The sequence below is a fragment of the Sphaerodactylus townsendi genome, linkage group LG05, assembly GCF_021028975.2.
Source record: "Sphaerodactylus townsendi isolate TG3544 linkage group LG05, MPM_Stown_v2.3, whole genome shotgun sequence".
Classification (NCBI taxonomy): domain Eukaryota; kingdom Metazoa; phylum Chordata; class Lepidosauria; order Squamata; family Sphaerodactylidae; genus Sphaerodactylus; species Sphaerodactylus townsendi.
In genome coordinates, this window is record NC_059429.1 from 5,492,196 (window position 1) to 5,560,122 (window position 67,927).

Genomic DNA, 67,927 nt, shown 5'->3' on the forward strand with positions numbered 1-67,927 from the left:
CCACTGCCCCCACCCACTGCCTTGCACTGGCAGCCACGGAAGCGATGGGGAAGAGATGACAGCCTTCCCCCGAGTCTGCGTGGAGAACACCTCCATGAGCAGCAGAAGAGGAGTTCCTTGGAACCAGGGGGGGCCCTGTGTGAAGAAAGCCCCCCCTCCGTCCGGGACAGGTTCCGACTTCTGTGCTTGTCTCCCGTTTTCACTCCCAGGGTTTGATCTCCGTGGTGTTTGGTGACCCCCGCTGCAGGGATGCCGTGAGTGAACACCGGCATGCTTATTCTGCCCCCCATCATGCCCCCCATCTGTGGTAAGGACCCCCTCCCCAGTGAGTTGGGTTGGGGTAGGGTGCAGGGTTCATAGAATCGTAGAGTTGGGTTAGGGTCATAGAGCAAGGCGACCAGAAGTCCCGCTTTTGGTGGGACAGTCCCACCTTAAACCAATTTGTCCCGCGTCCCGTGGGTTTTTTTACTGTCCCAATTTTTGGAAGGCTGCCGCACTGCCTTGTGGGGCGCTCCCGGTTCCCGCCCTGTGACAGGGCGGGAAACAGGGAAGCGCTCCAGAAGGCAGTGCGCTCCAGCGGCCGTGCGCACACCCGCCCTGGTCCCGGTTTAAAAAGGTGACAATCTGGTCATTTTATCATAGAGGCCAATTAGGCCAACCTGCTGCTCAATGCAGGATCAGGCTAAGAGCATCCCTGACAGGCAGAGGTGTATGGGGGGAATGGTGCCCAGGGACAACACCTGCTCTGGGTGCCCCCCTGCCCCCACTCCCCCCCCACCGCCCCGACGGCCAACTTGAGCTGGGCAGGCAGGGGCAGCAGCTGACCGCTGACAGGGGGCGGCAGCTGGCGGGGGGGCAGCTGACAGACCTGCATCTTGCTACGACCCACTGGCTGCTGCACCCCCCTCCCCAACCTCCATTGGCGGCGGCCCTGCTGCCTCGTGTTCGGCCTCTTGCAGGGCCAGGCCAAGGGGCACCTGACATGCCTGGGGAAGGTTTTGGTCTGTTGCGCCCCCACGTGACCACATAGGTTTTGCCCCCCCCCCACATGAGCAGCTGGGTGGCGCCTGGCGACATGGGTTACCCCCTCCCCCGTCCACCTGGCAGGTGCGCCCCTGCTAACAGGTGTTTGTTTGGCCCCTGCTTGAAGGCTGCCAGTGTCTCAAATTTTCCCTTCTCCCCCCCCTCGTGTGTTGCCTCCTCAGCCGCTATGATGCTAACCGAGCGGCCCAGCAAGTCTTCCAGACAAATATCCCAGCGGGTGATGGACGCCAATCTTTCTCTACCACCATGAAAGAAGCATTTCAGTGGAAAGATGCTGGTAAGGTATGGGTCTCGCTTGGGAAAGGTCAGCCCAAGGGGACATATTCACACCCCCTTCACATATTGCATGGTTTTTAAAAAAATAAATAATTTGTGAGGTCTGGCTCAAAGAACTTTGCACGTGTTCAGAGCACTGATAGCACAGGTGCCCAGGACTAAACGTTGGTGCAAATTTGGCTTCCATCTGATAGGCACAGGGCAATGCCCTGTCCACAAAGCAAAAGCTCTGACCGGTTACAAAAATAACCATCCAAAAGCTTCTTCAGTGTTCAGAGATTTATTGTTTTCATTCAATTCTGCGCAGAAGAGGGAACTCTCCTCTGTTAGCAACAGGGAGGAGGTTCAAAGGGGCTGTTGCTTGCGTAACATAATTTATACCCTCTTACAAACATCCCTCCTTGTCTTCCGACCATTGGCTAGATTTGGAATACGTACACATTGCCGTTTGAATCTCCACTCCTCTCCAAAGCCCACCTTGCTTTCCACAATTGGGCGTGTATTCTTTATGTCGTCTTGCCCCGTTCAGAGATCTTGGTTGCTATATCAACTAAGATTTTACTTCATCTTTATCTGTATTTGTAACTTCGTATCTCTACTGAGGGGCCCTGTTTTCCCAAATCAAAGCTTAGTGTCAGGCTGCTCTATGAGTTTCGTTTCTTCCAATGAAAGTAAGTTTTTGAAGTGCTTGGTACCCAGTGAATTACTCTAAAATAACTTGTATGATTAAATACAATGGCTTAAAACATCAAAAACGATATGTCCATATCACATCTAATGTTGTCTTTGGATTATTTCTAGGACCAGCCTACGCTTCATACCCTGATAAGAACATGTCATCTATCCTTCGAGGGGATGAAAGTGCCCAAAAGAACAAAGGAAACATGAGCATGAGCTCGTTCTACTTCAGAGAGGTCTGAGACATCACAGACACGCAGTTCCCATCACCCTTTCCGCTGCCTTGTCCTCGAGAGTGCGACCCCAGAGCCCACCCTCCAAGAAAGACAAGACAATTTGGGGGAAGGGTCTGTGTTGGAGAGAGCCTCCCTGATAGGTCAGAACCACTGTGACCCTGTTCCCAACACACTTTCTATGTCGACAGTGGAGCAGCAGTGGCGTAGGAGGTTGAGAGCTCGTGTATCTAATCTGGAGGAACCGGGTTTGATTCCCAGCTCTGCCGCCTGAGCTGTGGAGGCTTATCTGGGGAATTCAGGTTAGCCTGTGCACTCCCACACATGCCAGCTGGGTGACCTTGGGCTAGTCACAGCTTCTCGGAGCTCTCTCAGCCCCACCTACCTCACAGGGTGATTGTTGTGAGGGAGGAAGGGCAAGGAGATTGTCAGCCCCTTTGAGTCTCCTGCAGGAGAGAAAGGGGGGATATAAATCCAAACTTTAACTCTCTTAATAAGAGCAGCAGTGGCATAGTGGTTAAGAGCAGGTGTACTCTAATCTGGAGACACCGGGTTTGATTCTGCCGCCTGAGCTGCGGAGGCTTATCTGGGGAATTCAGGTTAGCCTGTACACTCTCACACACGCCAGCCGGGTGACCTTGGGCTAGTCACAGCTTCTCGGAGCTCTCTCAGCCCCACCTACCTCGCAGGGTGTTTGTTGTGAGGGGGGAAGGGCAAGGAGATTGTAAGCCCCTTTGAGTCTCCTGCAGGAGAGAAAGGGGGGATATAAATCCAAACTCTTCTTCTTGTTCTTCGGAGAAGCTTAGGTATGGCCGCTGCTGGTGACCATAGCCCTGCTGTTTTCACAGTGGGGGAAAAAAATCTCCCTTCTGCAAAGCAAAACCACCCATTTTTGCAGTTTTTGGTTTCAAAGTGCCATTTTTTTGCAGTTAAATCATGCATTTTTTGCACTGATTGCCGTAAATGGTGCACAGTTGTAAAAACAGAATCAACAGACACCAGCAGCAGTAAAACATCAGCACCTGTGTGACCTTTAAGGCCTTACGCTGCCTGGGACCCTCGTACCTTTGGGACCGCATTACCCCACATGTCCCTACTCGGCCTCTGCGTTCGGCAGAGGCCAATCTACTGGTGGTCCCTGGCCCCTCCATGATGCGGCTGGCCTCCACTTGGGCCAGGACCTTCTCAGCCTTGGCCCCTGCCTGGTGGAACACTCTCCCTCCAGCTGTCCGGGCCCTGCGGGATCTGGGTGAATTCCGCAGGGCCTGTAAGACTGAGTTGTTCCGCCGGGCTTTTGGAGTGTCCAGCCGCTGATTGAGGTGCCCCTTCTACACCTTGCCATCCTGGGGACCCACTTTTTTGTTCTGATTCCCCCACCTTGGGAGGGTTTAATTTGAGTTTGCTGACGCCATTTTATTGAATCTACCGCTGTTTTTTAAATCTAAATTATTTTAACGGTTTTGTTGTATATATCATATGTAGAATCTGTGTGGTGAACCGCCCAGAGCCCTCCGGGGGGCTGGGCGGTATAAAAATCCCATAAATAAATAAATAAAATAAATAAACTTACCCCAAAAAAGACCATATTTATGCCCCCCCTAAGGTTTCTGGGAGGCCCTGGGTCAGTCATGTACTCTCAGCCCTGGCCTTGGCTGGTATTTGGTGGGAGGCAGACCTCCCAGGAATACCAGGATCATGAACACAGAGGCAGGCAAGGGCAAACCAGCTCTGAACAGCTCTTGCCTTGAAAGATCTTGCCTGAGCCCTCCGGGGGAGGGCAGTCTATAAACCTAATTATTATTATTATTATTAATATTATTAATATTATTAATAATAATAATAGTAGTAGTAGTAGTAATACTAATACTACTAATACTACTACTAATAGTAGTAGTAGTAATACTAATACTAATACTAATAATAGTAGTAGTAGTAATACTACTACTAATTATTATTATTACTACTACTACTAATAGTAGTCGTAATAATAATAATACTAATACTACTAATACTAATACTAATAGTAGTAGTAATAACAATACTACTAATACTACTACTAATACTAATAATAGTAGTAGTAATACTACTACTACTACTAATAATAATAATAGTAGTAGTAGTAGTAGTAGTAATACTAATACTAATACTAATACTACTAATTATTATTATTACTACTACTACTACTACTACCACCACCACCACCACCACCACCACCACCACCACCACCACCACCACCACCACCACCACCACCACCACCACCAGTAGTAGTAGTAGTAGTAGTAGTAGTAGTAGTAGTAGTAGTAGTAGTAGTAGTAGTAGTAGTAGTAGTAGTAATAATAATAATAATAATAATAATAATAATAATAATAATAATAATAATAATAATAATAATAATAATAGCCCAGCCAGGGGTTGCCCTAAGTCAGCTGTGACTGGACAGCAAAAAAAAAGGTTAGAGAAGCCCCCTGACCCGGATGGCCAAAGGTCGCCTGATCACATCAGATCTTAGAAGCAAAGCAGGGTCAGGCCTGCTTATTCCTCGAATGAGAGACCCCCGAGGTATACCAGGACTGTGATGTGGAGGCAGGCAATAGCACGCCACCTCTGAGCATCTCTTGCCTGGAAGAGCTCTGGGGTGGCCCGGAGTCAGCTCTGCATTGGCTGCAACCTCTGAGGGCCATTTTCTACTTGTGTGGAAATGCTGGTCGTTCTTTCTAAATGAGGGAAATGGACACAGCGAAATGAAGCAAATATTATTGATTAGATCAGATCAAAATGTTCCAATATTCTTTCTAGGATATCTAGTGAAATGGGAGGATCAGGTAGACTCCCTTTCCTTCTGGACAATTCCGACAATGAAACTTGTGCATGGGTAGCACAATTTTTACGGGAGGTGATGCACAATCAATAATTTATATTCTATCTTAAACCTTTGTATTTGTGTATCTTTTATCTCAGGTTTTTTTATTGTGTTATGATTATTGTTATGCCAAATAAAAGCTTATTATTATTATTATATTATATTCTTGATTGGGAGGCATGTCAGATTCACTATGATGTACCCCCAGCTTGTCTTCTGGGTATTATGGGATAGGCCCCTCAAATCTATTCCACTGGGATGTGGAGGGAGGTGACGAGGGATCTGAGTTCCAGTCCCCACTTCTCCATGAAACACACCCTGGGTGAGTGTGGGTCAGTCTCTGGAAGATAAAGAGAGCAAACCCAGCCCACAGTCACTTCTGCTCTCCAGAGTGGGTCCTGTTCTCTTCCTTGGGTCAAGTACAAGATAGAAATTTGGCAAAGGGACAGCTCAGCCTCAGGCTGAAAGGGTCAGAGAGCTGCCCCGTCAGAGACCCAGCCAAGAGCCAAGTTCAAGGAGGCTGCAGCCTTCCACACTCCCCGCCCCTTCTGTGGCTGTGTTCACTTCTTGCTTTTCTCCACCCAGCTAAGCATCAAGGACCTGAAGTCGCAGAAGCCTAGCAGCCCGAAAAGCCGGTTAGCAGCACCCCTCGGAGACAGGCGCTTAGGATCCTTCAGCACCACCCAGCAGTCGGACTACCGGCAGCCCCCCCAGACCCGCAGAGCACACGTCAACAGCGCTGACCTGATGAAGAGCAACATCGCCTTCAATTTTCCTGGTAAGCAGGCAGTGGTGTACCGCCCGTGGGGTATCGCATGTCCCCAGACTCACGCCATTTGATCGCACGGGGGTGGGGAGGGGGTGCCAAGCCTCCCTCCATGCTCAGTGGCAGGCGGCTCAGGCAGGCAGCTCAGGTGGGCACTGCAGCCGCAGGCCTGAGCCGCCCAACAGAGTTGCCTGCTGCCGAGTGCGGAGGAAGCCGCGGCGGCTGAGACCTGGAGCCCCACACTGAAGCCAAGCGCCACCCTGGCTGACAAGCCACAGGAGCTATAAGTGGGGTCGTGCGGGGGGGGGGGGGCAGCGTGCGGGGAGCCAGTCATGCCCCGGGTGCCATTTTCACCTGGTACGCCTCAAGAAGAAGAAGAAGAAGAAGAAGAAGAAGAAGAAGAAGAAGAAGAAGAAGAAGAAGAAGAAGAAGAAGAAGAAGAAGAAGAAGAAGAAGAAGAAGAAAAAAGAAGAAGAAGAAGAGTTTGGATTTATGTCCCCCCTTTCTCTCCTGTAGGAGACTCAAAGGGGCTGACAATCTCCTTGCCCTTCCCCCCTCACAACAAACACCCTGTGAGGTAGGTGGGGCTGAGAGAGCTCCGAGAAGCTGTGACTAGCCCAAGGTCACCCAGCTGGCATGTGTGGGAGTGTACAGGCTAATCTGAATTCCCCAGCTAAGCCTCCGCAGCTCAGGCGGCAGAGCTGGAAATTGAACCCGGTTCCTCCAGATTAGATACACGAGCTCTTAACCTCCTACGCCACTGCTGCTCCTAAGCGCCCCCCACCCTTCCCCTCCCACCCATCAATCACACCTTCTGTTTTATTTCTCAACCCTTGTTTCCAATGCAGATACTGGCATTTCCACCACTACCCAGGATATGCTCCTCCCTCACCAGTTGCAAAAGCACCCGATCCCAGAGGACCTCCTCCAGAAGGTAGAGCTCTCCCTTCACTTCCTCACAGAGATGTGTGACCCAACCCACAGGGCCCCTGCCAGGAGTCCGGGGCAGGACCTGCCCAAAGCTCCGGGGCACCTGTGGTGAACAGTGACCACAGCAGCCCCGAGGAGTCAAGAGGGATGGAGATGGTGGCCTACGGGTTGGGCCAGCGGTCATAGTCAGGCTGAGGTGGGGTGGGGTCAAAGCCCAGGGCCCGCAGCTAGAGGGTACCCAGCATGCTCCCCGGCTATCTCTTTTCCCTGGTGACTGCAGTGATAGTCAGAGAACACCACCTGTCCCCAATGGCACCTCCCCATTTTCACTGCCTGCTCGGCCACTCCACCTCCACCCCAGCCCTGATCCATTTCACGGTTCCTGTCAATGGGACATAGGGCCTTTCCCCACTTACCTGAAGCCCCGCGCTAATTGAGGAGAGTAGCGCGGGGTCCCCCGGCACTCCCCACGCAGGAGGGCGTAGCGGCGACAAGCATAGCCGCCTCTAACGCTGCTAAAGCTGTCAGCCCCCCCAGCTGAGGCATCCCCTGGCGCTCTTGCAAAGGCCTTTTGATGAAACCCCCCGCAGAGTCTTGGCGGGTCGTGAAAGAGGACGTCTGGTAGCATCCCAGGGATTACCCACTTGCTTGCTAGAGGAATTACTTGGCGCAGTGACGGGCTCGAGGGGAAAGTGGGGAAAGGCCCCAAGAGGCTGAACCCTGAAAATGGCTTCATTTAACTACTAGCTGTTTTGATTCTTTCTCTTTTTATTGCAACAAAAAACTATGCAACTGCGGTGAAGATTACAAAAGACAATCATCATCCACACGGTCACATCAGAAGGCTTTGACGTTTGTTCCTCGTGAGCATTTCAGAAAGCGCCTGTGTGGCCCAGGGACCCCCGCCCCCCCCCCCCCAGTGGCTGAGGATCCTCTCCTGAAGCTCTTCAGAGCACCATTCCCAAATGTGGCCCCCCGCCCTGTGTTTCAAGAACATGGGTGAGGCCCTCACTGGTGTGATTCAGGTAGCTCCCAGTGGATCTCAGAGTGATCCTGGGCCCCAGGGCAAACCTCAAGGATGGTAACCCAGAACCACTGGCCTGAGAGAGGCAGTACTGTTAGGTAGAACCACAAGCAAGGGGTGTGTGTGTGTGAGAGAGAGAGAGAGAGGGGGGGAGGGAGGGGGGAGAGGGAGGGAAGGAGGGAGGGAGAGGGAGGGGGGGGGGGAGGGAGGGAGGGAGGGGGAGGGAGAGAGGGAGGGAGAGAGGGAGGGAAGGAGGGAGGGAGAGGGAGGGGGAGGGGGAGGGAGGGAGAGAGGGGGGAGGGAGAGAGGGAGGGAGGGAGAGAGGGAGAGGGAGGGAGGGAGGGAGAGAGAGAGAGGGAGGGAGGGAGGGAGAGAGAGGGGGAGGGAGAGAGAGAGGGGGAGGGAGGGAGGGAGAGGGAGGGAGGGAGAGAGAGAGAGAGGGAGGGAGGGAGAGGGGGAGGGAGGGAGAGAGAGAGAGAGACTCCCACCACCCATTGCCACTGCCTGACAGTCTGCCTTTGGGAGATGGGTACTGTTAGCATGGTGTGCTTGGAGTATGGGTTGGAGAAAGTTTGGAGGGGGCAGTGGCTGCAATAAGCTGGGCAGTGGGGGATGCTCCTACAAGGCTGACCAGGGTTTGCCCCCACCCAGCGCAGTGTCTGGAACACCTGCCCCCGTTTGGCCCCAAGCCTGTGACTGCCCCCCATTGGTTCCCACCTTGAGCAGCCACTTCTGAAAGAACCCGTCTCCCGGAGCCCCAACACTTGTGTCACGTGACGTCAGGAACCAGAGGAACATAAGAACGAGCCAGCTGGATCAGACCAGAGTCCACCTAGTCCAGCTCTCTGCTACACGCAGTGGCCCACCAGGTGCCTTTGGGAGCTCACCTGCAGGATGTGAAAGCAAGGGCCTTCTGCTGCTGCCGCTGCTCCCGAGCACCTGGTCTGTTAAGGCATTTGCAATCTCAGATCAAAGAGGATCAAGATTGGTAGCCAGAGATCGACTTCTCCTCCATAAATCTGTCCAAGCCCCTTTTAAAGCTTAAGGAAAGGAGGCTCTTGCCGTGGGGCTCCTCTCAAACCCATCTGGGCGGATCCGAGCCACCTCCAGGCCATTCAGAACCCTTTAATGATGGTTTTGTGGACCACGTTTGGTTTCCTGCAGAGCCACCTTTGGGCTGTCTTCTCACGGAGGTTCCGCTGCTGAATCTTTCCCCCCTCCGTCTCTCCTCCCAGGTCAAACATTCCCATCTGATGCATCCCTGGCAGGGGCAGCGGTGGTTCAGCACTGAACAACGAGAGGCCTATACGGACAAGGGCAGTGGGGCCTGCACGCTCGTTGCAGGCGGAGCCCAGCTCAGCAGCGTCCCTCTGGGGACCATGAAGACCTTTCGGCACCGGCCCAAATGGCCCCCAGGCAGCCAAGCCCACGGAGTCCTTGCCCAAAGCCATTAATAAATCCTCTCTGGGCTTGTCTATATTGCCCCTACCTCACAGGGTGCTTGTTGTGAGGGGGGGAAGGGCAAGGAGATTGTCAGCCCCTTTGAGTCTCCTGCAGGAGAGAAAGGGGGATATAAATCCAAACTCTTCTTCTTCTTCTTCTTCTTCTTCTTCCTTGGAAGGCTGCAGTGTCTTCATCATGGAAGCAAGATGGCCTGGAGGGACGAGCCATGCCACTGCTCGAATCGCCTGTCCCCTTGTCTCACCCCACCTAGACCCTCAATCCCTCACTCCCCACAAGACAGTCCCCCTCCCTTCCCCATGACGATGACGGCACCACCCTCTTTCTTGCAGGACATCTTACAGCACCAAATGTGTGACTATAATACAAAAAGCTCAGTTGGGTGCTGTGTGGTTTCAGGGCTGTATGGCCGTGTTCTAGCAGCATTCTCTCCTGACGTTTCGCCTGCATCTGTGGCTGGCATCTTCAGAGGATCTGATGTAGGAAAGGAAAGCAAGTGGAGTATATATACTGTGAGGTCAAAAGGTGAGGCCATCTGAATAGAAGTAGCTTGGCATGTGAGTCACAATGAAGATAGGAAGGTCAATAGGTGAATGCATAGAAGTAACCTATTGACCTTCCTATCTTCATTGTGACTCACATGCTACAGACTTCATTGTTACTCACATGCCAAGCTACTTCTATTCAGATGGCCTCACTTATTGACCTCACAGTATATATACTCCACTTGCTTTCCTTTCCTACATCAGATCCTCTGAAGATGCCAGCCACAGATGCAGGCGAAACTGCAGGAGAGAATGCTGCTAGAACACGGCCATACAGCCCGGAAATCACACAGCACCCCAGTGATTCCGGCCGTGAAAGCCTTTGACAATACAAAAAGCTCAGTGTTGTCAAGTGTGCCTGTGGAGTCGGTTCCAGCCTTGCAAGCAGTGACTCAGTTCAGCTGATCCCTGCATTTAGATGTGCTGGGCTAGTATTGCTCAGGCTCAGCTATAAACAACCTGAAAAATTTTGGGACAGTCAAAGAAGCTGATATAAGGTTTCCCTAAACATTTCCAGTGCTTTTACAGCCAAACCTGAAAAATACCAAAATACATTATCAGCCTCAGCTGACCCCAAGAGAAAATGGCAGAGAGGATAACAACGCCAGCCGCTCTGGGACCCCACTGGGAATGAATAGTTTGAAAGCAGTGAAGGCACCCCTGGAAGGCCAAAACTGCCCCAGAGCCACCTCACAGAGGCCATGGGGCTTTTCTTGGCTCCTGAGGAAGACTTCTGTGTGACACTGAAGCGTGTTTATTTTGGAGAGCAGCATTGCCTGAAGATCTAAGGTTTTGCATCTTGGTCCAGGAGGGAGGAGGAGAAAGAGGCTGAGCTGGAAGGTGGCCGCCGAGGGAGGCAAAAAGGGCACAGGTGGGGCTGGCCATGGCATAACATGCTTGAAACCCCAGCAAGGCAGTCTGAGGTTCACTCATATTCACCATTTTTAAAAAGCAGAAACCTGATGCAAGATTCCTGCATTTGATGCCCATGCTGTGACTTGGCCAGCAGGCCCCAGAAAGTGTGACAGCCATCTGAGGATGGCTGCTTTTACGCAACATTCACGGCAAGGAGGTGGGGTGTGTGCTCAAACCCTTGTCACTAGGCATGCCTGCCTAGAGCTCTCAGTAGCTCTCTGGCTCAGACTGAGGAAAGATGTTCATGTTTAGTTCTGTTAACTAAAAGCTATGGAAAAGCCTCTGACTGAAAGTTCAATACTGTAAACCATAGGTGTCAAACTCGTGGCCCTCCAGATGTTATGGACTACATGATGCTGGCAGGGGATGATGGGAACTGTAGTCCATAACATCTGGAGGGCCACGAGTTTGACACCTGTGCTGTAAACTAAGCTTGTTATTGGTAACCAAATTGTAACCACATGATGAACTGTAAATGTATCAATTGTCGAAGGCTTTCACGACCGGAATCACTGGGGTGCTGTGTGGTTTCCGGGCTGTATGGCCGTGTTCTAGCAGCATTCTCTCCTGACGTTTCACCTGCATCTGTGGCTGGCATCTTCAGATCCTCTGAAGATGCCAGCCACAGATGCAGGCGAAACGTCAGGAGAGAATGCTGCTAGAACACAGGCGAAACGTCAGGAGAGAAAGCTGCTAGAACATGGCCATACAGCCCGGAAACCACACAGCACCCCAGTGATTCTGGCCGTGAAAGCCTATTTAAAGTGGCACATAAGCTACACTCTGCTCATTATTCAGCTGACATGACTACACACACACACACACAAACACCTCTGTTGATCTTCACTTTGTCTCTTGCCTTGAAAACCCCACAAGAGGTTGCCCATAAGTCAGCTGCGGCTGGACACCACTTCACACACACAGCCAGCTTAAAACATTTAGAGGGAATGCAGTCTGCAAGAAAACCCCCAGCAAAAACTGATATTTCAAACTTGATTTTGTTTGATGGTTTTCATTCCGTTCTAAGTGGCTGGCTTATGATTTCGTCTTCAGCCACTGAGCGTCCCCCTTCTATCAGAATCCAAAGTATGCTTGTCCACTTTCATACAGGAAAGGGCAATGGGAGAATTCAGTGTAGAATTCCCCTTTTCCTCCACAAGGTGTCAGCAAAGTCAACGAAATGAACTTTGTTCTCCTTGAGAACCACCCCAGCCAGGCGGCCCCATTAAAGGGCCCTTTGGGATAGCTCAGTGTCTGATGCAGCTCTCTTTCTCCATCCCCAAGTTTTGTTTTGTGGTGACAGTGATCTTTGGCCAGGCCTTTGTGTGTGTTAAGTGTGGTCAAGTTGCTTATGACTCACAGCAATCCAATGAATCAATGTCTTCCAAAACGTCCTGTCATGAACACTTTTGCTCAGGTCTTGCAAGCTGTGGAAACTCAATAAATAACTGTTGTCTTCGAATTCTGACATTTTACCCACACAAAAACCTGCCTACTACTAGCAGCAGCGGCGTAGGAGGTTGAGAGCTCGTGTATCTAATCTGGAGGAACCGGGTTTGATTCCCCGCTCTGCCGCCTGAGCTGTGGAGGCTTATCTGGGGAATTCAGATTAGCCTGTACACTCCCACACATGCCAGCTGGGTGACCTTGGGCTAGTCACAGCTTCTTGGAGCTCTCTCAGCCCCACCCACCTCACAGGGTGTTTGTTGTGAGGGGGGAAGGGCAAGGAGATTGTCAGCCCCTTTGAGTCTCCTGCAGGAGAGAAAGGGGGAATATAAATCCAAACTCTTCTTCTTCTTCTTCTTCTTTGTTAGATAAAGGTAGTCCCCTATATAAGCACTGGATCATTACATAACATCCCAATGTTTATGGGGTGGTTTGCCACTGCCTTCTTCAATCATCTATACTTTACCCCTTTTTGTTAGGACCAACTAAAATGACAAGAAGAAGAAGAAGAAGAAGAAGAAGAAGAAGAAGAAGAAGAAGAAGAAGAAGAAGAAGAAGAAGAAGAAGAAGAAGAAGAAGAAGAAGAAGAAGAAGGAGGAGGAGGAGGAGGAGGAGGAGGAGGAGGAGGAGGAGGAGGAGGAGGAGGAGGAGGAGCAGCTTACAATCTCCTTTCCCTCCCCCCCAAAAAACAAACACCCCGTGAGGTAGGTGGGACTGAGAGAGCTCTGAAGAACTGTGACTAGCCCAAGATCACCCAGCTGGCATGTATTGGAGTGCACAGGCTAATCTGAATTCCCCAGATAAGCCTCCACAGCTCACGCGGCAGAGCGAGGAATCAAACCCGGTTCTCCAGATTAGAGTGCACCTGCTTTTAACCACCCCACCATGCTGGCTCAAAATTGTCATTTCTCACAAAATGACACAAAGGAGTTTTTGTTGTGGGGGATGTGTTGTATGTCATCAAGTCACAGTTGACTTCTGGCAACCCCAGAGTTTTCAAGGCAAGGAAGAGACATCCTGGGGCTGTTTGCCCTCAGTTGCCTCGTGCCACCCCCCACCACCACCCACCACCCACCCCCGTGCTCCTTGGAGGTCTCCCATCCAAACACTGGCCCTGCTTAGCTTCCAAGACCTGAGGAGGTCAGGTTTGCCTGGGGCCATCCCGGTCAGGGCAGCATCTAACGTGGTGCCTTCTGGCTTCTTTTCCTGTATGTCACCAGACACGAATTTCCAACATTGCGAATGCAAGAGTTTGAGAGCGAAGGGCTCTTTGCAGCTCACCTGGAGATCAAGAGGCCTTTGGTCACATCTCTTTCTCCCTCCCGTAAGACAAGGGTCGTACCCTGACGTAAACGCCTCCCACCTTTAAGAATATAAGAACATAAGAACATGAGAACAAGCCAGCTGGATCAGACCAGAGTCCATCTAGTCCAGCTCTCTGCTACTCGCTGTGGCCCACCAGGTGCCTTTGGGAGCTCACAGGCAGGAGGTGAAAGCAATGGCCTTCTGCGGCTGCTGTTGCTCCCGAGCACCTGGACTGTTAAGGCATTTGCAATCTCAGATCAAAGAGGATCAAGATTGGTAGCCATAGATCGACTTCTCCTCCATAAATCTGTCCAAGCCCTTTTTAAAGCTACCCAGGTGAGTGGCCATCACCACCTCCTGTGGCAGCATATTCCAAACACCAATCACACGTTGCGTGAAGAAGTGTTTCCTTTTATTAGTCCTAATTCTTCCCCCCAGCATTTTCAATGAATGCCCCCTGGTTCTAGTATTGTGAGAAAGAGAGAAAAATTTCTCTCTGTCAACATTTTCTACCCCATGCATAATTTTATAGACTTCAATCATTATCCCCCTCAGCCAGCCTTCCTCTCTCCAAACTAAGCAAAGAGGGTCCCAAACGCTGCAGCCTCTCCTCATAAGGAAGGTGCTCCAGTCCCTCAATCATCCTCGTTGCCCTTCTCTGCACCTTTTCTATCTCCTCGATATCCTTTTTGAGATGTGGCGACCAGAACTGGACACAGTACTCCAAGTGCGGTCGCACCACGGCTTTATATAAGGGCATGACAATCTTTGCAGTTTTATTCTCAATTCCTTTCCTAATGATCCCCAGTCCACCTTTGGTGGACTTCAGCTGCCCCTTGCTGATTCTGTTGACCGCATACTGGATGCAGCTGGAGGAGAAAGATAGCACCCGCCCCAAATGCCTTTGTCCCCTTCCATTTAACCTGGAAAGAGGTTGAATTCTGGCCCCCATGGCCCCATGCCACATCGCCCTTGAGGCTAGACTGCATTCTGCAGGGGCAGCCCCTGGCACTCAGAGTCCTTGTATTTTTATCGGCATGTTCCTTTCTTCTGTGAGAAGATTTATCCCCCACCTTTCCTCTTGGCTCAAGGTATGTCAGGGATGGAGCGGAGTCTGGCCACACAGGGGCTTTGCTGAGGCTGAGTCACAGCCTTTCCCACGGGCGATGGACGGGCTGTGCCAGATGAGAGTCGCCTTGACTCACCCGAGAGGAACGAACCCACTGATCCGACTTCATTCCACAAGCTGAGCCTCCAGCGTGGGCCTGCGTGGGCAGGAGTTGTAGGGCCAGGGCAGGGCTCCTTGGCAGGACTGGGGGCCGAGGCCCCATGGAAAGGCCCGCTTGCAGGGTGGTGGCAGGGCAGGGCAATGAGGTATCAAATGGTGTGGCGCAGGACTTGGAAAGAAGACCTCTCCACCACTAATTTGCCTCTTGGAGCAGTGCTCGGAGTAGAACCTGCTTTTACATGGTATACTTTTTGGGGCCCAACTTGCGCAGTAACTGCTGTTTCCACTCCCCTCCTACCCCGCTGGAAGGGCTGGTGGAACATCGTTGTGCAAGAGACATGTGAAACTGTTGGGATAATACTTTGCAACTTCCCTGTGGTGAGGGCGGAGTGCCGGTTTGTTTTTGAACCGTTCGTTTCGAATAGCCACCCCCACCCCCAGGCCTGCACCACTGCCTGAGCCATGGTTTCAAAACAGAATCTTCCGTCACTGGCTGCTTCTCTTCTACATGGGCACAGCTGTGTGTGTGAGTGTGGGGGGTGTGTGTGTGATGTTGCAGGGGCAGGTTGTGCCCTGGCAGCATCGCCAGCGAAAAGAGCCAGGCTGGAGGTGATGGCAAAGACCTCAGCCTCAGATCTGGGGAGCGGCGGTCAGCCGGAGTGGGCAGGACTGACCTTGATGCGCCAGACCGTGCATGGCAGGTTCATGTATGCTCAGGTGTGTCTAGTGTAGGGTGGGAACCTTAAGCTCTCAGATAGCCTAGGGAACTACTTTATTCCCAGCCCAGCCCCTACCAGCATGTGCCATTGGCCATGCTGGTAGGGGCTGATGGGAATTGTAGTTCCTGAACATCTGGAGAGCCGCAGGTTCCCTACCCCTGGTCTAGTGGCTGCTCTCATGTGCAGCCTCCCATCTTAACCAAGATATACCTGAGCTGTGTGAAGTTGTGTCCCAGACTAGGCCTTTGCCATTGTGATACCCCACCAAGGACGCTGTTCTATAGAAACAAAGAGTGTTTCTGTGTGTAGAGTATGTTGTATTTGAATGTTGGCCAGTTGGAGATAATTATTTATTTATTCATTCATTCATTCATTCATTCATTCATTCATTCATTCATTCATTCATTCATTCATTCATTCATTCATTTATTTATTTATTGGTTGAACTTATATACCACCCTCCCCCGGAGGGCTCAGGGTGGTGAACAACAAAACCAAATAGAGCACATAAACCAAAGACTAAAATCCGGTAAATATTAATTAAATTGGCTCTATATAAAATAAAATAACCCCACCCCATTAATTTAAGAGCCCACCTTCTACAGCAACCATTCTCTCCAGGGGAACTGAAGGACAACTGTCATGCCAGAGAATCTCCAGGCCAAGATCACCAGACAGTGGTCACTTTCCCCCACAACTCTCCCTGTGGCCTTCTGCAGGCCTTCCAGGAGGAGGAGGAGGAGGAGGAGGAGGAGGAGTTTGGATGTATATCCCCCCTTTCTCTCCTGCGGGAGACTCAAAGGGGCTTACGATCTCCTTGCCCTTCCCCCCTCACAACAAACACCCTGTGAGGTAGGTGGGGCTGAGAGAGCTCCAAGAAGCTGTGACTAGCCCAAGGTCACCCAGCTGGCGTGTGTGGGAGTGTACAGGCCAATCTGAATTCCCCAGATAAGCCTCCACAGCTCAGGCAGCAGAGCTGGGAATCAAACCCGGTTCCTCCAGATTAGATACACGGGCTCTTAACCTCCGACGCCACTGCTGAGAGAGTTCTCAGAGAACTGTGACTGGCTCAAGGTCATCCAGCAAGTTTCACATGTAGGGGTGGGGAAACAAATCCAGTTCACCAGATAAGAATCTGCCACTCAGGTTTGGGAGTGGGGAATCAAACCCAGTTCTCCAGATTAGAGTCCACCTCCTCTTAACCACTACACCCTGCTGGCCCCTTCCCTCTCCAAACCCTATTCTTCTTGGGCTGCACCCTAAAATCTCCCCAAATTTTCCTACCCAGAGTTGGCAACTCTAGTCATGGAACTTGTGGAATGTTGTTGGTAGAGCATCAGGAAGATCCACGAAGTGTTGGCCAGTGGCCATGACTTGGTGGAACTCACTGCCACAAGACGTACTGACGGGGGTGGCTGGCTTAAAATGGATTCGACTCTTGCAACAGCTAAGAGATGCCAGAGATTGTCGGCTACAAGGGAAAGAACACCCAGGGAAGTTTTTCACATCATCGTCCCCTGCCTTTATTTGTCGGGTTAACTTTTCCATTTGGCAAGCATCCCGACCCGTTTTGAAGGGAGCCACTCCTTCCACCTCCTTTGCAATGACAGGAGAAGGGTGCAGGGTTCGAAACGTGGCATTTTGCCAGAAGAGGATCAGATAAGGAAGAAAGTCCCCGGTCACATTAAAGGGCCACCAGCTTGTTTGCTGATGGGCGGGGGGGGGGGGGGGAGGGCCAGTGTTTTGAGGATCCCCGAGCTGCAGAGCCGGTTCTTGCCCAGAGTGGGCTCTGCTCCCAGACCCTGCTTGATTTAAGAGCTACTGAAAAGGGAGGCCGGGGGGGCACCGAGGACAGCATGTTCTCCAGCCATGTTCCAGAGCCCCAATTGCCAAAGACGGAAGCGCTCGGACCCAGGAGGAAGGGCTCCAGTTACGGGACATGTGTGATGAATGAGCCGCAATGGGCCTGTGGTCCCCCAAAACTTTCCACTCGGTCGGTGTGCTGTGTGTGTCTCCAAGAGGGTGATAGCGGAGCCAGAAGTAAATTCGTCCCACTTCTGGGCTTTTGTTTGACCAAGGATTAAACTATGCTTTATTTCTGTGTTAGGTAGGTAGAAGTCAACTGTATTAGATAGGAAATAGGATTTGTAGTTTTCTCTGTATCTGTGACTGTGTGGAACCTCCTTGGCTCAAGGCAGGAGTCCACCTCAGCCCCACCTGAGCTCGTCCTTTCACGTGTAAAGGCCCCTGATGGACGCACACAAAAGAAGATCTCGGGAGGTAGCCAGCCTAGCCCTGCCAAATCCTCCGCCAGCAGGCAGTGATAAGGGGCCATCGCCATCCAGCTCCCGCTTCTCTGGACCCCCCCCCCCCCCGAACACCTGGAGGGATCCTTTGTGATTCTCCCCGCCAGGTGCATCACGATCCATTCGCTTCCTCGCCTCTTACCTCTGGCGGCGCTTGAAACCCAGGGAAGGCGAAATGCCTATCGAACTCTGATTGATCCCCTGCATGTCGCAAATGCATGATTGGTTGTTTTGAATTTTGTTAATGAATGGTGGTGGGCTGTCTTGAGTTCTCCCGGGCTCTCGACGGGAGGAAATGTATTTAAGATGTTGTAAGGCTGCTAGGCAGCGCAGTGGCCGTGTGGAACGGAGGTGCTGACACTTAGGTCAGCATCTCAATAAACCTTCTCTTTTATTATACTTGTCGTGTCGGGTCTTGCTTGGGTTCCTGGGCGCTGCCGAGAGCTGGGTACCTTGGAGCCTGTAAAAGTTACCTGAGCAGCGTGGTAACAAGGGTGCACTTCACAAGGAGAGGGAGTGGAATAGCAGATTCACAAGGAAGCAACCTGTAGTGTTGAATGGCTGGTTTCTCCCTTCTGCGGGAAATGGATATGGGGCAAAAGGCCCGGGTGAGGGTTTTGCAGTCACAGGTGTGACTTTCTTTCCACTACAAGGTACACAAGGAGTAGAAAGCCACTCACGTAGGGGAGGGGGCAGAGACAGCCCTGCTCTCCTTCGACTCCGCCCCACAATGTAGAGAAGTGGGTTCCACAGGTCTGGATCTACATTTTTTTTGAAGGGGGGGGGGCGGGGGCGAAAGTACAAAATGTTGCCCTCCATATACTTTATACATATTTTTCTTTACATAGATGTATATCAACAATTCAGACGATCAACAACTCTTTTAAATGATAGAATAAATTATGTTGACCTCTATGAACAGTGAATGAATAACTACGCAGAAGTGGCGTAGGAGGTTAAGAGCTCGTGTATCTAATCTGGAGGAACCGGGTTTGAGTCCCAGCTCTGCTGCCTGAGCTGTGGAGGCTTATCTGGGGAATTCAGGTTAGCCTGTGCACTCCCACACACGCCAGCTGGGTGACCTTGGGCTAGTCACAGCTTCTCGGAGCTCTCTCCTCAGCCCACCACTCTTACCTCGTGCCCAGGGGTGGTGTCTGTTGTGAGGGAAGGAGGGGCAAGGAGATTGTCAGCCCCTTTGAGTCTCCTGCAGGAGAGAAAGGGGCGATATAAATCCAAACTCCTCCTCCTCCTCCTCCTCCTCCTCCTCCTCCTCCTCCTCTTCTTCTTCTTCTTCTTCTTCTTCTTCTTCTTCTTCTTCTTCTTCTTCTTCTTCTTCTTCTTCTTCTTCTTCTTCTTCTTCTACGCTTTTACATTGCTATTTATAATGCTGGAATATTCCTTCAACTACTCTGCACACATAGCAACCCACCCCAAAGAGAAAGTTTTTCAGCCCAGCCTTTTTGCAGCATTTTCTCAAACATGGCACATATAATTTCGACCAAACACACCTCATGTGCCTTCACAGCTGATAAAATACAGCCCAGGAAAAGCTTTATCTGATATTTATGCTGCTAGAAGTTAAAATGGCTACATTGAAACTTTGAACCCCCTGAACCAAACCTCACCAAACCCGGGTAGTATCATCAGGAGAGTCCCCCAAACAATTCCTGAAAGTTTGGTGCTGCTAGCCCAAACAATGCGCCCCCTGCAGGCCACAAACCGAAAAAGCACTAAAATGTTTTAAAAACCCACAAACGGAGGGGCGGAGCTTCGGACATGAATGGGGGGGTTTTTTCAAACCCGAGAACCCCCCCCCCCTTACCTACGTCCATGGCGGGATGAAAAACTGCCTTGGTTCTAGAGGGTTTTCCAGGCTGTGTGGCTGTGGTCTGATAGATCTTGTTCCTAACGTTTCACCTGCATCTGTGGCTGGCATCATTAGAGGTGTATCGCAGAGAGAACACACTTCCCTCTGTGAGACACCTCTGAAGATGCCAGCCACAGATGCAGGCGAAACGTTAGGAACAAGATCCACCAGACCACGGCCACACAGCCCGGGAAGCCCACAACAACAGCCCTTATTTTGCATGACCTGAGACTGATCATGAGAGAACGTTTTGGAGGTCATTGATTCATAAGTCAGAAGCAACCCGATAGCACGTAAACACATGTAAAGAGACCTCTCCATTCTATTCCCCACCCCCAGTGGTGGGATTCAGCCGGTTCGCACTGCTTCGGCAGAACCGGTTGTTAAAATGGTGCTTGTAATCAACCAGTTGTTAAATTATTTGAATCCCACCACTGCCCACCCCCCTTCCCAAGGGTAAAACCAGGCTCTTTGGGGAAGGAGGCTGTCTGGAGAGGGGGGTGCAGGGCGGCCAGGGGAGGGATGGGCGCAGTTGTTGGCAGCAGTGGCGTAGGAGGTTAAGAGCTCGTGTATCTAATCTGGAGGAACCGGGTTTGATTCCCAGCTCTGCCGCCTGAGCTGCGGAGGCTTCTCTGGGGAATTCAGACTAGCCTATGCACTCCCACACACGCCAGCTGGGTGACCTTGGGCTAGTCACAGCTTCTCGGAGCTCTCTCAGCCCCACCCCACCTCACAGGGTGTTTGTTGTGAGGGGGGAAGGGCGAGGAGATTGTCAGCCCCTTTGAATCTCCTGCAGGAGAGAAAGGGGGGATATAAATCCAAACTCTTCTTCTTCTTCTTCTTCTTCTTCTTCTTCCTCTTCCTCTTCTTCCTCTTCCTCTTCCTCTTCTTCCTCTTCCTCTTCTTCTTCTTCCTCTCCTTCTTCTTCTTCTTCTTCTTCTTCTTCTTCCTCTTCTTCCTCTTCCTCTTCTTCTTCTTCCTCTCCTTCTTCTTCTTCTTCTTCTTCTTCTTCTTCCTCTTCTTCTTCTTCTTGTTCTTCTTGTTCTTCTTGTTCTTGTTCTTCTTCTTCTTCATAGGGAAGCCAGACAAGGCCTGGCAGCTGCTTTGGCTGAGAGCTCAACCGCACCGTTCAGTTTCTATCCTCTTGCCTGCCCTTTTGTGTCAGTCTGCTTGGGGTGGGATTAGGGGGCGGCAGTTCTGTGTCCCCTTCCGTTGCATGTCTTAAGACCAGGCCTCAGGGCAGCTGGTCAAGGGCTCAGCAGGCCTGGCCTCGTCCCTCTTGCTCTCCTTGGCTCCGCACTTTGTTTTCCTCAGTAGCGAGAGCTGGACGGCTTCCAGATCTACCATTCAGGAATCCACAGGGCAGCAGCAACAGCAGATCAACAAGGCAGCTTTAGCAAACAGACCCTTTGCTCAGCTTTTTCACCCCCAGCACCTGGCACAGTCTGTCTCAGGGCCTGCCAAGGGCCCCCTCCCCTCCCCCCTCCCAGGACTGGTCACCGTCCACCTGCCGTTATTTGTGTGAGAAATCCCACCCTTCCTAAGGCCCTGTTTCAGCTTTCAGAAGCAAACTGTTCACCTCAGCCTGAAGGAATTCCGTTTGTGTTTTTGTTTATTCTTGATCTTGAGCCGCAGATGTCTGGAGAAAAAACCTGTTGGCGTTCCAGGTTTCCCCAGGGGCTGGTGGTGTGACCGACCGTCTGTTCCATATTGCCAGATCCTTGCCCTGCTGGTCTTCATGCTGTCCATTCTGGGGTTGCTCTTTCCTGCTGTGGGGACGGAGTAGAATGTCTATAAATTGTATTTGATTAAGTTTGTATGAACCAAAGATTGCTAAGAATCAAAATGGGGTTTCTGTATAAGGGACTAGCAGGACTGCATGTTAGCAGCAGGTCAAAAGGCATGCTAGAAGCTGTTGGTGATTATGCAGGCAAGCAAAGATAAACATCTTTGGCCCCTTCCACACACGCAAAATAATGCGTTTTCAAACCACTTTCACAACTGTTTGCAAGTGGATTTTGCCATTCCGCACAGCTTCAAAGAGCACTGAAAGCAGTTTGAAAGTGCATTATTCTGCATGTGCGGAATGAGCCTTAAAGATCTTGTCACTAAAGGGCCAACGTGACAGCAGACATATACTTTATAACTTTGCTTTTGATTCGTTAAATAGGAAAAAGTGTTTTTCTATATATGTTAAATGAGCACAGAAATGATAATGAGAGATTCATATGTACTTGTGATTTCACTATAATTGATAGAACCAATGTTTGTATAAAGTTAAAGTTAAAATCATTTCAAACTCGGAAAACCAGTAAAGGCAGAAGTAGTTTTATTGCAGCCGTTTGCATATGGGCAGAGGGACGTGAGAAACAGCATGCAGCGTTTGAATCACAGAAGGAATGTGACACGTAGAATAGAGGCTGTCTTAATGTGACAAGGAGACAGAACTATCCAATGGGATTTTAAGGTTCATGCTAAGGAGATGAACTGTGACGTATGTATTCTTTGTATCTATAAAGACTAAGGTCTTTCCTATGGTGGGTGTGTCTCTCTGTTGAGAGCCACCCAGAAGGGGGGGTGTCTCTCTTTGGAGAGCACCCGGAGGGGTCACCTTCTGTAACTATTCTAAATTCTGCTAAGTAAAAACTGACTGTTTGTTTCTGATGTCAGATGTCTTTTGCTTTTTGGGGAATTTGTTTCTAACATATCTTTTCTCAAAACAGCTGCGCAGGCCGGATTTGAGTTCTGGCCTCACACGGCGGATGGTTGTCCTGCAGTAAGCCTTCAAATGGTCCTTTTACAGATGTGTGAAGGTTTGTGTGAAGCAATCTGGATTTGGGTGTGAAAGAGTCGGAATAAATATAAACATTGTTGGAAGTGAACGGACTGTATGCTGTTTCCTGCCTCAAACACGGAGGGTTTTTTACCAGTAAGTTAGATAGCTAGAAGGGGGTCAAGACACTGACACCTTTTCTCTATCATGCTGACACTATCCCTTTGAGGTGTAGACTGATAATCTTAAGGAACTTCCTTCCTTCCTTTCTGCTTCTTTCTTCTCCTCTCCACACTGCTCTTCCCTGACCTCTCCATCTTGCACCACGTGTGCCACCTGCATTCATCCCCATCTAGCCAGGTAGATTAGAATAGAAGAAGAAGAAGGAGGAGGAGAGTTTGGATTTATATCCCCACTTTCTCTCCTGTAGGAGACTCAAAGGGGCTGACAATCTCCTTGCCCTTCCCCCCTCACAACAAACACCCTGTGAGGTAGGTGGGGCTGAGGGAGCTCCGAGAAGCTGTGACTAGCCCAAGGTCACCCAGCTAGCGTGTGTGGGAGTGCCCAGGCTAATCTGAATTCCCCAGATAAGCCTCCGCAGCTCAGGCGGCAGAGCTGGGAATCAACTCCGGTTCCTCCAGATTAGATACACGAGCTCTTCACCTCCTGCGCCACTGCTGCGTAGATGACCTCTCTCCCCACTTTTCTATCCTGAATGGAGTTCAGCAATAAATACTCCTCTTATTAGTTTAGAAGCTAAGAATGACTTCGACTTTTCTTTATGCCAATGCACACAATGCATGCCTGGGGACGCTCCGCTGGGCTTTCCCTCCGTGCAATCCGCTTGTAATGCCAAGGTATCTCTTACCAGAGAGATAACCAACAAAGATGAGAATGAAGAGACTCACAAAACGGTTTGAAGCCACCTACACGGGCCAATGGCAGAGCCTCGAATTCAGAGTGTCCATTCTGTGCTGCAAGCCCTCCTGAAAGCCTGCCCTCGATCCTCTGAAGGAACCGGGTTCGATTCCCCGCTCTGCCGCCTGAGCTGCGGAGGCTTATCTGGGGAATTCAGATTAGCCTGGGCACTCCCACACACGCCAGCTGGGTGACCTTGGGCTAGTCACAGCTTCTCAGAGCTCTCTCAGCCCCACCCACCTCGCAGGGTGTTTGTTGTGAGGGGGGAAGGGCAAGGAGATTGTCAGCCCCTTTGAGTCTCCTGCAGGAGAGAAAGGGGGGATATAAATCCAAACTCCTCCTCCTCCTCCTCCTCCTCCTCCTCCTCCTCTTCTTCTTCTTCTTCTTCTTCTTCCTTTCTTCTTCCTTCCTTCCTTTCTTCTTTCTTTTTTCTTTTTCTTTTTCTTTTTCTTCTTTTTCTTTTTCTTCTTTTTCTCCTCCTCCTCCTCCTCCTCCTCCTCCTCCTCCTCTTCTTCTTCTTCTTCTTCTTCTTCTTCTTCTTCCTTTCTTCTTCCTTCCTTCCTTTCTTCTTTCTTTTTTCTTTTTCTTTTTCTTTTTCTTTTTCTTTTTCTTTTTCTTTTTCTTTTTCTTCTTTTTCTTTTTCTTCTTTTTCTCCTCCTCCTCCTCCTCCTCCTCCTCTTCTTCTTCTTCTTCTTCTTCTTCCTCTCTTCTTCCTTCCTTCCTTTCTTCTTTCTTCTTTCTTTTTCTTTTTCTTCTTTTTCTTTTTCTTCTTTTTCTCCTCCTCCTCCTCCTCCTCCTCCTCCTCCTCCTCCTCCTGGAAGGCCTGCAGAAGGCCACAGGGAGAGTTGTGGGGGAAAGTGACCACTGTCTGGCGATCTTAGCCTGGAGATTCTCTGGCATGACAGTTGTCCTTCAGTTCCCCTGGAGAGAATGGTTGCTGTAGAAGGTGGACTCCTTATGGCGGAGTACCCTGCTGAAACCCCACCCTCTCCAGGCTCCACCCTGAAATTTTCAGGTATTTATTTATCTATCTATCATATTTGATATACTGTGCCACCCCCGAAGGGCTCCAGACGGTGCACAATCCATAAAAAAACCCTCATAAAAATATCATAGAATTTAAAGCACAGACCTAAAAGCTAAAACATCTCAGAAAGGCAAACTCTGCCAAAACTTCCTGGGGGTGGCCCCATCCTATCCTTGTGTAGGGAATGGCCCACACATTAGCAGCTGTCTCCTCCAAAGGCCTGGCGGGACAACTCTGTTTTACAGGCCCTGCGGAACTGCTCAAGGTCCCGCAGGGCCCGGATGGCCGGAGTCAGAGTGTTCCACCAGGCTGGGGCCAAAGCCCTAAAGGCCCTGGTCTGGGTGGAAGCAAGCCACATCATAGAGGGGCCAGGGACCACCAGCAAATTGGCCTCTGCCAAGCGCAGAGGCTGCATGGAGACGTAGGGGGAAAGACGGTCCCTGTGGTATGAGGGCCCCAGGCCATGGAAAGCCTTAAAGGTATGAAGATTGCGGCCGCATTGAGGGCTCTGGGCAAAGGGAGAGAGGTGAGATCGCTTGGCGATATCATCTGGTGGAGAGAAATAGCCAGTGGCAGGAAGCGTGATCCGTGGATCTGGCTAATCTCCCGTAGTCTGGTCCCTGGCACCTTTTATTAGGGTTTTCCCAAGAGGCGGTCGGGAGCCGGGAGAAGCGGGAGCAGAATGCCAAAATTGTACAGTACACATGACGTCATGGGGCCTGCGTAAGTGACGCAGAGTGGGAAACGTTCCTGTCTGGGCCTAATCCATACCTGGGGGTATGCACCCCTTTGTCCCTTTGTCTGGGGCATCTTGTGACAGTGAGTCAGGCATCTCATGACCTATGACTCACGGGGGTCTTGTGACAGGTGAGTGTGTGCGCCCAGAAGGGCATAGATGGCGCAGGTGTGCCCGCACTCTTTCTGAGGCTCTGCTGGGTTCGCGGGCTCACCCCAACAAAGGTAAGTACCAACACCTTGAAGGTGATCAGTATTCAAGTGGGAGCCAGTGCAAGCGGCGCAGAACAGGGGAGATATAATCCCGGATAGACACACACACCCCCGCGAGCAACCATGCTGCCACATACTGGACCAATTTCCATTTCGGGATCAGCCGCAAGGGAAGGCCCGTGTAGAGTGAGTTACAGTAGTCTAGCCTAGAGGTGACTGTGGCATGGATCACTGAGGCTAGGTTGGTCTGGGACAGGGGTCTGCAACCTGTGGCTCTCCAGATGTTTATGGACTACAATTCCCATCAGACCCTGCCGGCATGGCCTGGTCTGGGAGAAGTCAGGGGCCAGCCGCTGTGCCTGGCAGAGATGGTAAAATGCCACCCCAGTTGAATGGGCCACCTGGGTCTCCATAGATAGAGATGAATCCAGGTAGACCCCCAGGCGTCAGGGAGGTCACCGGAAGGGAGGCGTTCTCAAGGTCCGTTCCCACCCATAATTGGCAACCTTATTTTGGCCACTGGCTCCTGAGGGAGAGGGTGACCCCTGTTTGCCAGGCTCCGGAACCTGAAAATTTTTGCACTGTTCCAACTTCCTAAGTCGGCAAAGGACGCAGACACTTACTCTCACGGCCCTGCAAGTCCTCAGGCGCTCTGCCCTCCGTAGGAAACTGACCCACTGAAGGCTGCCCTGAGGCAGAGAAAGAGCAAAACCGGAATAATTGGCAGGAGAAAGCAGGGGCCAGGGAGTTGAAGTATACATAGTAAAAACAAGTTTTATTTTTAACCGGGTGGTCTTCAAAATAGTTCCTCCTGCCAGGACCTGAGCTATAAATACACAGGGCAGGCCTGTTGTTGACGAAATCCAATCCACTTGCGCATACCAGACAGGGCTGCGCGTGTGGAACGTTGAGTAAGCTGCCTGTGTGGCGGCAATTGCCTCTCTTGGAAATGGCAGCAGGGGTGGGAAGTGATGTCATGGGGCCAGTGGTGCACCGCCAATGAGGATATGGGGTATCCCGTGTCCCCATGCTGATGCTGTTTCATCACGTTGGGGGGTGCCGGGCACTGGCTGGGTCCCAGTGGCTCCCCTGTGCTGGGACGCTGCTCAGCAGCTTGCTGTGGCCACAGGCCGGCTCCCCCCCCCCCCGAAGGGCAGGAGCCAGCCTACTGCCGCTGCACCCGCCCAGGCCACCAGCCTGGGCTGTCCGTCTCCGAGCCCCACCCCCTGGCCTCCCTGCAGGCCGCCTTCTGCCCTCCCCAGGCCCTGGGGAGGGCGCCTGGCTAGAAGTGAGGAGCTCAGTGGTGAGACCCCAGAGAAGAAAGAAGAGTTTGGATTTCTATCCCCCCTTTCTCTCCTGCAGGAGACTCAAAGGGGCTGACAATCTCCTTGCCCTTCCCCCTCTGCTCTAAACACCCTGTGGTGGGTGCAGAGCTGAGGCTCAAAGAACTGCCCTGTGACTAGCCCAAGGTCACCCAGCTGGCGTGTGTGGGAGTGTACAGGCTAATCTGAATTCCCCAGATAAGCCTCCACAGCTCAGGCGGCAGAGCCGGGAATCAAACCCGGTTCCTCCAGATTAGATACATGAGCTCTTAACCTCTTACGCCACTGCCGCTCCCACCAGGTGGGTGGTTCAGGCAAGCGCCAGCCCAGGAGCCAGCCTGCTGCTGCGGCGCCCCTCCCCACAGTCCAGCTCTCCATTCTCCCCCAGCCCTTGTGCCCCCCTGCACCCCCTATGCCCCACTTAGCCAGCGGGAGCCTGCCGTGGGCTGCCCCTCGGCTTGGCCCCGCCAGGCTGCTCCTTCAGCCGGTGGAGCCTCTGCTGACTGAAGGAGCAGCCTGGCGGGGCCAGGCTGAGGGGAGGGGCATGGGGCGATACTCCACCCCTCACATGACCAGCTGGTGTGTGTGGCCAGGGACACGCGACCCCACTCCGCCTTTGCCCATGAGAACGGTGGGGTGCCGTTCCCCCTCTTGGGAACTGGTGCCAAAAGGCTGGTGTAGGGTAGGCTGACCAGCTGTCCCGCTTTTGGCGGGACAGTCCCGCCTTCGCAAAATTTGTCCTGCGTCCCCCCGGGTTCCTTCCATTGTCCCGATTTTTGGGAGGCTGCCGCACTGCCTTCTGGGGCTCAAGCCTCCTGCGCACGCGGCCGCAAGAGCACGGCCTTATGGGGTGCTGCCGTTTCTTGCCCTGTCACAGGGTGGGAAACGGCAGTGCCCCAGAAAACAGTGTGCTCCTGCGTCCTGGGTTCACCGACTACCCCCGTCCCGGGTTCACAAGGTGACCATCTGGTCACCTTAGTGTAGGGGGATGGAGTGGAGTGGAAGGGGTATAATGGGAGCTGTTTTGGTGCCTAACTTTTACTTCTGCCAACGGAAGTCTGAGTGCTTAATCCTGATGCTGTTTTCAATAAAAGAACCCGTTTGAACACAAAGTCTCGTTATTGAATAGACCAGGGACACGACAACAGCTCGGGGGTGGAACTTACACAGAACGAGTAAAAAACAACACAGAACAGCGGGATGTGGCAGCGACTCTCTCGTGTGTCCGCCCTGCCCCCCTAGCGCTGAACAATGACAGTCGCTGTGCCACTTGCAGCTGCCCGAGGGGGAGCAGGCCCAGGCGTTGCAACTGCTTGTGGCCGCAACTACGCTGTTGACTGTTGTGTGGTGATACAGGTATCCGGGAAGAGGAGGAGAAGAGGGAGAGAGGGAGGCAGCTGGTGACGTGGGGCCGAAAGAGGAAGAGAGGCTGGAAGGGTTGCGCCCCCCCCCCCGCCCTTGGTGGGCACCATTAACACTTGCATGCTGATGCAGGCATCCGGGAAGAGGATGAGGAGGGAGCTGGTGATGTGGGGCTGAGGGGGGAGGAAGGGCAGGAATGACCGGCCCCCTTGGCAGGCACCATTAATCCACCCACAATTTTCCAGACCCATTATTGTATTTGTTCATACAATGGGCTTTACTGCTAATATGTAAATAATCAACTTGAAATGACCCATCTTGCACCTTTCTGTACAGAACAGCTCATGTGCACAGCGTAAGAAACTACTGAACAAAAACTTGAACAAAATCTTCTCGAAGGTGTTGTGCAAGCCCTTCGTTCCTCTCCAAAGAGGACACATACAACCATATTCTTTTCTACATGATGTGTTTATCGCAGAAGCATGGGGTCCGAATGTTGTAGAGCCAGGGGACACACAAGCAAAACGTTCTGTCCTAGTTTTGATAACAAACATGGACATGCTTGGCCTGTTTCCTGAACCTACCCCCCCTCCACTTTATCATTGAGTGGACAGATTGGGAATGGGAAGTAGGTGCTGACTGTGTTCCAGGCAACCCCCTCTGAATTCCTAGAAAGACCCTACTGTGTCTGTGTGGGGGGTGCGGAGGACTTTCTTCAAAGTGTGCTGTAGTCGGCCGAGGAGACACATCCAGAATGTATTTGGGGCATGATTCAGAAGAAGGAGAAGAGTTATATCCCCGCTTTCTCTCCTGCAGGAGACTCTAATGGGCTCACAATCTCCTTGCCCTTCCCCCCTCACAACAAACACCCTGTGAGGTGGGTGGGGCTGAGAGAGCTCCGAGAAGCTGTGACTAGCCCAAGGTCACCCAGCTGGCGTGTGTGGGAGTGCACAGGCAAATCTGAATTCCCCAGAGAAGCCTCCACAGCTCAGGCGGCAGAGCTGGGAATCAAACCCGGTTCCTCCAGATTAGATACACGAGCTCTTAACCTCCTACGCCACTGCTGCTCCTGGGACTTTTCCCTGTGCAAGAGTGGAAGAGAGCCACGGCAAGGCACAGGAAACACTCATATGTGACCCCTTTTCCCGCAGTGGGATTCAGCCGGTTCGCACCACGTCGGCAGAACCGGTTGTTAAAATGGTGCTTGTAAATGACCGGTTGTTAAATTATTTGAATCCCCCCCACACTGCCCTTTTCCTTTCCAGAGGGTTGGGCACAATAACTTGGGGGTGGATTGTGTTCTTTCTCCATCATGCTGCGGTGGAAAGCTCAAGAGTAGTTGATTCAAGGAAGATCCAGCAGCTGCTGTTTGTTTGTTTGTTTGTTTGTTTATTATATTTGTATACCGCCCTCCCCAAAGGCTCAGGACGGTGTCCATCAATAGTAAAAACAGCTTAAAACATCGTATATAATTTATATAAATACATAAAATAACAAAACTCCCAATGGCTTCAGCCCCTCCCTCCCCCTTTATATACCCACAGGAGGCCAGCTGTTCTTATGGTGGAGTTGTGAGTGTCCCCAAATGCTGTTGTGAGTGTCCTCAAATGCTGTCACTGGAATAATTTTGCTTATTGTCAAAATGAGAACCAACCCTCCCCCCCCCCAAAAAAAAGGGGAAAAAAGAAAAGAATAATAATGGCAGCCAATTAATTTAAATAATGATCTCAAGAAAATGGGTCAGTTGGCAGAAGACTGAAAAGTGGCAGAAGAAGAAATTAAAGATCTGAAATAAAGGAGTTGACTAAGTTCAAATGGAATTTAAGGCACACAATCAAGTCACTCTGCGGGGGGGGGGGAGAGGGTGGAAGGGGAGAACGCCCCCCACCCTGCTGCGGACACCTTCCCTCAGCTGGTTCCTTGTGGGTAAAGAAATGTTGGCTGGAACGCTGCTGTGGTTTTACAACACATTTTTTTTGTATTTGTAGAACCAGAGGACACCTTACATGCAGAAACCATGGAACACAGATGGGCCAACTAGGAAACACTTAACGTAAGAGGGTGTAACCTCTATCTGTGGGTTCTGTGGGGCAGAACGTGGAATGAGTTTGCAACAACAAATTTTAAAAACAAAATGGTTTACTTTCTTAACATCTAACATCTAACATCAACATTTAACATCACATTTCAAGGTCCTGTTCAGGTTGCATGTTCAAGTCCTTATATTTACAGTCTACTGATACTGCCAAGTCCAATTCTTCTTTGCAAGTGGGTTGGCTCCTGAAGACTCCAAGGGCTTGGTGAACAGGATTCAACATGATGAAGGTTTCCAGGAGAACTCTCACCCATTACAACCACAAAAAGAAACCCTGAAACAATAAACTCCAACATTTACAACATAGCAAAAACAAACAACTACCTTCCCAGTAGTTCCCAACAACATTGCAGTTACCTTAACAAGGTGTTAAGGGCTTATACCAATCAAGGTCAGAGTCTGGTAGCCTTGTCTCCTCCAAACCACATGAGCTCTGCAGCCTCTTGCTGCTTTGAGTCTCCACCCCTTACTGGGTCAACCCATTCTGAGCATGGGGGTTACACGGGCACAATGTACAGGCAACCCTGGGCAAAGCTGCCCCCCCCCCCCCATTCTCCCTCAGTTGCTGGCCACAGTGCCACCAGAGATGTGACCCGTGGAATGGCAGGGTCATGCTTCATGCTTTCGTGAGGGGTGCTTTGGGTGCACGCTGGTCAGCCAGCCGTGGGTGCTTGAGGACGGGGGGAGGCTACTTTTCCTGGGTGACTGTCAGACGCTCCAAGCACTTTGGAGACAGAGCCGGGGTCTTGGGAGAGCTACTGAAGCCCACTGGGATTGCAGGCACAGAAGCCTGCGAACGGTCTAGCGCAGGGGTAGGGAACCTGCGGCTCTCCAGATGTTCAGGAACTACAATTCCCATCAGCCCCTACCAGCTTGGGGGGGGGTGGGGGGGGGGGGGGGTGGGGGGGGGGGGGGGTGGGGGGGGGGGGGGGTGGGGGGGGGGGGGGGTGGGGGGGGGGGGGGGTGGGGGGGGGGGGGGGTGGGGGGGGGGGGGGGTGGGGGGGGGGGGGGGTGGGGGGGGGGGGGGGTGGGGGGGGGGGGGGGTGGGGGGGGGGGGGGGTGGGGGGGGGGGGGGGTGGGGGGGGGGGGGGGTGGGGGGGGGGGGGGGTGGGGGGGGGGGGGGGTGGGGGGGGGGGGGGGTGGGGGGGGGGGGGGGTGGGGGGGGGGGGGGGTGGGGGGGGGGGGGGGTGGGGGGGGGGGGGGGTGGGGGGGGGGGGGGGTGGGGGGGGGGGGGGGTGGGGGGGGGGGGGGGTGGGGGGGGGGGGGGGTGGGGGGGGGGGGGGGTGGGGGGGGGGGGGGGTGGGGGGGGGGGGGGGTGGGGGGGGGGGGGGGTGGGGGGGGGGGGGGGTGGGGGGGGGGGGGGGTGGGGGGGGGGGGGGGTGGGGGGGGGGGGGGGTGGGGGGGGGGGGGGGTGGGGGGGGGGGGGGGTGGGGGGGGGGGGGGGTGGGGGGGGGGGGGGGTGGGGGGGGGGGGGGGTGGGGGGGGGGGGGGGTGGGGGGGGGGGGGGGTGGGGGGGGGGGGGGGTGGGGGGGGGGGGGGGTGGGGGGGGGGGGGGGTGGGGGGGGGGGGGGGTGGGGGGGGGGGGGGGTGGGGGGGGGGGGGGGTGGGGGGGGGGGGGGGTGGGGGGGGGGGGGGGTGGGGGGGGGGGGGGGTGGGGGGGGGGGGGGGTGGGGGGGGGGGGGGGTGGGGGGGGGGGGGGGTGGGGGGGGGGGGGGGTGGGGGGGGGGGGGGGTGGGGGGGGGGGGGGGTGGGGGGGGGGGGGGGTGGGGGGGGGGGGGGGTGGGGGGGGGGGGGGGTGGGGGGGGGGGGGGGTGGGGGGGGGGGGGGGTGGGGGGGGGGGGGGGTGGGGGGGGGGGGGGGTGGGGGGGGGGGGGGGTGGGGGGGGGGGGGGGTGGGGGGGGGGGGGGGTGGGGGGGGGGGGGGGTGGGGGGGGGGGGGGGTGGGGGGGGGGGGGGGTGGGGGGGGGGGGGGGTGGGGGGGGGGGGGGGTGGGGGGGGGGGGGGGTGGGGGGGGGGGGGGGTGGGGGGGGGGGGGGGTGGGGGGGGGGGGGGGTGGGGGGGGGGGGGGGTGGGGGGGGGGGGGGGTGGGGGGGGGGGGGGGTGGGGGGGGGGGGGGGTGGGGGGGGGGGGGGGTGGGGGGGGGGGGGGGTGGGGGGGGGGGGGGGTGGGGGGGGGGGGGGGTGGGGGGGGGGGGGGGTGGGGGGGGGGGGGGGTGGGGGGGGGGGGGGGTGGGGGGGGGGGGGGGTGGGGGGGGGGGGGGGTGGGGGGGGGGGGGGGTGGGGGGGGGGGGGGGTGGGGGGGGGGGGGGGTGGGGGGGGGGGGGGGTGGGGGGGGGGGGGGGTGGGGGGGGGGGGGGGTGGGGGGGGGGGGGGGTGGGGGGGGGGGGGGGTGGGGGGGGGGGGGGGTGGGGGGGGGGGGGGGTGGGGGGGGGGGGGGGTGGGGGGGGGGGGGGGTGGGGGGGGGGGGGGGTGGGGGGGGGGGGGGGTGGGGGGGGGGGGGGGTGGGGGGGGGGGGGGGTGGGGGGGGGGGGGGGTGGGGGGGGGGGGGGGTGGGGGGGGGGGGGGGTGGGGGGGGGGGGGGGTGGGGGGGGGGGGGGGTGGGGGGGGGGGGGGGTGGGGGGGGGGGGGGGTGGGGGGGGGGGGGGGTGGGGGGGGGGGGGGGTGGGGGGGGGGGGGGGTGGGGGGGGGGGGGGGTGGGGGGGGGGGGGGGTGGGGGGGGGGGGGGGTGGGGGGGGGGGGGGGTGGGGGGGGGGGGGGGTGGGGGGGGGGGGGGGTGGGGGGGGGGGGGGGTGGGGGGGGGGGGGGGTGGGGGGGGGGGGGGGTGGGGGGGGGGGGGGGTGGGGGGGGGGGGGGGTGGGGGGGGGGGGGGGTGGGGGGGGGGGGGGGTGGGGGGGGGGGGGGGTGGGGGGGGGGGGGGGTGGGGGGGGGGGGGGGTGGGGGGGGGGGGGGGTGGGGGGGGGGGGGGGTGGGGGGGGGGGGGGGTGGGGGGGGGGGGGGGTGGGGGGGGGGGGGGGTGGGGGGGGGGGGGGGTGGGGGGGGGGGGGGGTGGGGGGGGGGGGGGGTGGGGGGGGGGGGGGGTGGGGGGGGGGGGGGGTGGGGGGGGGGGGGGGTGGGGGGGGGGGGGGGTGGGGGGGGGGGGGGGTGGGGGGGGGGGGGGGTGGGGGGGGGGGGGGGTGGGGGGGGGGGGGGGTGGGGGGGGGGGGGGGTGGGGGGGGGGGGGGGTGGGGGGGGGGGGGGGTGGGGGGGGGGGGGGGTGGGGGGGGGGGGGGGTGGGGGGGGGGGGGGGTGGGGGGGGGGGGGGGTGGGGGGGGGGGGGGGTGGGGGGGGGGGGGGGTGGGGGGGGGGGGGGGTGGGGGGGGGGGGGGGTGGGGGGGGGGGGGGGTGGGGGGGGGGGGGGGTGGGGGGGGGGGGGGGTGGGGGGGGGGGGGGGTGGGGGGGGGGGGGGGTGGGGGGGGGGGGGGGTGGGGGGGGGGGGGGGTGGGGGGGGGGGGGGGTGGGGGGGGGGGGGGGTGGGGGGGGGGGGGGGTGGGGGGGGGGGGGGGTGGGGGGGGGGGGGGGTGGGGGGGGGGGGGGGTGGGGGGGGGGGGGGGTGGGGGGGGGGGGGGGTGGGGGGGGGGGGGGGTGGGGGGGGGGGGGGGTGGGGGGGGGGGGGGGTGGGGGGGGGGGGGGGTGGGGGGGGGGGGGGGTGGGGGGGGGGGGGGGTGGGGGGGGGGGGGGGTGGGGGGGGGGGGGGGTGGGGGGGGGGGGGGGTGGGGGGGGGGGGGGGTGGGGGGGGGGGGGGGTGGGGGGGGGGGGGGGTGGGGGGGGGGGGGGGTGGGGGGGGGGGGGGGTGGGGGGGGGGGGGGGTGGGGGGGGGGGGGGGTGGGGGGGGGGGGGGGTGGGGGGGGGGGGGGGTGGGGGGGGGGGGGGGTGGGGGGGGGGGGGGGTGGGGGGGGGGGGGGGTGGGGGGGGGGGGGGGTGGGGGGGGGGGGGGGTGGGGGGGGGGGGGGGTGGGGGGGGGGGGGGGTGGGGGGGGGGGGGGGTGGGGGGGGGGGGGGGTGGGGGGGGGGGGGGGTGGGGGGGGGGGGGGGTGGGGGGGGGGGGGGGTGGGGGGGGGGGGGGGTGGGGGGGGGGGGGGGTGGGGGGGGGGGGGGGTGGGGGGGGGGGGGGGTGGGGGGGGGGGGGGGTGGGGGGGGGGGGGGGTGGGGGGGGGGGGGGGTGGGGGGGGGGGGGGGTGGGGGGGGGGGGGGGTGGGGGGGGGGGGGGGTGGGGGGGGGGGGGGGTGGGGGGGGGGGGGGGTGGGGGGGGGGGGGGGTGGGGGGGGGGGGGGGTGGGGGGGGGGGGGGGTGGGGGGGGGGGGGGGTGGGGGGGGGGGGGGGTGGGGGGGGGGGGGGGTGGGGGGGGGGGGGGGTGGGGGGGGGGGGGGGTGGGGGGGGGGGGGGGTGGGGGGGGGGGGGGGTGGGGGGGGGGGGGGGTGGGGGGGGGGGGGGGTGGGGGGGGGGGGGGGTGGGGGGGGGGGGGGGTGGGGGGGGGGGGGGGTGGGGGGGGGGGGGGGTGGGGGGGGGGGGGGGTGGGGGGGGGGGGGGGTGGGGGGGGGGGGGGGTGGGGGGGGGGGGGGGTGGGGGGGGGGGGGGGTGGGGGGGGGGGGGGGTGGGGGGGGGGGGGGGTGGGGGGGGGGGGGGGTGGGGGGGGGGGGGGGTGGGGGGGGGGGGGGGTGGGGGGGGGGGGGGGTGGGGGGGGGGGGGGGTGGGGGGGGGGGGGGGTGGGGGGGGGGGGGGGTGGGGGGGGGGGGGGGTGGGGGGGGGGGGGGGTGGGGGGGGGGGGGGGTGGGGGGGGGGGGGGGTGGGGGGGGGGGGGGGTGGGGGGGGGGGGGGGTGGGGGGGGGGGGGGGTGGGGGGGGGGGGGGGTGGGGGGGGGGGGGGGTGGGGGGGGGGGGGGGTGGGGGGGGGGGGGGGTGGGGGGGGGGGGGGGTGGGGGGGGGGGGGGGTGGGGGGGGGGGGGGGTGGGGGGGGGGGGGGGTGGGGGGGGGGGGGGGTGGGGGGGGGGGGGGGTGGGGGGGGGGGGGGGTGGGGGGGGGGGGGGGTGGGGGGGGGGGGGGGTGGGGGGGGGGGGGGGTGGGGGGGGGGGGGGGTGGGGGGGGGGGGGGGTGGGGGGGGGGGGGGGTGGGGGGGGGGGGGGGTGGGGGGGGGGGGGGGTGGGGGGGGGGGGGGGTGGGGGGGGGGGGGGGTGGGGGGGGGGGGGGGTGGGGGGGGGGGGGGGTGGGGGGGGGGGGGGGTGGGGGGGGGGGGGGGTGGGGGGGGGGGGGGGTGGGGGGGGGGGGGGGTGGGGGGGGGGGGGGGTGGGGGGGGGGGGGGGTGGGGGGGGGGGGGGGTGGGGGGGGGGGGGGGTGGGGGGGGGGGGGGGTGGGGGGGGGGGGGGGTGGGGGGGGGGGGGGGTGGGGGGGGGGGGGGGTGGGGGGGGGGGGGGGTGGGGGGGGGGGGGGGTGGGGGGGGGGGGGGGTGGGGGGGGGGGGGGGTGGGGGGGGGGGGGGGTGGGGGGGGGGGGGGGTGGGGGGGGGGGGGGGTGGGGGGGGGGGGGGGTGGGGGGGGGGGGGGGTGGGGGGGGGGGGGGGTGGGGGGGGGGGGGGGTGGGGGGGGGGGGGGGTGGGGGGGGGGGGGGGTGGGGGGGGGGGGGGGTGGGGGGGGGGGGGGGTGGGGGGGGGGGGGGGTGGGGGGGGGGGGGGGTGGGGGGGGGGGGGGGTGGGGGGGGGGGGGGGTGGGGGGGGGGGGGGGTGGGGGGGGGGGGGGGTGGGGGGGGGGGGGGGTGGGGGGGGGGGGGGGTGGGGGGGGGGGGGGGTGGGGGGGGGGGGGGGTGGGGGGGGGGGGGGGTGGGGGGGGGGGGGGGTGGGGGGGGGGGGGGGTGGGGGGGGGGGGGGGTGGGGGGGGGGGGGGGTGGGGGGGGGGGGGGGTGGGGGGGGGGGGGGGTGGGGGGGGGGGGGGGTGGGGGGGGGGGGGGGTGGGGGGGGGGGGGGGTGGGGGGGGGGGGGGGTGGGGGGGGGGGGGGGTGGGGGGGGGGGGGGGTGGGGGGGGGGGGGGGTGGGGGGGGGGGGGGGTGGGGGGGGGGGGGGGTGGGGGGGGGGGGGGGTGGGGGGGGGGGGGGGTGGGGGGGGGGGGGGGTGGGGGGGGGGGGGGGTGGGGGGGGGGGGGGGTGGGGGGGGGGGGGGGTGGGGGGGGGGGGGGGTGGGGGGGGGGGGGGGTGGGGGGGGGGGGGGGTGGGGGGGGGGGGGGGTGGGGGGGGGGGGGGGTGGGGGGGGGGGGGGGTGGGGGGGGGGGGGGGTGGGGGGGGGGGGGGGTGGGGGGGGGGGGGGGTGGGGGGGGGGGGGGGTGGGGGGGGGGGGGGGTGGGGGGGGGGGGGGGTGGGGGGGGGGGGGGGTGGGGGGGGGGGGGGGTGGGGGGGGGGGGGGGTGGGGGGGGGGGGGGGTGGGGGGGGGGGGGGGTGGGGGGGGGGGGGGGTGGGGGGGGGGGGGGGTGGGGGGGGGGGGGGGTGGGGGGGGGGGGGGGTGGGGGGGGGGGGGGGTGGGGGGGGGGGGGGGTGGGGGGGGGGGGGGGTGGGGGGGGGGGGGGGTGGGGGGGGGGGGGGGTGGGGGGGGGGGGGGGTGGGGGGGGGGGGGGGTGGGGGGGGGGGGGGGTGGGGGGGGGGGGGGGTGGGGGGGGGGGGGGGTGGGGGGGGGGGGGGGTGGGGGGGGGGGGGGGTGGGGGGGGGGGGGGGTGGGGGGGGGGGGGGGTGGGGGGGGGGGGGGGTGGGGGGGGGGGGGGGTGGGGGGGGGGGGGGGTGGGGGGGGGGGGGGGTGGGGGGGGGGGGGGGTGGGGGGGGGGGGGGGTGGGGGGGGGGGGGGGTGGGGGGGGGGGGGGGTGGGGGGGGGGGGGGGTGGGGGGGGGGGGGGGTGGGGGGGGGGGGGGGTGGGGGGGGGGGGGGGTGGGGGGGGGGGGGGGTGGGGGGGGGGGGGGGTGGGGGGGGGGGGGGGTGGGGGGGGGGGGGGGTGGGGGGGGGGGGGGGTGGGGGGGGGGGGGGGTGGGGGGGGGGGGGGGTGGGGGGGGGGGGGGGTGGGGGGGGGGGGGGGTGGGGGGGGGGGGGGGTGGGGGGGGGGGGGGGTGGGGGGGGGGGGGGGTGGGGGGGGGGGGGGGTGGGGGGGGGGGGGGGTGGGGGGGGGGGGGGGTGGGGGGGGGGGGGGGTGGGGGGGGGGGGGGGTGGGGGGGGGGGGGGGTGGGGGGGGGGGGGGGTGGGGGGGGGGGGGGGTGGGGGGGGGGGGGGGTGGGGGGGGGGGGGGGTGGGGGGGGGGGGGGGTGGGGGGGGGGGGGGGTGGGGGGGGGGGGGGGTGGGGGGGGGGGGGGGTGGGGGGGGGGGGGGGTGGGGGGGGGGGGGGGTGGGGGGGGGGGGGGGTGGGGGGGGGGGGGGGTGGGGGGGGGGGGGGGTGGGGGGGGGGGGGGGTGGGGGGGGGGGGGGGTGGGGGGGGGGGGGGGTGGGGGGGGGGGGGGGTGGGGGGGGGGGGGGGTGGGGGGGGGGGGGGGTGGGGGGGGGGGGGGGTGGGGGGGGGGGGGGGTGGGGGGGGGGGGGGGTGGGGGGGGGGGGGGGTGGGGGGGGGGGGGGGTGGGGGGGGGGGGGGGTGGGGGGGGGGGGGGGTGGGGGGGGGGGGGGGTGGGGGGGGGGGGGGGTGGGGGGGGGGGGGGGTGGGGGGGGGGGGGGGTGGGGGGGGGGGGGGGTGGGGGGGGGGGGGGGTGGGGGGGGGGGGGGGTGGGGGGGGGGGGGGGTGGGGGGGGGGGGGGGTGGGGGGGGGGGGGGGTGGGGGGGGGGGGGGGTGGGGGGGGGGGGGGGTGGGGGGGGGGGGGGGTGGGGGGGGGGGGGGGTGGGGGGGGGGGGGGGTGGGGGGGGGGGGGGGTGGGGGGGGGGGGGGGTGGGGGGGGGGGGGGGTGGGGGGGGGGGGGGGTGGGGGGGGGGGGGGGTGGGGGGGGGGGGGGGTGGGGGGGGGGGGGGGTGGGGGGGGGGGGGGGTGGGGGGGGGGGGGGGTGGGGGGGGGGGGGGGTGGGGGGGGGGGGGGGTGGGGGGGGGGGGGGGTGGGGGGGGGGGGGGGTGGGGGGGGGGGGGGGTGGGGGGGGGGGGGGGTGGGGGGGGGGGGGGGTGGGGGGGGGGGGGGGTGGGGGGGGGGGGGGGTGGGGGGGGGGGGGGGTGGGGGGGGGGGGGGGTGGGGGGGGGGGGGGGTGGGGGGGGGGGGGGGTGGGGGGGGGGGGGGGTGGGGGGGGGGGGGGGTGGGGGGGGGGGGGGGTGGGGGGGGGGGGGGGTGGGGGGGGGGGGGGGTGGGGGGGGGGGGGGGTGGGGGGGGGGGGGGGTGGGGGGGGGGGGGGGTGGGGGGGGGGGGGGGTGGGGGGGGGGGGGGGTGGGGGGGGGGGGGGGTGGGGGGGGGGGGGGGTGGGGGGGGGGGGGGGTGGGGGGGGGGGGGGGTGGGGGGGGGGGGGGGTGGGGGGGGGGGGGGGTGGGGGGGGGGGGGGGTGGGGGGGGGGGGGGGTGGGGGGGGGGGGGGGTGGGGGGGGGGGGGGGTGGGGGGGGGGGGGGGTGGGGGGGGGGGGGGGTGGGGGGGGGGGGGGGTGGGGGGGGGGGGGGGTGGGGGGGGGGGGGGGTGGGGGGGGGGGGGGGTGGGGGGGGGGGGGGGTGGGGGGGGGGGGGGGTGGGGGGGGGGGGGGGTGGGGGGGGGGGGGGGTGGGGGGGGGGGGGGGTGGGGGGGGGGGGGGGTGGGGGGGGGGGGGGGTGGGGGGGGGGGGGGGTGGGGGGGGGGGGGGGTGGGGGGGGGGGGGGGTGGGGGGGGGGGGGGGTGGGGGGGGGGGGGGGTGGGGGGGGGGGGGGGTGGGGGGGGGGGGGGGTGGGGGGGGGGGGGGGTGGGGGGGGGGGGGGGTGGGGGGGGGGGGGGGTGGGGGGGGGGGGGGGTGGGGGGGGGGGGGGGTGGGGGGGGGGGGGGGTGGGGGGGGGGGGGGGTGGGGGGGGGGGGGGGTGGGGGGGGGGGGGGGTGGGGGGGGGGGGGGGTGGGGGGGGGGGGGGGTGGGGGGGGGGGGGGGTGGGGGGGGGGGGGGGTGGGGGGGGGGGGGGGTGGGGGGGGGGGGGGGTGGGGGGGGGGGGGGGTGGGGGGGGGGGGGGGTGGGGGGGGGGGGGGGTGGGGGGGGGGGGGGGTGGGGGGGGGGGGGGGTGGGGGGGGGGGGGGGTGGGGGGGGGGGGGGGTGGGGGGGGGGGGGGGTGGGGGGGGGGGGGGGTGGGGGGGGGGGGGGGTGGGGGGGGGGGGGGGTGGGGGGGGGGGGGGGTGGGGGGGGGGGGGGGTGGGGGGGGGGGGGGGTGGGGGGGGGGGGGGGTGGGGGGGGGGGGGGGTGGGGGGGGGGGGGGGTGGGGGGGGGGGGGGGTGGGGGGGGGGGGGGGTGGGGGGGGGGGGGGGTGGGGGGGGGGGGGGGTGGGGGGGGGGGGGGGTGGGGGGGGGGGGGGGTGGGGGGGGGGGGGGGTGGGGGGGGGGGGGGGTGGGGGGGGGGGGGGGTGGGGGGGGGGGGGGGTGGGGGGGGGGGGGGGTGGGGGGGGGGGGGGGTGGGGGGGGGGGGGGGTGGGGGGGGGGGGGGGTGGGGGGGGGGGGGGGTGGGGGGGGGGGGGGGTGGGGGGGGGGGGGGGTGGGGGGGGGGGGGGGTGGGGGGGGGGGGGGGTGGGGGGGGGGGGGGGTGGGGGGGGGGGGGGGTGGGGGGGGGGGGGGGTGGGGGGGGGGGGGGGTGGGGGGGGGGGGGGGTGGGGGGGGGGGGGGGTGGGGGGGGGGGGGGGTGGGGGGGGGGGGGGGTGGGGGGGGGGGGGGGTGGGGGGGGGGGGGGGTGGGGGGGGGGGGGGGTGGGGGGGGGGGGGGGTGGGGGGGGGGGGGGGTGGGGGGGGGGGGGGGTGGGGGGGGGGGGGGGTGGGGGGGGGGGGGGGTGGGGGGGGGGGGGGGTGGGGGGGGGGGGGGGTGGGGGGGGGGGGGGGTGGGGGGGGGGGGGGGTGGGGGGGGGGGGGGGTGGGGGGGGGGGGGGGTGGGGGGGGGGGGGGGTGGGGGGGGGGGGGGGTGGGGGGGGGGGGGGGTGGGGGGGGGGGGGGGTGGGGGGGGGGGGGGGTGGGGGGGGGGGGGGGTGGGGGGGGGGGGGGGTGGGGGGGGGGGGGGGTGGGGGGGGGGGGGGGTGGGGGGGGGGGGGGGTGGGGGGGGGGGGGGGTGGGGGGGGGGGGGGGTGGGGGGGGGGGGGGGTGGGGGGGGGGGGGGGTGGGGGGGGGGGGGGGTGGGGGGGGGGGGGGGTGGGGGGGGGGGGGGGTGGGGGGGGGGGGGGGTGGGGGGGGGGGGGGGTGGGGGGGGGGGGGGGTGGGGGGGGGGGGGGGTGGGGGGGGGGGGGGGTGGGGGGGGGGGGGGGTGGGGGGGGGGGGGGGTGGGGGGGGGGGGGGGTGGGGGGGGGGGGGGGTGGGGGGGGGGGGGGGTGGGGGGGGGGGGGGGTGGGGGGGGGGGGGGGTGGGGGGGGGGGGGGGTGGGGGGGGGGGGGGGTGGGGGGGGGGGGGGGTGGGGGGGGGGGGGGGTGGGGGGGGGGGGGGGTGGGGGGGGGGGGGGGTGGGGGGGGGGGGGGGTGGGGGGGGGGGGGGGTGGGGGGGGGGGGGGGTGGGGGGGGGGGGGGGTGGGGGGGGGGGGGGGTGGGGGGGGGGGGGGGTGGGGGGGGGGGGGGGTGGGGGGGGGGGGGGGTGGGGGGGGGGGGGGGTGGGGGGGGGGGGGGGTGGGGGGGGGGGGGGGTGGGGGGGGGGGGGGGTGGGGGGGGGGGGGGGTGGGGGGGGGGGGGGGTGGGGGGGGGGGGGGGTGGGGGGGGGGGGGGGTGGGGGGGGGGGGGGGTGGGGGGGGGGGGGGGTGGGGGGGGGGGGGGGTGGGGGGGGGGGGGGGTGGGGGGGGGGGGGGGTGGGGGGGGGGGGGGGTGGGGGGGGGGGGGGGTGGGGGGGGGGGGGGGTGGGGGGGGGGGGGGGTGGGGGGGGGGGGGGGTGGGGGGGGGGGGGGGTGGGGGGGGGGGGGGGTGGGGGGGGGGGGGGGTGGGGGGGGGGGGGGGTGGGGGGGGGGGGGGGTGGGGGGGGGGGGGGGTGGGGGGGGGGGGGGGTGGGGGGGGGGGGGGGTGGGGGGGGGGGGGGGTGGGGGGGGGGGGGGGTGGGGGGGGGGGGGGGTGGGGGGGGGGGGGGGTGGGGGGGGGGGGGGGTGGGGGGGGGGGGGGGTGGGGGGGGGGGGGGGTGGGGGGGGGGGGGGGTGGGGGGGGGGGGGGGTGGGGGGGGGGGGGGGTGGGGGGGGGGGGGGGTGGGGGGGGGGGGGGGTGGGGGGGGGGGGGGGTGGGGGGGGGGGGGGGTGGGGGGGGGGGGGGGTGGGGGGGGGGGGGGGTGGGGGGGGGGGGGGGTGGGGGGGGGGGGGGGTGGGGGGGGGGGGGGGTGGGGGGGGGGGGGGGTGGGGGGGGGGGGGGGTGGGGGGGGGGGGGGGTGGGGGGGGGGGGGGGTGGGGGGGGGGGGGGGTGGGGGGGGGGGGGGGTGGGGGGGGGGGGGGGTGGGGGGGGGGGGGGGTGGGGGGGGGGGGGGGTGGGGGGGGGGGGGGGTGGGGGGGGGGGGGGGTGGGGGGGGGGGGGGGTGGGGGGGGGGGGGGGTGGGGGGGGGGGGGGGTGGGGGGGGGGGGGGGTGGGGGGGGGGGGGGGTGGGGGGGGGGGGGGGTGGGGGGGGGGGGGGGTGGGGGGGGGGGGGGGTGGGGGGGGGGGGGGGTGGGGGGGGGGGGGGGTGGGGGGGGGGGGGGGTGGGGGGGGGGGGGGGTGGGGGGGGGGGGGGGTGGGGGGGGGGGGGGGTGGGGGGGGGGGGGGGTGGGGGGGGGGGGGGGTGGGGGGGGGGGGGGGTGGGGGGGGGGGGGGGTGGGGGGGGGGGGGGGTGGGGGGGGGGGGGGGTGGGGGGGGGGGGGGGTGGGGGGGGGGGGGGGTGGGGGGGGGGGGGGGTGGGGGGGGGGGGGGGTGGGGGGGGGGGGGGGTGGGGGGGGGGGGGGGTGGGGGGGGGGGGGGGTGGGGGGGGGGGGGGGTGGGGGGGGGGGGGGGTGGGGGGGGGGGGGGGTGGGGGGGGGGGGGGGTGGGGGGGGGGGGGGGTGGGGGGGGGGGGGGGTGGGGGGGGGGGGGGGTGGGGGGGGGGGGGGGTGGGGGGGGGGGGGGGTGGGGGGGGGGGGGGGTGGGGGGGGGGGGGGGTGGGGGGGGGGGGGGGTGGGGGGGGGGGGGGGTGGGGGGGGGGGGGGGTGGGGGGGGGGGGGGGTGGGGGGGGGGGGGGGTGGGGGGGGGGGGGGGTGGGGGGGGGGGGGGGTGGGGGGGGGGGGGGGTGGGGGGGGGGGGGGGTGGGGGGGGGGGGGGGTGGGGGGGGGGGGGGGTGGGGGGGGGGGGGGGTGGGGGGGGGGGGGGGTGGGGGGGGGGGGGGGTGGGGGGGGGGGGGGGTGGGGGGGGGGGGGGGTGGGGGGGGGGGGGGGTGGGGGGGGGGGGGGGTGGGGGGGGGGGGGGGTGGGGGGGGGGGGGGGTGGGGGGGGGGGGGGGTGGGGGGGGGGGGGGGTGGGGGGGGGGGGGGGTGGGGGGGGGGGGGGGTGGGGGGGGGGGGGGGTGGGGGGGGGGGGGGGTGGGGGGGGGGGGGGGTGGGGGGGGGGGGGGGTGGGGGGGGGGGGGGGTGGGGGGGGGGGGGGGTGGGGGGGGGGGGGGGTGGGGGGGGGGGGGGGTGGGGGGGGGGGGGGGTGGGGGGGGGGGGGGGTGGGGGGGGGGGGGGGTGGGGGGGGGGGGGGGTGGGGGGGGGGGGGGGTGGGGGGGGGGGGGGGTGGGGGGGGGGGGGGGTGGGGGGGGGGGGGGGTGGGGGGGGGGGGGGGTGGGGGGGGGGGGGGGTGGGGGGGGGGGGGGGTGGGGGGGGGGGGGGGTGGGGGGGGGGGGGGGTGGGGGGGGGGGGGGGTGGGGGGGGGGGGGGGTGGGGGGGGGGGGGGGTGGGGGGGGGGGGGGGTGGGGGGGGGGGGGGGTGGGGGGGGGGGGGGGTGGGGGGGGGGGGGGGTGGGGGGGGGGGGGGGTGGGGGGGGGGGGGGGTGGGGGGGGGGGGGGGTGGGGGGGGGGGGGGGTGGGGGGGGGGGGGGGTGGGGGGGGGGGGGGGTGGGGGGGGGGGGGGGTGGGGGGGGGGGGGGGTGGGGGGGGGGGGGGGTGGGGGGGGGGGGGGGTGGGGGGGGGGGGGGGTGGGGGGGGGGGGGGGTGGGGGGGGGGGGGGGTGGGGGGGGGGGGGGGTGGGGGGGGGGGGGGGTGGGGGGGGGGGGGGGTGGGGGGGGGGGGGGGTGGGGGGGGGGGGGGGTGGGGGGGGGGGGGGGTGGGGGGGGGGGGGGGTGGGGGGGGGGGGGGGTGGGGGGGGGGGGGGGTGGGGGGGGGGGGGGGTGGGGGGGGGGGGGGGTGGGGGGGGGGGGGGGTGGGGGGGGGGGGGGGTGGGGGGGGGGGGGGGTGGGGGGGGGGGGGGGTGGGGGGGGGGGGGGGTGGGGGGGGGGGGGGGTGGGGGGGGGGGGGGGTGGGGGGGGGGGGGGGTGGGGGGGGGGGGGGGTGGGGGGGGGGGGGGGTGGGGGGGGGGGGGGGTGGGGGGGGGGGGGGGTGGGGGGGGGGGGGGGTGGGGGGGGGGGGGGGTGGGGGGGGGGGGGGGTGGGGGGGGGGGGGGGTGGGGGGGGGGGGGGGTGGGGGGGGGGGGGGGTGGGGGGGGGGGGGGGTGGGGGGGGGGGGGGGTGGGGGGGGGGGGGGGTGGGGGGGGGGGGGGGTGGGGGGGGGGGGGGGTGGGGGGGGGGGGGGGTGGGGGGGGGGGGGGGTGGGGGGGGGGGGGGGTGGGGGGGGGGGGGGGTGGGGGGGGGGGGGGGTGGGGGGGGGGGGGGGTGGGGGGGGGGGGGGGTGGGGGGGGGGGGGGGTGGGGGGGGGGGGGGGTGGGGGGGGGGGGGGGTGGGGGGGGGGGGGGGTGGGGGGGGGGGGGGGTGGGGGGGGGGGGGGGTGGGGGGGGGGGGGGGTGGGGGGGGGGGGGGGTGGGGGGGGGGGGGGGTGGGGGGGGGGGGGGGTGGGGGGGGGGGGGGGTGGGGGGGGGGGGGGGTGGGGGGGGGGGGGGGTGGGGGGGGGGGGGGGTGGGGGGGGGGGGGGGTGGGGGGGGGGGGGGGTGGGGGGGGGGGGGGGTGGGGGGGGGGGGGGGTGGGGGGGGGGGGGGGTGGGGGGGGGGGGGGGTGGGGGGGGGGGGGGGTGGGGGGGGGGGGGGGTGGGGGGGGGGGGGGGTGGGGGGGGGGGGGGGTGGGGGGGGGGGGGGGTGGGGGGGGGGGGGGGTGGGGGGGGGGGGGGGTGGGGGGGGGGGGGGGTGGGGGGGGGGGGGGGTGGGGGGGGGGGGGGGTGGGGGGGGGGGGGGGTGGGGGGGGGGGGGGGTGGGGGGGGGGGGGGGTGGGGGGGGGGGGGGGTGGGGGGGGGGGGGGGTGGGGGGGGGGGGGGGTGGGGGGGGGGGGGGGTGGGGGGGGGGGGGGGTGGGGGGGGGGGGGGGTGGGGGGGGGGGGGGGTGGGGGGGGGGGGGGGTGGGGGGGGGGGGGGGTGGGGGGGGGGGGGGGTGGGGGGGGGGGGGGGTGGGGGGGGGGGGGGGTGGGGGGGGGGGGGGGTGGGGGGGGGGGGGGGTGGGGGGGGGGGGGGGTGGGGGGGGGGGGGGGTGGGGGGGGGGGGGGGTGGGGGGGGGGGGGGGTGGGGGGGGGGGGGGGTGGGGGGGGGGGGGGGTGGGGGGGGGGGGGGGTGGGGGGGGGGGGGGGTGGGGGGGGGGGGGGGTGGGGGGGGGGGGGGGTGGGGGGGGGGGGGGGTGGGGGGGGGGGGGGGTGGGGGGGGGGGGGGGTGGGGGGGGGGGGGGGTGGGGGGGGGGGGGGGTGGGGGGGGGGGGGGGTGGGGGGGGGGGGGGGTGGGGGGGGGGGGGGGTGGGGGGGGGGGGGGGTGGGGGGGGGGGGGGGTGGGGGGGGGGGGGGGTGGGGGGGGGGGGGGGTGGGGGGGGGGGGGGGTGGGGGGGGGGGGGGGTGGGGGGGGGGGGGGGTGGGGGGGGGGGGGGGTGGGGGGGGGGGGGGGTGGGGGGGGGGGGGGGTGGGGGGGGGGGGGGGTGGGGGGGGGGGGGGGTGGGGGGGGGGGGGGGTGGGGGGGGGGGGGGGTGGGGGGGGGGGGGGGTGGGGGGGGGGGGGGGTGGGGGGGGGGGGGGGTGGGGGGGGGGGGGGGTGGGGGGGGGGGGGGGTGGGGGGGGGGGGGGGTGGGGGGGGGGGGGGGTGGGGGGGGGGGGGGGTGGGGGGGGGGGGGGGTGGGGGGGGGGGGGGGTGGGGGGGGGGGGGGGTGGGGGGGGGGGGGGGTGGGGGGGGGGGGGGGTGGGGGGGGGGGGGGGTGGGGGGGGGGGGGGGTGGGGGGGGGGGGGGGTGGGGGGGGGGGGGGGTGGGGGGGGGGGGGGGTGGGGGGGGGGGGGGGTGGGGGGGGGGGGGGGTGGGGGGGGGGGGGGGTGGGGGGGGGGGGGGGTGGGGGGGGGGGGGGGTGGGGGGGGGGGGGGGTGGGGGGGGGGGGGGGTGGGGGGGGGGGGGGGTGGGGGGGGGGGGGGGTGGGGGGGGGGGGGGGTGGGGGGGGGGGGGGGTGGGGGGGGGGGGGGGTGGGGGGGGGGGGGGGTGGGGGGGGGGGGGGGTGGGGGGGGGGGGGGGTGGGGGGGGGGGGGGGTGGGGGGGGGGGGGGGTGGGGGGGGGGGGGGGTGGGGGGGGGGGGGGGTGGGGGGGGGGGGGGGTGGGGGGGGGGGGGGGTGGGGGGGGGGGGGGGTGGGGGGGGGGGGGGGTGGGGGGGGGGGGGGGTGGGGGGGGGGGGGGGTGGGGGGGGGGGGGGGTGGGGGGGGGGGGGGGTGGGGGGGGGGGGGGGTGGGGGGGGGGGGGGGTGGGGGGGGGGGGGGGTGGGGGGGGGGGGGGGTGGGGGGGGGGGGGGGTGGGGGGGGGGGGGGGTGGGGGGGGGGGGGGGTGGGGGGGGGGGGGGGTGGGGGGGGGGGGGGGTGGGGGGGGGGGGGGGTGGGGGGGGGGGGGGGTGGGGGGGGGGGGGGGTGGGGGGGGGGGGGGGTGGGGGGGGGGGGGGGTGGGGGGGGGGGGGGGTGGGGGGGGGGGGGGGTGGGGGGGGGGGGGGGTGGGGGGGGGGGGGGGTGGGGGGGGGGGGGGGTGGGGGGGGGGGGGGGTGGGGGGGGGGGGGGGTGGGGGGGGGGGGGGGTGGGGGGGGGGGGGGGTGGGGGGGGGGGGGGGTGGGGGGGGGGGGGGGTGGGGGGGGGGGGGGGTGGGGGGGGGGGGGGGTGGGGGGGGGGGGGGGTGGGGGGGGGGGGGGGTGGGGGGGGGGGGGGGTGGGGGGGGGGGGGGGTGGGGGGGGGGGGGGGTGGGGGGGGGGGGGGGTGGGGGGGGGGGGGGGTGGGGGGGGGGGGGGGTGGGGGGGGGGGGGGGTGGGGGGGGGGGGGGGTGGGGGGGGGGGGGGGTGGGGGGGGGGGGGGGTGGGGGGGGGGGGGGGTGGGGGGGGGGGGGGGTGGGGGGGGGGGGGGGTGGGGGGGGGGGGGGGTGGGGGGGGGGGGGGGTGGGGGGGGGGGGGGGTGGGGGGGGGGGGGGGTGGGGGGGGGGGGGGGTGGGGGGGGGGGGGGGTGGGGGGGGGGGGGGGTGGGGGGGGGGGGGGGTGGGGGGGGGGGGGGGTGGGGGGGGGGGGGGGTGGGGGGGGGGGGGGGTGGGGGGGGGGGGGGGTGGGGGGGGGGGGGGGTGGGGGGGGGGGGGGGTGGGGGGGGGGGGGGGTGGGGGGGGGGGGGGGTGGGGGGGGGGGGGGGTGGGGGGGGGGGGGGGTGGGGGGGGGGGGGGGTGGGGGGGGGGGGGGGTGGGGGGGGGGGGGGGTGGGGGGGGGGGGGGGTGGGGGGGGGGGGGGGTGGGGGGGGGGGGGGGTGGGGGGGGGGGGGGGTGGGGGGGGGGGGGGGTGGGGGGGGGGGGGGGTGGGGGGGGGGGGGGGTGGGGGGGGGGGGGGGTGGGGGGGGGGGGGGGTGGGGGGGGGGGGGGGTGGGGGGGGGGGGGGGTGGGGGGGGGGGGGGGTGGGGGGGGGGGGGGGTGGGGGGGGGGGGGGGTGGGGGGGGGGGGGGGTGGGGGGGGGGGGGGGTGGGGGGGGGGGGGGGTGGGGGGGGGGGGGGGTGGGGGGGGGGGGGGGTGGGGGGGGGGGGGGGTGGGGGGGGGGGGGGGTGGGGGGGGGGGGGGGTGGGGGGGGGGGGGGGTGGGGGGGGGGGGGGGTGGGGGGGGGGGGGGGTGGGGGGGGGGGGGGGTGGGGGGGGGGGGGGGTGGGGGGGGGGGGGGGTGGGGGGGGGGGGGGGTGGGGGGGGGGGGGGGTGGGGGGGGGGGGGGGTGGGGGGGGGGGGGGGTGGGGGGGGGGGGGGGTGGGGGGGGGGGGGGGTGGGGGGGGGGGGGGGTGGGGGGGGGGGGGGGTGGGGGGGGGGGGGGGTGGGGGGGGGGGGGGGTGGGGGGGGGGGGGGGTGGGGGGGGGGGGGGGTGGGGGGGGGGGGGGGTGGGGGGGGGGGGGGGTGGGGGGGGGGGGGGGTGGGGGGGGGGGGGGGTGGGGGGGGGGGGGGGTGGGGGGGGGGGGGGGTGGGGGGGGGGGGGGGTGGGGGGGGGGGGGGGTGGGGGGGGGGGGGGGTGGGGGGGGGGGGGGGTGGGGGGGGGGGGGGGTGGGGGGGGGGGGGGGTGGGGGGGGGGGGGGGTGGGGGGGGGGGGGGGTGGGGGGGGGGGGGGGTGGGGGGGGGGGGGGGTGGGGGGGGGGGGGGGTGGGGGGGGGGGGGGGTGGGGGGGGGGGGGGGTGGGGGGGGGGGGGGGTGGGGGGGGGGGGGGGTGGGGGGGGGGGGGGGTGGGGGGGGGGGGGGGTGGGGGGGGGGGGGGGTGGGGGGGGGGGGGGGTGGGGGGGGGGGGGGGTGGGGGGGGGGGGGGGTGGGGGGGGGGGGGGGTGGGGGGGGGGGGGGGTGGGGGGGGGGGGGGGTGGGGGGGGGGGGGGGTGGGGGGGGGGGGGGGTGGGGGGGGGGGGGGGTGGGGGGGGGGGGGGGTGGGGGGGGGGGGGGGTGGGGGGGGGGGGGGGTGGGGGGGGGGGGGGGTGGGGGGGGGGGGGGGTGGGGGGGGGGGGGGGTGGGGGGGGGGGGGGGTGGGGGGGGGGGGGGGTGGGGGGGGGGGGGGGTGGGGGGGGGGGGGGGTGGGGGGGGGGGGGGGTGGGGGGGGGGGGGGGTGGGGGGGGGGGGGGGTGGGGGGGGGGGGGGGTGGGGGGGGGGGGGGGTGGGGGGGGGGGGGGGTGGGGGGGGGGGGGGGTGGGGGGGGGGGGGGGTGGGGGGGGGGGGGGGTGGGGGGGGGGGGGGGTGGGGGGGGGGGGGGGTGGGGGGGGGGGGGGGTGGGGGGGGGGGGGGGTGGGGGGGGGGGGGGGTGGGGGGGGGGGGGGGTGGGGGGGGGGGGGGGTGGGGGGGGGGGGGGGTGGGGGGGGGGGGGGGTGGGGGGGGGGGGGGGTGGGGGGGGGGGGGGGTGGGGGGGGGGGGGGGTGGGGGGGGGGGGGGGTGGGGGGGGGGGGGGGTGGGGGGGGGGGGGGGTGGGGGGGGGGGGGGGTGGGGGGGGGGGGGGGTGGGGGGGGGGGGGGGTGGGGGGGGGGGGGGGTGGGGGGGGGGGGGGGTGGGGGGGGGGGGGGGTGGGGGGGGGGGGGGGTGGGGGGGGGGGGGGGTGGGGGGGGGGGGGGGTGGGGGGGGGGGGGGGTGGGGGGGGGGGGGGGTGGGGGGGGGGGGGGGTGGGGGGGGGGGGGGGTGGGGGGGGGGGGGGGTGGGGGGGGGGGGGGGTGGGGGGGGGGGGGGGTGGGGGGGGGGGGGGGTGGGGGGGGGGGGGGGTGGGGGGGGGGGGGGGTGGGGGGGGGGGGGGGTGGGGGGGGGGGGGGGTGGGGGGGGGGGGGGGTGGGGGGGGGGGGGGGTGGGGGGGGGGGGGGGTGGGGGGGGGGGGGGGTGGGGGGGGGGGGGGGTGGGGGGGGGGGGGGGTGGGGGGGGGGGGGGGTGGGGGGGGGGGGGGGTGGGGGGGGGGGGGGGTGGGGGGGGGGGGGGGTGGGGGGGGGGGGGGGTGGGGGGGGGGGGGGGTGGGGGGGGGGGGGGGTGGGGGGGGGGGGGGGTGGGGGGGGGGGGGGGTGGGGGGGGGGGGGGGTGGGGGGGGGGGGGGGTGGGGGGGGGGGGGGGTGGGGGGGGGGGGGGGTGGGGGGGGGGGGGGGTGGGGGGGGGGGGGGGTGGGGGGGGGGGGGGGTGGGGGGGGGGGGGGGTGGGGGGGGGGGGGGGTGGGGGGGGGGGGGGGTGGGGGGGGGGGGGGGTGGGGGGGGGGGGGGGTGGGGGGGGGGGGGGGTGGGGGGGGGGGGGGGTGGGGGGGGGGGGGGGTGGGGGGGGGGGGGGGTGGGGGGGGGGGGGGGTGGGGGGGGGGGGGGGTGGGGGGGGGGGGGGGTGGGGGGGGGGGGGGGTGGGGGGGGGGGGGGGTGGGGGGGGGGGGGGGTGGGGGGGGGGGGGGGTGGGGGGGGGGGGGGGTGGGGGGGGGGGGGGGTGGGGGGGGGGGGGGGTGGGGGGGGGGGGGGGTGGGGGGGGGGGGGGGTGGGGGGGGGGGGGGGTGGGGGGGGGGGGGGGTGGGGGGGGGGGGGGGTGGGGGGGGGGGGGGGTGGGGGGGGGGGGGGGTGGGGGGGGGGGGGGGTGGGGGGGGGGGGGGGTGGGGGGGGGGGGGGGTGGGGGGGGGGGGGGGTGGGGGGGGGGGGGGGTGGGGGGGGGGGGGGGTGGGGGGGGGGGGGGGTGGGGGGGGGGGGGGGTGGGGGGGGGGGGGGGTGGGGGGGGGGGGGGGTGGGGGGGGGGGGGGGTGGGGGGGGGGGGGGGTGGGGGGGGGGGGGGGTGGGGGGGGGGGGGGGTGGGGGGGGGGGGGGGTGGGGGGGGGGGGGGGTGGGGGGGGGGGGGGGTGGGGGGGGGGGGGGGTGGGGGGGGGGGGGGGTGGGGGGGGGGGGGGGTGGGGGGGGGGGGGGGTGGGGGGGGGGGGGGGTGGGGGGGGGGGGGGGTGGGGGGGGGGGGGGGTGGGGGGGGGGGGGGGTGGGGGGGGGGGGGGGTGGGGGGGGGGGGGGGTGGGGGGGGGGGGGGGTGGGGGGGGGGGGGGGTGGGGGGGGGGGGGGGTGGGGGGGGGGGGGGGTGGGGGGGGGGGGGGGTGGGGGGGGGGGGGGGTGGGGGGGGGGGGGGGTGGGGGGGGGGGGGGGTGGGGGGGGGGGGGGGTGGGGGGGGGGGGGGGTGGGGGGGGGGGGGGGTGGGGGGGGGGGGGGGTGGGGGGGGGGGGGGGTGGGGGGGGGGGGGGGTGGGGGGGGGGGGGGGTGGGGGGGGGGGGGGGTGGGGGGGGGGGGGGGTGGGGGGGGGGGGGGGTGGGGGGGGGGGGGGGTGGGGGGGGGGGGGGGTGGGGGGGGGGGGGGGTGGGGGGGGGGGGGGGTGGGGGGGGGGGGGGGTGGGGGGGGGGGGGGGTGGGGGGGGGGGGGGGTGGGGGGGGGGGGGGGTGGGGGGGGGGGGGGGTGGGGGGGGGGGGGGGTGGGGGGGGGGGGGGGTGGGGGGGGGGGGGGGTGGGGGGGGGGGGGGGTGGGGGGGGGGGGGGGTGGGGGGGGGGGGGGGTGGGGGGGGGGGGGGGTGGGGGGGGGGGGGGGTGGGGGGGGGGGGGGGTGGGGGGGGGGGGGGGTGGGGGGGGGGGGGGGTGGGGGGGGGGGGGGGTGGGGGGGGGGGGGGGTGGGGGGGGGGGGGGGTGGGGGGGGGGGGGGGTGGGGGGGGGGGGGGGTGGGGGGGGGGGGGGGTGGGGGGGGAATTGGAGTCCATAACATCGGGAGTGCCAAAGGTTCGCCACCACGGTCGGGTCTCTGTTATCTCCACGCTCCAGAGCCTGACCCCAGGCGCCACTGGCCGGCCCCACTCACTCACCAGCAGCGCGGGCGTGTTGATGTCGATGGGTTCGAGGACGGTGAAGCGCTCCTTGGCGCGGCGGGCGGCGGCCCAGGGTCGGAGCAGCTTGGCCTTGACCCAGTAGCGCACGCTGCCGTGCTTGCCCTCGAACGACGTGGCCAGGCCCCTGCGGCGGCGACACGGGAACACGCGCACTTGGCGAGCGGGACCAGAGAGGGGGTCGGTCCCCCACACCCCCCCCCAACTCTGCCGGTCCCCCTCCGCCCGCCCGCCCGCCCGCCCGCCGCACACACACGCACTCACTCACTCGGGCAGCTGGAAGGCGAACGGGAACTCGTGCCGTCCGGCGGGCAGCAGCGTCGCCTCGCCGCCGTCTGTAGGGGGAGAAAGCGGGGCACCGTGAGCCGCCCGGTCGGACGAGGCGCGCGTCCCCGGCGGGCGGGTGGGTGGGTGGGTGGGGAGGTGGCTTCCGTACCTGCCGGGGCCAGGAGCAGCTGCCGGTGGCTGAGGAAGTCCAGGCGGTCGCCGTAGGTCTGCGTGTAGGCCGTGCTGGAGCCGCCCGAGCGCGCCTCGCTCCAGTGGACGCGGGCGCAGCCGCGGGCGTGCAAGTGGAGGGCGCCCAGCCGCGCCGGCCCCGACAGCTCCACCACCACCCGGCCCGCCACGCTCTCGCCCGGGCTGAACGCCGCCGCGCCCTCCAGCTCCACCGACAGTCGCCGCAGCCGCTCCCACAGCATCGCGCCCCCCACCCCTCTGCGCCGCCCGGCCCGACGCCCGCCTTTATGGCCCCGCCGCGCCCCCGCCCCCGACGCCCGGGCCCTCCCCGGGGGCGGCCCCAGGCGGGCGGGGAAGGGCGCGGGGCCGCGGCGCTGGAGGACTGGCGGAGGGGACGGCGGCTGCTCTGCCCCCCACGAGTCAGTCACCCGGGCCTGCCTGCCTGCCTGGGCTTCAGACCCCCCGCCCGGCTTGCTGGGCCAAGGCGGCAGTGGCGGCTCTTTCCCCGGCAGCAGCTCCCCGCGTTCAGCGCCACGTGTGAAGGGGGGCTTTTCTCGGGCGGGGAGGGGGGGGCTCCTGCGAGATGAACCCCCCCCCCCGGGCCGTCCGCACAACAACAACAAGAAGAAGAAGAAGAGGAGGAGGAGGAGGAGGAGTTTGGATTTATATCCCCCCTTTCTCTCCTGCAGGAGACTCAAAGGGGCTGACAACCTCCTTGCCCTTCCCCCCTTCTCACAACAAACACCCTGTGAGGTGGGTGGGGCTGAGAGAGCTCCGAGAAGCTGTGACTAGCCCAAGGTCACCCGGCTGGCGTGTGTGGGAGTGCCCAGGCTAACCTGAATGCCCCAGAGAAGCCTCCACAGCTCAGGCGGCAGAGCGGGGAATCAAACCCGGTTCCTCCAGATTAGATACACGAGCTCTTAACCTTCTATGCCACTGCTGCTTGAAGAAGAAGAAGAAGAAAAAGAGTTTGGATTTATATCCCCCCTTTCTCTCCTGCAGAAGACTCAAAGGGGCTGACAATCTCCTTGCCCTTCCCCCCTCACAACAAACACCCTGGGAGGTGGGTGGGGCTGAGAGAGCTCCAAGAAGCTGTGACTAGCCCAAGGCCACCCAGCTGGCGTGAGTGGGAGTGCCCAGGCTAATCTGAATTCCCCAGAGAAGCCTCCACAGCTCAGGCGGCAGAGCGGGAATCAAACCTGGTTCCTCTAGATTAGATACACAAGCTCTTAACCTCCTATGCCACTGCTGCTCCAAGAAGAAGAAGAAGAAGAAGAAGAAGAGGAAGAAGAGGAAGAAGAAGAAGAGGAGGAGTTTGGATTTATATCCCCCCTTTCTCTCCTGCAGGAGACTCAAAGGGGCTGACAATCTCCTTGCCCTTCCCCCCTCACAACAAGCACCCTGTGAGGCAGGTGGGGCTGAGAGAGCTCCGAGAAGCTGTGACTAGCCCAAGGTCACCCAGTTGGCGTGAGTGGGAGTGCCCAGGCTAATCTGAATTCCCCAGATAAGCCTACGCAGCTCAGGCGGCAGAGCGGGGATTCAAACCCGGTGCCTCCAGATTAGACACACGAGCTCTTAACCTCCTACGCCACTGCTGCTCCAGAGGCGGGCCCGCAGACTCCTCCGGCAGGCAGGCGGCCTTTGCCCGTGGTGGCTCGGGGCCCTTTGCTGAGGGGGGACTGGCGAGGGAACCTGTTACTAAAACGTTTGGATCCCACCACTGGACGGGACACCATGAAAGAATGTGTTGCTCTCTGCTGACTTAGGCCAAGCTGTTAGGGGTGTGTTTCTGTGTGCATGTGCGTGTGTGTGTGTGTGTGTGCGAGCAGAGTAGAACAGAAGAGACAGATTCTCAGTTGGGTGCTGTGTGGTTTCCAGGCTGTATGGCCGTGTTCCGGGCTGTATGGCCGTGAAACCACACAGCACCCCAGTGATTCCGGCCGTGAAAGCCTTCGACAATAGATTCTCAGTTGCTTTTGATATATGAGTTTGATATATGAGTTTACTAACTATAACGGGAGAGTTGCTTGGAGATAAAATAAGAGAATCCTTTCCTTCCTGCATTACTGTACGCTTGGTTACGTCTTGGTACCTATCCGCTGTCTCGCGCTCTTGGTGGTGGTGTCGTGTCTGCACAAATTATTATTATTATTATTATTATTATTATTATTATTATTATTATTATTATTATTATTATTATTATTATTATTATTACAAAACAGTTATACACAGCAAACAAGATCAATATGCTGGATTTTGTATTACATCACAACGTCGGATGCTTCCCAAGCATCTAGAGGACTGTGTGATGTATCGGCAAATAATGCGTGCAGAGCCGAGTAGGGTGGCCTTTTGCAGCTGACATATGGTGATTTTGTCAGCGCCAATTGTTTTTAAGTGCCATTCAAGATCTTTAGGCACTGCACCCAGTGTGCCGATCACCACTGGGACCACCTGTACTGGTTTGTGCCAGAGTCTTTGTAGTTCAATCCTTATTATTATTATTATTATTATTATTATTATTATTATTATTATTATTATTATTAATTTATTTTTATTTATTCGATTTGGTAAACCGCCCTACCCCCAAAGGGCTCAGGGCGGTGCACAACAACAACAATACAATAAAACAAATCGAATAACCCCAGTCAAAATACAAAGCCATAAAACTATAAAACTATAAACTACAAACTACAGCAGCAGTAATTGGATTTAATATACCGCCCTATCCCCGAAGGGCTCACAAACAAAGTGACTTTACAACTTCAGATGTATGTGCTCACTAACGTGTAAGCAATGGCTACCCGACTGACCAATAGCTAATCAATAGATCAGGTCATAAACAGTGACTTCAGCAACTTGTTTACATACAAGCAGTTAACCCTTTTATGACTGAGTCGTGACAGACACTTTCAAAACCCCAACACAAGCACCCTCTAGCTTAGTCTCTGGTTTCCAGCAGGAACCAGCTCACTGTCTCAGAAAGGTGACAACTGGGCCAAACTGTTTCCTTATCTGTGCCCCAACAGTGATTCAGAGGCAGACTTCCACTGTCCACTGCGCCTTCATCTATCTGGCACTGGTACTTTGGCCTTGCTTGTAGGGGCTGATGGGAATTGTAGTCTGTGAACTTCTGGAGCACCATAGGTTGGCCACCCCTCCCCTAAAGTGTGACCTGAATATAGTTTTATATAAGGGCAGCATAATAATGGCAATTTTATTCTCCTTTCCTGCTCACATTCAGATACAATGCTGCTGTCCCTGAGGAGTCCCCAACCTATGTAATGCCGAAGGCTTTCATGGCCAGACTCAGCTGGTTGTTGTGGGCTTTCCGGGCTGTGTGGCCGTGGTCTGGTAGATCTAGTTCCTAACGTTTCATCTGCATCTGTGGCTGGCATTTTCAAAGGTGTATCACAGAGGGAAGTGTGCTGCATGCCTCTGAAGATGCCAGCCACAGATGCAGGCGTTAGGAACAAGATCCACCAGACCACGGCCACGCAGCCTGGAAAACCCACCACAACCAGTCCCCAACCTTTTGGAGCCTGGGGGCACCTTTGGTGATGCTGATACAAGGAGGTTGGCCCAGCCCCAAAGCAACTGCTGAGACTTGCCTTCAGACACTCTGGGAAGGACCTGGTGCTGTGCTAGTCTCTACTGCCAAAGTAACATTTTTTAAAATGAACCCCTCGCTCCTCAAGAAGGGGCTGCAGAGGAGAAGAAGAAGAAGAAGAAGAAGAAGAAGAAGAAGAAGAAGAAAGAGAGAGAGAAAGAGAAGAAAAGAGAGAAGAGAGAAAGAGAAAAGAAGAGAAGAAGAAGAGAGAAGAAGAAAAGAGAAGAAGAAGAAGAAGAAAGAAGAGGGAGGGAGGAGGAGGGAGGGAGGAGGGAGGAGGGAGAGGAGGAGGAGGAGGAGGAGTTTGGATTTATATCCCCCCTTTCTCTCCTGCAGGAGACTCAAAGGGGCTGACAATCTCCTTGCCCTTCCCCCCTCACAACAAACACCCTGTGAAGTAGGTGGGGCTGAGAGAGCTCCGTAGAGCTGTGACTATCCCAAGGTCACCCAGCTGGCGTGTGTGGGAGCGCACAGGCTAATCTGAATTCCCCAGATAAAGCCTCCCACAAAGCTCCAGAGAAGCTGGACAGAGCTGGGAATCAAACCCGGTTCCTCCAGATTAGATACATGAGCTCTTAACCTCCTACGCCACTGCTGCTCCTAGAAAACATTACTCACTGCTATCCACAGCATTTAAAACCTTGTTAAATAAGCAACATCACATATCTACGAGCCAAAGTCCATCACACGTGACTCCTTGCAGTGGCCCTCGGATGAAAGATATCAGCCGCCCTCAGGTGCCCTCCTGACGGAGGCTGCTTTGTGGGGCTTTTTTTAACATGTCCGGAGTTTGAGCCTAAAGAGGAGCTGCTGCCCAACACACCCGGGATCTGTCTGGAGAAATCGTTTGGAGGAATAGGAATAAGAACATAAGAACAAGCCAGCTGGATCAGACCAGAGTCCATCTAGTCCAGCTCTCTGCTACTCGCAGTGGCCCACCAGGTGCCTTTGGGAGTTCACCTGCAGGATGTGAAAACAATGGCCTTCTGCGGCTGTTGCTCCCGATCACCTGGTCTGTTAAGGCATTTGCAATCTCAGATCAAAGAGGATCCAGATTGGTAGCCATAAATCGACTTCTCCTCCATCAATCCGTCCAAGCCCCTTTGAAAGCTATCCAGGTTAGTGGCCATCACACCACCTCCTGCGGCAGCATATTCCAAACACCAATCACACGTTGCGTGAAGAAGTGTTTTCTTTTATTAGTCCTAATTCTTCCCCCCAGCATTTTCAATGGATGCCCCCTGGTTCTAGTATTGTGAGAAAGAGAGAAAAATTTCTCTCTGTCCACATTTTCTACCCCATGCATAATTTTGTAGACTTCAATCATATCCCCCCTCAGCTGTCTCCTCTCCAAACTAAAGAGCCCCAAACGCTGCAGCCTCTCCTCATAAGGAAGGTGCTCCAGTCCCTCAATCATCCTTGAGCCAGAATGGAGTCTGTGTGTGTGTGTGTGTGTGTGTGTGTGTCGTTTGTTGCCAGTGTTCTGAGAGCATAACTGTAAAATTGTTGCAAGAGTACCAATATTCTACACATTACCCAAATATAAGAGGGTAATACATTGAATGCCACTTTAGCAGCATACGTGTGTCTTGTATAATTTTTCCGGTCCGTTTTTTGACACGCTCTTTGAGACGCACGTTTCCATTCATAAATTTCTAAATAGGGGAGAGAAACACCCTGGTGCTGCAGGGGATGCAACTCCTGCCAGCCTGCAACCACCTCCAGGTGGGTTACTGAAGGCCTTTTTCAGAGTTCTGCACAAAATAGGCCTCTCGCTGCCTGGCAGGTGTAAGGCTGCTCTCCCTGAGGAGACTCATTCCGCACATGCAGAATAACGCACTTTCAAACCGCTTTCAATGCTCTTTGAAGCTGTGCGGAATGGCAAAATCCACTTGCAAACAGTTGTGAAACTGGTTTGAAAACGCATTATTTTGCGTGTGCGGAAGGAGCCCTGGAAGCTACAGGTGGTTTGAGTCTGGATTGCTTAGCAACGGGAGGGGGGGGGGGGCTACGGAGCTGTATATCTTGGGGGGTTTGGGCACCAAAAGGCAGTCTTGTCAAAGGTTTTTTTCTGGGTTGCGTTCCTGGGACCTGTCATTCAATGAAGAAGAAGAAGAAGAAGAAGAAGAAGAAGAAGAAGAAGAAGAAGAAGAAGAAGAAGAAGAAGAAGAAGAAGAAGAAGAAGAAGAAGAAGAAGAAGAAGAAGAAGAGGAAGAAGAAGAAGAAGAAGAAGAAGAAGAGGAAGAAGAAGAAGAAGAAGAAGAAGAAGAAGAAGAAGAAGAAGAAGAAGAAGAAGAAGAAGAAGAAGAAGAAGAAGAAGAAGAAGAAGAAGAAGAAGAAGATCCCCCCTTTCTCTCCTGCAGGAGACTCAAAGGGGCTGACAATCTCCTTGCCCTTCCCCCCTCACAACAAACACCCTGTGAGGTAGGTGGGGCTGAGAGAGCTCCGAGAAGCTGTGACTAGCCCAAGGTCCTCCAGCTGGCGTGTGGGGGAGTGCCACAGGCTAATCTGAATTCCCCAGAGAAGCCTCCACAGCTCAGGCGGCAGAGCTGGGAATCAAACCCGGTTCCTCCAGATTAGATACACGAGCTCTTAGCCTCCGACGCCACTGCTGCTCATTATTAAATGAGTCTGCTTGTTGGACCACCGAGGGCCACGACAGTTCCCCTGGAGAAAACGGAGACCTTGCAAGGTGGCCTGTACGGCCTGGTCCCCTACCGAGACCCCTTTCCTCTTCAGGCTCCATTCCCAAATCATCAGAAGGTTCCCAACCTGGATCCGGCAATCCTCTCCACATCAGTGGGCGGCAGCAGCAGGGGCAACACGACGGCCACCCTGTTTCCAGCTAAGTCTGCATTTTGCTCCCCTGTGTCCCAGTTACCCTTTTCCTGGTATTCAGCCTTCTCTGTAAATCTGGACCAGACACGCTGGCTTCCCAGGGCCGCGCAAAAAACAAACATGCCCCCTGATTCTTATGCTGGATGCCAGGGCCTGTTTGCTTGGGCCGGTGCCTGGGCCTTTCTCCCTTGGCCTATGTCCCCTCTCCCCTTGGCTGGCTTTGATAGGAAACAAGCACAGCAGAAGAGCTGCCCAGGTGCGCTTGAAGAAGAAGAAGAAGAAGAAGAAGAAGAAGAAGAAGAAGAAGAAGAAGAAGAAGAAGAAGAAGAAGAAGAAGAAGAAGAAGAAGAAGAAGAAGAAGAAGAAGAAGAAGAAGAAGAAGAAGAAGGAGGAGGAGGAGGAGGAGGAGGAGGAAGAAGAAGAAGAAGAAGAAGAAGAAGAAGAAGAGGAAGAGGAAAAAGAAGAGGAGGAGGAAGAAGAAGAAGAAGAGGAAGAAGAGGAAGAGGAAGAAGAAGAAGAAGAGTTTGGATTTATATCCCCCCTTTCTCTCCTGCAGGAGACTCAAAGGGGCTGACAATCGCCTTGCCCTTCCCCCCTCACAACAAACACCCTGTGAGGTAGGTGGGGCTGAGAGAGCTCCGAGAAGCTGTGACTAGCCCAAGGTCACCCAGCTGGCGTGTGTGGGAGTGTACAGGCTAATCTGAATTCCCCAGATAAGCCTCCACAACTCAAGCGGCAGAGCTGGGAATCAAACCCGGTTCCTCCAGATCAGAGTGCACCTGCTCTTAGCCACTACGCCACTGCTGCTTGGCGCTGCCCAGGTCACCCTCTGCCCATGCGTAGTGGGGAGCCAGGCTGGATGGGGCCCGGGAAACCTTCATGCCTGCCATCAGGCCAAGGAAAGACAAAACTGGCATTCCCAGCCGGAACATGATGAAAGCACAGGCCAATTTGAAGGGGGGCAGAGAGATCTCTAATTTTTCCTCAGGACAGCATTCATCAGTTTCTTCCTAGTCCCAAAGGACAATAGGAAGAAACTGATGAATGCGATCCTGAGGAAAAATGAGAGATACACTACTGATAAGAGAAGTAGAGAATCTTCTCAAGGCAACATGTATGCGCTTTCTGGTCTCAGTTTTGCTTCTGGAAATCAATGCGTGAAATGCGCTGTATGATTCGCATTGCATTATTTGCTTTTAATGTTAGAAACCAGGCCAGGAGGAGGACAGATTAACTCCAGCTGTACCGGAAGGCGATTGCCCGGCTAAATGCCACATCAGAGAATTATCTATTTGATTTTGTAGAGTATTTGGGATCCCCGACTTTTTGAATGTGAACACATGTGAACAACACAGTTCGTGGAGACAGACGCTGCCTGTTATGCACATAATATTGTGAAGAAATAAGTTGAGTTTGTGTTTAAAAAATCAACACAGCATTCAAATACTGTTGAGTCATTTGGTGGAAAGTGATTTATGGTGTCTGGAGATCTCCCACAATTACAGCTGATCTCCTGGCTACCGAAACTGCTCCCCCTGGGGCAAATAGTTGCTTTGGGAGTCCACGCCATGATACCCCACTAAGTTCCCTTTCCTCCTCAAGCCCTTCCCTTCTCAGACTCCATCCTCCAAATCTCCAGGAATTTCCCAGACGAGAATTGGCAAGCCTTATGCCCAGTGACTTATAAGCCTTTTGGTTCAAGGGTTTTTGCTCATGAATGTCTGAACTCTGAATCAGCAGCCTTTTGGCCACTGCCCTATCCAGATAACTGTTACCTTCTCTGAGGCTGTTTCCGCATGGCGTCGATGGGGGTTGGGTCGGCGCATTCCACGCTGACCCAACCCCCCTGGGACCGTTCGCACAAATGGTCCCAGAAACAGCCGGGAAGACGGCGCCGCAGAGCACCGTCGCCCAGTTGACCTGGTGTGTCTCCGGCCGTCCGGCATGTCACTGAGGCCTGGAGACACGCCCCCCGGCCCTGCACAACTGCTTCACCGTCGCAGGGCAGGGGGGCGTGTCCCCAGGCCTCGGCGACGCGCCAGACGGCCGGAGACAAGGTAAGTGAAGGGTGGCAGGTAAGTGAAGGGTGGAGACAAGGTAAGTGAAGGGTGCCGTTCGCACGGCAGCGGCTCCAAGCTGCTGTTTTCAGAAAACCTCGCTTCCTGAGCGAGGTCGGAAAAAGGCGGCTTTGCGCCAGTTGGGCGGTGTGAGGGCGGCTGCAAAGCAGCTGCGTGCCTTGTCACCGAAATGGCTCCCCTGGGGATGCAGCGTTTTACGTTGCTGTCCCTAGGGTGCCACTATACTGCATATATGCTGAGGGAAAGGGCCTGACTGTCAGTAGGACTTTCTTCCAATACTTGCTTCCAGAAGTCTTTCAACCTGAGGATTTCTGCCTGGTCTCTCCTTCGTTTCTTGTGAAGTTCCTTGCCCCCAAGATGTGGTGGTGATCACCAACATAGAGGACTTAAAACAAAAAGAGGAATTAATGGTGCATAGATGTTACGTATGACAGCAAAATAGATCTTCCAGGCAGTGTACCTCTGAAAATGATCAGGGGAACAATTTTATTCAGTGGCAAAGATGAACCAGGGGCCAAATCCACTAGAATCTTTGACAATGCTCCCGATAAGGTGAATGAGAGCAGACAGATGTATACAGCGGCACTCAAATGTACACAGATCCACATGGCATCGAGGGAAGTCCATCTTCATAATATTCGTGGGAAATAACCTTCACTGCTTGTCTGCTAGGAAGAAGTCTATGCCATAAAGGTAAGGAAACACAGGGCTGGTTGTATTCTTTGGCCAGAGACTGAGGGTGGGATTTCCTTACTGCTTATATGTCAACATATCATGTGCTTCTAGAAGTTAGATGTTTTGGTCCTTTTGAAAGTTGTTTTTCCTGGGAAGTCAAAAAAGAAGGAAAAAAAATCACCTTGGGGTAGTAAACATTTCCTATCAGTGCGAAGTTTTATTGCTAAGTTGCGAAGGGGCAGCGGCAGCAGCACTTTTCAAAAACAACCACAAGACTGCCTTTCAGGCACAACCTCTGTGGTATGGAACCAAGAAGCTTGGTCATTAAAAAGGACCTTGCAACACTGTTTGGACAGAGATCTGGGCGGGGGTCACTGCGGAGTCACATTTGGCCTGAATCTTTCTAGGGAAGAGGAATGTGGCTACAACTCAATCTTCTATCTTTATGGGTCCAGGTTTCAGACATGAAGCATTCAGGAATGATTCTGAGATTTCCTTGAACAGCCAGGTGGTAGAGTCTGTCCCGCACCATGTTTCCTTCCCCTCCTGCCAACCCTTACCAGGCTACAGCCCAATTTCATCAGATCTTGGAAGCTAAGCAGGGTCACCCCTGGACAGTATTTGGCTGCGATACCCCCAAGGAAGCCCAGGGTCTCTATGCGAAGAAGAAGAAGAAGAAGAAGAAGAAGAAGAAGAAGAAGAAGAAGAAGAAGAAGAAGAAGAAGAAGAAGAAGAAGAAGAAGAAGAAGAAGAAGAAGAAGAAGAAGAAGAAGAAGAAGAAGAAGAGGAGGAGGAGGAGGAGGAGGAGGAGGAGGAGGAGGAGTTTTGGATTTATATCCCCCTTTCTCTCCTGAGGAGACTGAAAGGGGCTGACAATCTCCTTGCCCTTCCCCCCTCACAACAAACACCCTGTGAGGTAGGTGGGGCTGAGAGAGCTCTGAGAAGCTGTGACTAACCCAAGGTCACCCAGCTGGCATGTGTGGGAGTGCATAGGCTAATCTGAATTCCCGAGATAAGCCTCCACAGCTCAGGTGGCAGAGCGGGGAATCAAACAGGGTTCCTCCAGATTAGATACACGAGCTCTTAACCTCCTACGCCACTGCTGCGCCACTGCCAAGACAGGTATTGGCAAATCACCTCTGTGAATCTCTTGCCTTGAAAACTGTATGGGGTTTTCAGCTGTGACTTGATGGTCTAAATAGCCCAGGATCCAGAGGGCTGACCTCGAAAGCATTATTTCACGGGGTAACTTCAGAGAGCTCTCACAACTGCAGCAAAAGAACACAGACCCTCCCCACCCCACCCCCGCAAAATCAAACCAGACTCATCATATGAAAAAAGGAACATTTAAGTTTGTAACACTTGGGCGTCTTAGTGGATAGTTTCATGGGAATGTCCACTCAATGCATGGCAGCTGTGAAAAAGGCAAACTCTATGCTGGGGATCATTAGGGAAGGAATTGAGAATAAAACTGCAAAGATTGTCATGCTCTTATATAAAGCCGTGGGGCGACCGCACTTGGAGTACTGTGTTCAGTTCTGGTCGCCACATCTCCAAAAGGATATTGAAGAGATAGAAAAAGTGCAGAGAAGGGCAACGAGGATGATTGAGGGACTGGAGCACCTTCCTTATGAGGAGAGGCTGCAGCGTTTGGGACTCTTTAGTTTGGAGAGGAGACGTTTGAGGGGGGATATGATTGAAGTCTATAAAATTATGCACGGGGTTGAAAATGTTGACAGAGAGAAATTTTTCTCTCTTTCTCACAATACTAGAACCAGGGGGCATCCATTGAAAATGCTGGGGGGAAGAATTAGGACTAATAAAAGGAAACACTTCTTCACGCAACATGGGATTGGTGTTTGGAATATGCTGCCACAGGAGGTGGTGATGGCCACTCACCTGGATAGCTTTAAAAAGGGCTTGGACAGGTTTATGGAGGAGAAGTTGCTCTATGGCTACCAATCTTGATCCTCCTTGATCTGAGATTGCAAATTCCTTAGCAGACCAGGTGCTCAGGAGCAGCAGCAGCAGCAGGCCATTGCTTTCACCTCCTGCCTGTGAGCTCCCAAAGGCACCTGGTGGGCCACTGTGAGTAGCAGAGAGCTGGACTAGATGGACTCTGGTCTGATCCAGCTGGCTTGTTCTTATGTCCTTATGTTCTTAACACTTCAAATATTGTTGAAGGCTTTCATGGCCAGATTCAACTGGTTCTGGTGGTTTTTCCGGGCTGTGTGGCCGTAGTCTGGTGGATCTTGTTCCTAACGTTTCGCCTACATCTGTGGCTGGCATCTTCAGAGGTGCATCACAGAGAGAAGTGTGCTACATCTATGGCTGGCATCTTTCTGTGATGCACCTCTGAAGATGCCAGCCACAGATGCAGGCGAAACGTTAGGAACAAGATCCACCAGACCACGGCCACGCAGCCCGGAAAACCCACCAGAACCACTTCAAATATTTTTTTTCCAAAGGCAAAAAGCTTCAGAGGATTTACAAAATTTAAAATGAAGTGAAGAGGGGAGAGGAGGAAGAGGGTCAGACAGTTGGGATTGCCAGCTCTGAAATACCTGGAAATTTTAGGGGCGGTGCCTACGGAGGGCGGGGGAGGGGTGGGACTTGAACCAGGTGTCATTTTCTCCAGATGAACCGATCTCTTCTGTTTCCTGGAGACCAGTTGTAATAGCAGGACAGCTCCAGTCTCCCCCTGGAGACCGGCAAACGTACAAGATCACAGTGTTAAAACCCTCGCAGTTCCAGAGTTGCTTGCCACGGGCCTGCTTTATATCTCCACTGTAAAAACGGCCAGAAACTTATTTCTTTTGTAACGAAAGCTGGGAATTCAGGCGAACAAACAGATCATTATCCCGTTATGGTGCTATAGAGCAATGGCATTTACTCATTTTTTGAAGCCTGTATAAAGGCCAGAGGTTTGGTGTGTTGGGGAAAATCAGGGGCTAATGGAAGGAAAAGGGGGCAGAAGGTGGGCTTGACGTTCAGAAATATATTTCACGCAACGTGTGATGGGTGTTTGGAATAGGCTGCCAGAGGAGGTGGTGCTGGACACTCACCTGGATAGCTTTAAACGGGGCTTGGACAGATTGATGGAGGAGAAGTCGATCTCTGGCTACCAATCTTGATCCTCCTTGATCTGAGATTGCAAAGGCCTTAGCTTGGATGGTGCCAGGAGCCTTGCTTGTGAGGGCAGCACTAGCTGACACTTGCTTTCACATCCTGCATGTGAGGAGAAAAAACTCCCAAAGAGAGCATGCCTGGTGGGCCACTTTCACGAGTAGCGCTTGAGAAGGCTAGCGGACTAGATGGACTCTGATCTGATCCAGCTGGCTTGTTCCTATGTTCTTATGTTCTTATATACCTTGCCGTCCAGAGATGGCATAGAAACACATTTGCGTGTTATTCTTTTAGAAAAGATTGTAGAAAAAGCTGGAAAGTGGACATGAAAGAGGATGACATGATACAAATTTATTTCATGTATTTATTTGGAACATTCATTAGCTATCCTTCAACATAAATAAAATAATAAACATCGTACATGAAAACATAGAAACCAAAATTTTAAATCCCAATTTGTAACTGCTGGTAAACTTAACCAAATGTGGTCCTAAATAGAATGGTCTTCAGTTGTTCCATAATTGTGGGGCTGCCACTGGAGAGGCCCTCTCTTCCGTGTGCCTCTCAGAGATGCTTCTGTGATTGGTGGGACAGTCAGCAGGGCCTCTCCCTGCAATCTTAATATCCAGACTGGGAGGAACATCTGGGAGAAGAGAGATCCCCTGATGCCAAGCCGTGTAGGGCTTTAAAGGCCAAAACAAGTAGAAGAAGAGTAGAAGAGTTTGGATTTATATCCCCCCTTTCTCTCCTGCAGGAGACCCAAAGGGGTGACAATCTCCTTGCCCTTCCCCCCTCACAACAAACACCCTGTGAGGTAGGTGGGGCTGAGAGAGCTCCGAGAAGCTGTGACTAGCCCAAGATCACCCAGCTGGTGTGTGTGGGAGTGTACAGGCTAATCTGAATTCCCCAGATAAGCCTCCACTTCTCAGGCGGCAGAGCTGGGAATCAAACCCGGTTCCTTCAGATTAGATACATGAGCTCTTAACCTCCTACGCCACTGCTGCTCCTTGAATTGGGCTCAGGAGCAGACTGTAGCCAGTATAATTTTTGCAATCTCAGCCTCCCCCCACCCCCAGTCCTGCTCTAGTTTGGAAGCAGGCAAAGGAAAATGGCTGCATGGAAGCAATCGAGATTGATTGAAATAAGTGATCTGGCTTTACTGGTTTGTGGAGTTGGGCATGACGCATTTACCTTTGGAGAGTATTTCAAACTGTCACTCCCCCGGAGTGGCACAATTTGGGGTGCTTCCTTCCAGGGGAGAGATGAAATATTTCTCCGAAATAGCTGAGGAAAAACAAGGCTGTAAAAACAGCGCCTAGACCAGGCCGGGTCCTGTATCTGCTACTGGCCGTGCCTGTCTCTGCTGTTTATCCATAGACATGTTGTTTTCCAGTCCCAAGTGCCTCTGTCTCCCTTGCTCCTTGGCTGACGTCTCAGAAAAACAATTGAGCAAGATCTCACGTAGTAAAAAATTTCCATTGTAGGAGGAAATAAACGAGAGTCAGTAGCCCAGGGCTCCTGGCCCATAGTGGTGACGTCAGAGCCCTTGAAGGACTCTCAGTTACGCAAGTGAGCTGAGGAAGGGTATTTTTGGAACTGAAGGCAACAGCCAGGCCACTGGCGGAAGGGTGAGATTCTGGTGGACATGCCTCAGGGAATCAACGGCTGGATGGGTGGGAAGCTGAGGTTACACTGAGCCCAAGAGCAGACTTGTTGGGGTGGGGAGAGCGGTGTCTGGTCTTTCTGCAAGCCATGTGGGCCTTTGCATCAAAACAAGACACTTTTGCTAATGCTCCAGGGTCCTTTTCGCTCAACTATCCAAACAATACTACACGCAAATGTCAACAGCAGATCCTCTGATTAGAGGAGGCTGTTCAGTGGGGTGCCACAGGGATTGGTTCTGGGCCTGGTTCTTTTCTTATATATATATATATATATTATTGAGCGCCTCGGGCACATGAGGAACTGGCGTGCCAAATTTCAAGTGCGTAGGTTCGGCGGCTTCTGAGTTCCGTTGGCGAGTGAGCCATTGAGTGGAATTCGCTTTTAACAGATGGGTGATAGTCCAAGTTTTCATTGCTGAGAAGTGTCGCTAATCTATCTGCTGTTCTGTATTCCTGGATTTTCTGAAACCATTCTTCTATAGATGGTAAGTCTTGCCTTTTCCAGTGCCCGGCAACAACAATTGTTGCTGCCGTTAGCAAATAATACAGCAATGTTTTGTGTTTTTGCAGATTTTTGTCATCATAGTCCCAGATCCCCAGAAGGTAAGTTTCTGGTAATTTCTCAGATTTATAATTGATTATGTTCTCAATGATTTTGTGTACTTTCCCCCAATAGTTCTCTAATCTCTTACAGATCCACCAGCAATGGAAGAAGGAGCCCTCTTTCTCTTTGCACTTCCAACATAAAGGTGAGCATGTTTTATAGGTTTTGGACAGTGTTAATAGTGTTAAGCAGGGGTCCCCAAACTACGGCCCGGGGGCCAAATGTGGCCCCCTGAAGGCATTTATCCGGCCCGCCAGGCATGGCGGCGATGGCTCCATTCATGTGTGAGTAAAGAGAGTGAGAGGGAGAGGAGGAACCCACATTGCGGCTGCTGGTGCAATTACATGATGGCACCCCCAAATCTCCATGAATTTTCTGACCCAGAGTTGGAAACCTTATACGTGGCAACACCTGCTCCAGCCCTTCCCTCTCAGCTACTCCATGCGTTGCTCTCAGGCTTTCTGTTCCGCCTCACTCCCATTGGCATCAGCCAGGCTGGCGAATCGCTTGCTGGCTGCTAGGGAGGAAGAACCCAGGAAAATACCTAATCCTGGGTTAGATGGAATGCTTCATTGGGAAAGTTCTGCTTTTTTTTACAGGGGAAGGTATTCCACAGCCTCCCCAACAATATTTGGAGCCCACCCTGTACTTGACATACTTTGGTCACTGTTCTAAAAATAGACCATGACAGAAAGGCTGAAAGGTGAAATCAAACATTTTACAATCATTTGTGCATAAGAATTTGTTCATAGTTTTTTTTAGTCCGGCCCTCCAACAGTCTGAGGGACAGTGAACTGGCCCCCTGTTTAAAAAGTTTGGGGACCTCTGGTGTTAAGTAATGTATGAGTGCCACCTGTACCAAGTCTTAGGCCAGATGTACACAGGGTATACTATACTTCTATGTACAAAGGGAACAATTAACTTGAGTACAGGGTCATATCAGCCACGTGGGTCGATTCCCCACGTCAAAAAAGAAGGAGATACACTCCAGGTTGGTTTGCTGCGGGACCTTTTGAGCGCGGGTTCGTGGTCCCCACGGCAGCTTCTGCCCCCAAACAATCCTCAGACAGCAGCCACCAGGATTCCCCACTCTGAAGCTGTGGAACACGCATTCAGCTCCGGGGCTATCCTGATTGGCTGCTGCTGCTGATGGGCGGGACTTTTTTTTTACTTTTCTCCTGGAAGAGAAGCCTCGCTTCCCAGAGTTGTACACACCTGCAGCGTGTCTTGTGTAGCAGCATAACATCTTTACACACAGTTTACACAAATGCCCTTATCTTTTCTCCATAATTGCCTTTTCTCCATAATTGCCTTTGAACAATCAAACAATCATAGCAGTTATTGCTGCTATGATCTGGGTTTGTAAAGTATTCCTCCAAGTTGAACCAAGTGGAAGCAGCAGCAACACAGCCGGGCGGCTTCTTGACTCCACCACCCCATCCCCGGATAAAAGCACCATCAAACCCAACCCCTAACATCTCTCGGGCACAGCCCGCAGGAGTATCTCTGAGTGTGTGCAGAGGGTCCCTCTCTACCTCCCCCCTCTCTCTCCCTGCGTTATTTCCCTCTTGCCTCCACTCCCCGTCTCCGATCAGCCTGGCTGCTCCCGGACCCAGGCCTCGCTCAGCTCCAGCGCCAGGCAACCAGCTCAACAGTCGCCCGAAAGGTCTCGGGGAGGCCGCTGAGCCATTGCCTGGTGCCCCTCCACTGCAGAATGGACCCCCGGGTTTCAGTTGGCCCAGCATGGTAATGGCCGTGATGAGAGGGCTCTAGGGAGGAAAGACGCCAGCCCATCCTTTGCCAAGAGAAGCCAGA

The 67,927-nt window shown here is 63.7% G+C and overlaps 2 protein-coding genes across 2 annotated transcripts in view; one reads left to right on the forward strand and one right to left on the reverse strand.

The window, feature by feature from the left end:
* TEX45 (testis expressed 45) overlaps window positions 1–6,973 on the forward strand; it is a 12,364-nt gene extending 5,391 nt beyond the window's left edge. Inside the window, exons 3-8 of the mRNA XM_048496650.1 lie at window positions 210–307; window positions 1,206–1,321; window positions 2,122–2,234; window positions 5,677–5,869; window positions 6,706–6,791; window positions 6,842–6,973. Of these exons, the coding sequence (XP_048352607.1) occupies window positions 210–307; window positions 1,206–1,321; window positions 2,122–2,234; window positions 5,677–5,869; window positions 6,706–6,791; window positions 6,842–6,973 (738 nt within the window). The remainder of the gene's footprint in view (window positions 1–209; window positions 308–1,205; window positions 1,322–2,121; window positions 2,235–5,676; window positions 5,870–6,705; window positions 6,792–6,841) is intronic.
* Window positions 6,974–25,031: 18,058 nt separating this feature from the next.
* Window positions 25,032–51,814, reverse strand: ARRDC2 (arrestin domain containing 2). Its single transcript, XM_048496651.1, has 5 exons — window positions 51,498–51,814; window positions 51,330–51,396; window positions 51,041–51,188; window positions 25,893–25,958; window positions 25,032–25,040 (listed from the first exon to the last, which is right to left on the reverse strand). The coding sequence occupies exons 1-5, from the start codon at window positions 51,757–51,759 to the stop codon at window positions 25,032–25,034; spliced, it is 552 nt and encodes a 183-aa protein (XP_048352608.1). The 5' UTR covers window positions 51,760–51,814.
* Window positions 51,815–67,927: the final 16,113 nt, after the last annotated feature.

Bases quoted from the DNA above. Each gene is read 5' to 3' on its own strand.
- ARRDC2 (XM_048496651.1), bottom strand. From the start codon at position 51,759: ATGCTGTGGGAGCGGCTGCGGCGACTGTCGGTGGAGCTGGAGGGCGCG. The intron at 51,397-51,497 runs GTACGGAAGCCA...CTCCCCCTACAG, and splicing joins GCTGCTCCTGGCCCCGGCAG to ACGGCGGCGAGGCGACGCTG. The intron at 51,189-51,329 runs GTGAGTGAGTGC...TCGCCGCCGCAG, and splicing joins TTCGCCTTCCAGCTGCCCGA to GGGCCTGGCCACGTCGTTCG.